Below are 72,089 nucleotides of genomic sequence, written 5' to 3'. Positions count from 1 at the left end.
ATGCACTAACTAGTTAAGGGTTTATGTATTTAGAAAATCCCATGAATCTCTGTGCCTCAGATTTGGGACCATGTAGGATTCCCAGTCTATAGAAGGATACCCCTTTGAGTAAAGTGTTAGTTTGGATGGCAGGTGTTTCCAATAGGTTTAAGTTTGCACTGTGTGTTTCATGGGACATAGGGGGTGACCTATAGCTTGCTAGGATATGGTATGGGATTTAACAATGGTGACCTGCATTTGGAGAAACTCCAGCTCATCATCCTGTTTAAGCAAACTAGAGGTTTGCTTGTTATTAATGTACATCAGGACATCTCTACCTCTATTCCCTGTCTATGCATCTACTGGTCTAAAAGAGTGGAAGGCACTGAAACCTTGCAATGCAGGGGTACTCTCTGTGGCTTTAAACCATGTCTCAGTAACTGCACAAATGTCTATATTCTCTAGGATGAACAACGTTTATAAGGAGTTTAGCTTTTTTTAGGCTATTGGCAGTGAACAATAACTTCTGGTTCAGTTGAGTTGATTTTGCTATGTCAATAGGTTTGTTAATTTGGTATTGTCTAAACAAGGCTCTATGGGTAAGGGGGACATTTTAGCCAGTATTTGAAAGCCTGAGAGTTTTAAAAAGTCTAGAGGAAATCCTCCTAAGGATTATATGGTTGCATTTTTCATGACATTTGCATTATAGTACAGCTACAGTGATCAGACTCTGATAATGCCATAACTGCTTTTGCTAATATATCTTATGTTTCTGTATTCCACCCATCATGTTTTTTTTTTAACCTTTTTCAGCTTAATTTTCTTGAGAATTATATCTGTGTGTCTCATACATTTTTCTCCATTGCCTTCCACATTCTTGATTTTCTCATCACCTCCATTTGCAGTCTTGTTTATGTTTATCTCTGTGTCCCTACCATCTCCGTTATCCTCCCACCTTCAACAAACTTCACTTACTAGCTTCCACCAGAATCTTCTCTGCATACATGTATCCTTAGGTTAAAAAAATGATAAGCACACAAACCTTATGACCAACTGTAAACATGGATTAGCACGGAGTAGCCTCATGGCACATGCTCATTAAATGACAGCACTACTGCTGCTCTTTCTTTCCTGTAACTGCAACCATGTCCAGCATGATCTTTTCCCAAGTACCCGCTGCATTCATAACAAAGAACTGGTCATCACGCACTCTTGCCTGACTGTGTACTTTAAGTGGCATGCACAGGCATAGTAAGCAGAGACAAGTGCACCGTGTCTGTGGGTGCAATGATTCTGAGTCACTGGGACAGAGTCAAGTAAAAGTGAAAAAAGAAGGGATAAAAGAAGAATGTTTTATGAAAATAATATGTATGAAAAAGTCATAGGAAAATGTGTTGTAAGAAAGGAGGAGTTTAGAACAAAAATGCTGCCTGAGCAAGGGTAATTCTGGACTAAAGTAGATTTAGCTAAAACCATGATTTTAAGAGCTGTCCTGCATTTAATCAAGTTTTCAGAACCTGCAACAGAAACGATCATTGAAAAGGGTCTATATTATAAAATTGAATGTTTAGGTTGTCGAACACCTAAACGGCGAAAGTTGAAAACTGCGAACGGCCACTTCTACAAATTTTTTCACAGGGAAAAAATTTGCTTGGCCGGCAGACAGGAAAACAAACTTACAAACCCTAATCAAGTCGGGGGCTGTGCCCCCCACACGGCCCGTAACTAAATATACCAGATCCGAGATCGCTGTACATTGGGGAAAAAGGGCAAATTTCCGATGACGGCCAACAAATGTTTTCTGTGTGAAAAAATTCACATAAAAGGCAGGCAAGTTTTCAGCTTTCACCACTTAGGTGTCAATGTTTAGGTGTTCGACAACCTAACCGTTCGATTTTATAATATAGACCCCACTGAAAAGATGCAAAAGGAAAAGCAAATGTGGTCAATGCAATTTACATGCTGGTGGGGGGAAAAACAATAAGAAAATTAACTTTTATAAGTGACATTGATATGAAAAGATGATTAAAAAAAAACGCAAAGCACTGAGGTAAAAGTGCAAATCTGGCTATTTGAAAGAAATCTTGAGAATTGTAGATGCATGCTGAAATTAAACTTCATAGGGCTGCAGAGATGAATGTTACCATAAAATATTTTAGAAACCTATGAAAGGAAAATGTTGCAGACACAATTGTCTACATACACTTAACGTACTCGGACGATAAGGTGGTTCCACTTTGAAAAAACTGTGGACCAGTCAGTATTGGAAAAAAAATCAGGACTCTTTCTTTTTCAAATAATGTAATTTGAAAACAAATTCTCCTAACATTTTGGGTCATACAACTTAAATAAAGTATAATATGAAAATGCAGTTTGGACGCTGACAGATTTGTCCAAAGACACCTCAGTGTGTGTGGGGGGAGTAGATAAGAACTGAACGATATAGTTAGGGATAAGGATTTAGGCAAATAGCTAAGAGCTTGGCGGGTAGGGAAGAACCGGTTAAAAAAGGAGGAAGTGAGGTCGGAAAGAGAAGTTAAACTGACTGATACTGCTTGGAAAGGGTAGGACCAGTCTTTTGGTGTGGCAATCAGTTCATTCCCTCCCACCTAGCTCTTGTGTACTGCGGTTTTAAGTGAGCTTGATTAGATGGAATAAGTGAAATGGAGTAAGGGGGTTTCAGAAGCTGAATCCCGGTTCTGTACTCCTTTTCCATTTAATTCTCATGAGGTGAGCGGAGGTATACTGTTTCATATTTTTGGTCAGATCAAAAGTGAATGGAAGGGTGCAACACTTTGTTTATTTGTGGGCGAGTGGTCTATGCTGCCTGCAGTGTCAAATGTCATTTGGTAAATTATCAATGTAACTCGTGTTTTGACTTACTGTTTTATGATCTGTACCTGTAGAGTTTGCTCAATAAATTGATCGCAATGGCATCATTTTTGTGTTTTTTTCTCAGATGGATTTGGGTATTTGAAATACAAACCAGACAAGGGAATACATGTAGGAGAAATGTGCTGAGTCTAGCATATTTACACCAGAGAGATGTATGGAGAGCTCTCAGAGAAAACTAGCAACCATTTTTTGGAATTCTGCAGTTTTCCTATCACAAGATAAAGTAAAAAAAATTGCACAGATAAAATTATTGTAGCTCTGAAATGAAATTGCTGAAAGGTATTACAATGAAAAGTTTCAATGAACAAAATTTTTTTTTTCAATAATTTTTATTTTTGTTTTACATTTGCAAAAACCATAACCATTCCATATTTACAAAATGACCATATTTGCATGTTATACATTGTGGATAAAGTAGAAACGTGTAGGTCATACAACATAACTAATTACAATATATATACAAAGATGCTTTCCCAATTAATGTCATTAGTCTAAAAACAGCACATACAAAAATGATACTTCATCCATAGTTAAGCTCTCTACTCGTGGGAATACTTCCAGTACATAAGATATGGTGTACCTGGTGCTTTATGCTAATAAGATGTTATAAGACTGTTCCCAGATTGCTCGGGCATTCATATTTGTGTTTCTTTTGTCCAATACTATTTTATGTGCTAGTAGATGTTTAATAGCAGATTTCTTGAATTCCTCCCAAGAGATACTTACAAGATCTAACCATTTGTGAGCTATATATAGCTTCATTAATAAGAAAATCGTTATAAGTGGGTTAGCTTGTTTTCCTGAGATGCTGGCTGGGAGGATGTGTAAAAGAGTAAATTACCATGTTAGTGTTGATGCTTGATACCCCATTTTTTGCAGTTGTAACTTAAGGGAATTCCAAAGCTTGAAAATGCATTTACAACTCCAGAATATATGTATTAGGTCTGCAATCAGGTCTTTACAGTGTGGACAGTATGGGGATTTAGTTGCATTTAATTTGTGAAGAATTGTTGGGGTGAAATCAGCATTATTATTAATCATGAGTTGCGTGTAAGAGTTTTTAAGTGGAATAGTTTTCAATGTTAAGTTGATTGCCTTTTCTATTTGCTGGTCATCCATATCAGGTTTTAATTTTCTCCAGTAATTAGAGAAGGTCTTTCTGGAATTTGATTTCCCCTATCATTTTGTATGAGTTCATTATTGCTTTCCTTGACATTAACATAGTCTTCCAAAGTAGGGTACAGTTTTCAATGTCACTTTCGAGTATGGTAAGGTTTTGGAGGTAACTGGAACACACCTCTTTGATTTGTCTTAAAATTATTATATATACTTTAGGTAAGTTTAGATTACTTCTTAATTCATGAATTGTGCTATTGACGAATGGGTAGATATCTTGGATTCTCTTATGTTTTAACTGAGGGAAGGCATCTAGGTTTAGCATATTGTTATTTATTTTTAAGTTAGGATTTTTATGGAGGGGTTATAGTATTAATATAGCTTGTCCAAAGTTTAAGGAGTCAAAACGTTTTTGTGTTATATTTATAGAATGTTTTAGTGGCTCTATTATGTTACAGGCTTGTAAATCTTTTTTATTTAAGAAGGGAAGCACTTTGGGATTGATGTCTAGTGTTTTTATGTACTTATAGTATATTGATACCCAGGCCGGTGAACCAATCTTTGCTGAGGGGTCATACTCTGCTATTCTCAGTGTTCTATTAGTATTGATAATAGAGTAGTAGGTTTTGAAATCTGGCAAGTGCAGACCCCCTTTGTTCTTGGGAAGTGTTAGTTTTTGATAGGAGATTCTGGTCTTCTTAGGTTCCCATACAAATTTTGCTAGAAAGGTATGAATTTGTTTGAAGAATTTATTATGTATAGTTATCTGAGATGTCATAAATAGATGTATTAATCTAGGTAGTATGTTCATTTTAATTATTGATATTTTAGACAAAAACAGTAGCTTAAGGTTATTCCATCTTGTACAATCTTGTGTTATGTTTTGCCATTTAAGAGGTACGTTATGTTGGTAGAATTCCTTGTTACTCTGAAAGAAAGTAATCCCCAGGTATTTGGTTTCTTCTTTTATTTTTATTTTGTCTAAGAGAGGTATTAGGGAGATGAGTCTAGGTGGACCTAAGGAGAATATATTAGTTTTATTAAGATTTAATTTGTAGTTAGACATGTATGACAATTGTTCAATTGTGTTTATTATTTTGGTCATGTCTGAACTTGTTGTAGTAAAGTATATGTTTAAATTGTCTGCAAATGCTGAGAGATAAACTTTAAAGTTATGTATTGAGGGGGGATTATGATATGTATTTTGTTTAATATATAGAAATAGGGGTTCTAGGTAAAGGTTGAAAAGAAAGGGTGATAGCGGGCAGCCTTGTCTTGTTCCATTTTTTATCGAAATTCTGTTTGACCTTGCTTTGTTTATATATAGGGATGTATATGGATTACTATAGAGAATTTGAATGATCTGTATAAAATTTTTGGGTATGTCAAAGTGAGGGAGCGTTTGCAGCAAGAATTCAAGATTGACCCTATCAAAAGCCTTGTGGGCATCTACTACCATTGTGAAGATGTTGGTATTTCTCTGATTTGCAAAGGATATTAACGCTTCTAATGTTAGCGTGTTGTCACTGGTCTGTCTACGTGGTGCAAACCCAGATTGTTCTGGAGAAATGACTTTCTCTATCAGATTTTTAACTCTGTTTGCGAGTATTGAGGTCAGGATCTTGGTGTCTATATTTAGAAGAGAGATGGGTCTGTAGCTATCTGGATTTTTAGGGTCCGCTTGGTCTTTTAATATGAAAATAGTTTTAGAGGCATTAAAGTGAATATCATGTATGTTGTTATTTATTATATAGTTCTGTACGTGGTATAATAATTTGGCAACTAGTGGACTAAAGGATTTATAAAATTCTGAGGTAAGACCATCCAGTCCTGGGGCCTTGTGCGGTTTTAGATGTTTAATTGTTGTGGTTATCTCATTAATAGAAATGACCTCCATTAGTCTTTTTTTGTTGATCTAAATCTAGTTTAGGGAATTTTAGTTTTTAAAGAAAAAGATCCCTATCTTCCTTCGTGGCTTGTAGGGTTTGTTCTCCATATGTTTGAGTATATATTTGTTCAAATACTTTGATAATTTCCTCATTTCTTGTAAAGTTATTCCCTTGGTAATTTACTTTTGCTATAACTGAGGTGGATTTTTGTTGAGCGATAATTCTGGCCAATGCTCTGGAAGGAATTTGAGCTGCTTCTCCATAATTAGCCAACTGTCTTGTCTCATAAAAAGATAAATTTCTGTTCTCGAGCATATATAGGTCTCTCTCTAGTTTTAGGAGGTCTATTATCATTTGATTATTAGGGTTATTTATCAATTCTTTCTCACGTTGTTCTATTTTCTCCTTTATTTTATGTTCCTCTTTCAGTTGGATTTTTTTATAATATTCTGCTTTTATAATGAAAGTTCCTCTGATATGTGTTTTGGTCGATGCCTATTCTATATCCATTGATGTTTGGGAATTGAAGATATTTACAAGGGATGTTTTTAATATATCCTCAATCTCTTTTACTACATCTGCTTTGAAGAACAGATTAGGATTTAATGACCAGTTATTAGCTCTATTGTTTAAAAACCTTTTTTTTTTTGTCCCAGTTGATACTCAGTGTAACTTTGGAATGATCCAACAGAAATCTAGTGTGTATCACTACTGTAGGGTCTATGTTAATGAGTATGTCTGAGATTAAAATGAGGTCTATTCTCACCCACATTTTATGGCATTGGGAGTAGAATGTGTAATTACAAGTTCTGTTATCTTTATCCTCATATTTAAGGGGTCATATAGTTTGAAGTCTTGTCTAAGTTCATTTAAAGTTATTGTAGCTTGTATTATGTAGTTTGGCCGGGTTTGATTTATCCTTTCCTGGGTTTTGATATGTGTTCCAGTCACCACCAATTATTAGATAATGATCTTCGAGTTGGTTTAGAATTGGATACAGTGACATGAAAAAGAGATGTTGGTTGCTACAAGGTGCATATACATTTAACACCATTATGGGTTTTAGAAATACCGTGTTAATAAATGTTACATAGCACCACCTTCCCTCTTTGTCAGCCTTTGTTTCAAGTATTTTATCCTGAAAATGTTTTTTAATTATTATGGCCGCCCCAGCACTGATAGTTTTGTGCCCAGAAGCTATAATTTGTCTTATCCACTTTTTTTCCCAATATCTGTCCATTGCTCTGAAGTTAAATGCATTTCTTGTATTAAGATGAGATTAGCTTTGGTTTTCAGGGCTAAATGCAAAAATAGTTTCCTTTTTTCTTTATTTTGTAGTCTTTTAATGTTCCATGTTTCAATTCCCCCCATTTATGTGATAGATATGCTTGTTTTAACTGATCTGTATGTTAATTTAGATTTATGTTTTTTGTATGTGTTGTTATAGTGTCATTGGAAAGCATCTAACTATTCCTGTTCCTTCACTGTGCTTACCCACTATACCCCTGGACCAGGAATAAACGGGGGAATACAATCTGATTTTAGTATGTACTGTAAGATTCCCACTTGTATTAAATTGTGTTTTTTTCTTTACGTATAAGTTTGTGACATGGTATCCCCCTTATGTTACTAAATACAATACGGACAAAGCTTAACAGACTAGTTCTCTACAAAACACATTGCTGCGTCATATTCCTAGTCTCAACCGTTAAACTATTATACCATTAGAGTGCAGTGGTTGAAGTACAAGACATGCAGCTTATAAGTTTATGATCTATTCCTCCTAAAAGTGCATTTTTAAACATGTTAATGATCAAATTCTCAATTACATATGGCAAAATATACAACAATGTAACCTATATTTTTAAGCCAGACATGTCATATTTAAATGATCCTTCTCCATATAGTTCTCTTACCTTCCCTCTTCTTTATATATATATATATATATATATATATATATATATATATATATATATATAAATTACCCAGCTTCTATGTTCAGGCATTCTTCTGTAGCAATCTATAACAAACTCAGATTGCATTATTGGCATCTAAACAGAAGTGGGTATATGAGGGGGAAAAAAAAGATTGCAAGCTTAGGCAGGTATATATACTGCTAAGACTTGCTTGTTTAGATATTTATAACTTCTGCAGTCAATTAGGTTATATTCATATTGTCATATAATGCCTCTCCTCTAAACTGCTTAAACTCTCATTCCTGCAGTTATTCCAATTAAACATCATTATTTCAATCAAGAACCATTTACTTGGTCTGGCTCTACCAGACTCACATCCAGAAATTAAGGCTGGATTCTTTACAATAACCTTGTATTGGAGAATCAAGGTCAGAATTTTGTTTTGGTAAAACAGTACCTTATTCTTCTGATTCTTCAAAGTCATGTTGGCAGGATTTACTAGTCGTCTTTCAGTCAGTTGTTGTCTTATTAATTGTTTTATGTAATTTTTTGTGATTTTGAGTCAAAAATCACTTCTTGGTCTTGTTGTACCTTTCTTTTAGGTCATTTTGCTTTTATATTGAAGATTTTCAGCTCAAAGGGGGACTGTTTTAACATACCAGTTTCCTGGGAAATGATCAAATTCTCAATTACATATGGCAAAATATACAACAATGTAACCTATATTTTTAAGCCAGACATGTCATATTTAAATGATCCTTCTCCATATAGTTCTCGTACCTTCCCTCTTCTTATATGTATATATATATATATATATATATATATAGGTGTAACTTTGGAATGATCCAACAGAAATCTAGTGTGTATGACTATTGTAGGGTCCGTGTTAATGAGTATGTCTGAGATTAAAAAGAAGTCTATTCTCACCCACATTTTATGGTATTGGGAGTAGAATGTGTAATTCTCAGTTTTGTTACCTTTATCCTCATATTTAAGGGGGTCATATAGTTTGAAGTCTTGTTTAAGTTCATTTAAAGTTATTGTAGCTTGTCTATTATGTAGTTTGGTCGGGTTCGAGTTATCCTTTCCTGGGTTTTGATATTTGTTCCAGTCACCACCAATTATTAGATACTGATCTTCCAGCTGGTTTAGAATTGGGTACAGTGACATGAAAAAGAGATGTATATGGCAAAATATACAACAATGTAACCTATATTTTTAAGCCAGACATGTCATATTTAAATGATCCTTCTCCATATAGTTCTCTTACCTTCTCTCTTCTTATATATATATATTATATTACGTGCATCGGAAACATCAGTTGAATTTTAGTTCCTATACGGTTTTCATTTCCTTTTCCTGTGTTCCTCGTGGCTCCCATCATTGATTTAAGTGCCTAGGCAGCAAGGGGAAGCTGTCAGGGTGTGTATCCCATCAAAAACACTCACAAATCAGTCTGATTTTTACTCAAGGGTCATTTTTAATTTCCAGGCATTTTATTTAGTTTCTGGAGGTGGAATCTGCATGAAAACTGACAGGAAAGTCTATTTTCCTTCCTTGGGGTTAGCAATCATGTATTTAACATCTTTTACATTGAAAATTAGAAGGTTTGGGTATTTCATCTGGAACTTTATTTTCTTTTCTATCAGAAACTTGCAGTATGGAGATCGAAGTTGTCTTGCTTACCTTATCTGAATAGGCAGATCTTGAGCAAAGGAAATTCCATTTTTATTCCAGGTGAGTGTCCCTTTCTTCTTTGCTGCAAAGAGTATTTTATTTACATCTTGATAGTTTAAGATTTTGGCATACACAGGTCTTGGTCTCAAGGATGATTGAGCTTCTCTCAGAGCTCTGTGGGCTCTCTCTATTATTATTTGTTGTGTTGCTTCAGAATCATCTAGTAAAGATTTTAGTATGAGTTCGATAGTTGGTATTAGATCAATGTGTGACACAGTTTCAGGGATTACCCTTATGATAATATTGTTTCTCTGAGCTCTTGCTTCTAAATCTATTATTTTTGCTTGTAGACGTTGCAGCTCTTTGTCATGGGAACATAGCTCCCAACCTTCCATCTCCAAAATGAGGAACACTAGCCTTCATAATGTGGGACAAATGGGCAAAATGCGGAACACATACTAATGTCTTACTAACAACTTCAACTAAGAAGGCTATAGGATGGTTAAAATATAATAGTTTCACTTATAAGATATTTTAATGAATTAATATGACTAATTTCTATTTACCAAGGATTTCACTGAAAAAAGTTCCAAACACTGAATGTGTGACAGTCTTTCAATGTGGAACTTTGAGGAACATGAACTTTTTAAGACCTCAAATGAGGTGCGTTCCTCGTAATGAGGTACACTTGAGGGGTATGCATGAGAATCAGTTCTCTGAGATATAGAGTCTAATTTTATTTCATTGTCTAATATTTTTGCTTCATATTTTTCAATTCTGGTTAGAATTTGATTAAATGAGTCTCCAAATATTTGAAACTGTGTGGATAAGTCCTGTATTGCTTATTGAATGGGCAATAAAGCTGTTTTTATATCTTCCAGGCTAGCTGGCTATTCTGACTTGGTTTTATTTGCAGGCTTGGAATTGTCAGATTGCTTATTTGTCCTCTGTCTTTTTGGAGTTGAGTCTTTGTCTGGTGAGGCTAGTATCGAGAATTTGGTTTTAGTTGTTAAAGTCTCCATATTATTTTCTTCTTTTGACATCTTGCTTTTAGGTAAGTTTTGCAGACTTTATGTATGACTGCAGGGCCACAGCACCACACAGCTACAGATGATTTCTAGAATCTTAGTTAATCCTTTGTTTTAAAAGGAAGCTGATGCTTTTTTTCCCTTCTTTTCAATGCTGTTTGTTGTCTGGAATAGGTATTCAGTCGTATTTATTTGTTTTTTAGTCTGCTCTGTCTTCTGGGTTTATTATAATCCAGGGTATTTCAGAGAGCTAGGTGCTTGCAGTGCTCACAGAACAGTGACCATCTTGAACTCGAAAACTTCAGTTTTGTTTCTTACTCAGAAAGAAATAAGTTGTGCCCAAGACCTAATGTTCAAAGTCACACATCAAAAATAAAATAGACAGACAGACAGACAAACAGATAGATAGATAGATATAAATATTTAGCCAGGAAAAGAAACTCACATAGAATATATTCCAACAAAAATATATTATCTGCAAAATATACAATAACCATCTAAAGATGATGGTATAACCAAGTACCAGATCATCTTTGAAGTAAAATGAATACAGATATCTTCCATTTCCATGAACCATGGTTTAAATCATTATATATTACATTTCCTGAAATAATCAGATTGACAGATGTGACAATTGCAAGGGTGATTAGTACTATAAGGTGTATATTCTCAAAAGAATATTCCTGATGTTTCCATGCCTTAGAGTGGTGGACAGTGTAAAGTCAGGAATTCAGAATATGTTTGCATTGTGAGAGTTTGGAAATTTAATATCCAGTCTACACTATCCTCAGTCAAATGGACCACAGGAGTGAACCATCTAATCAGTGAATGTCATGAGACAGAACTCTAGTAAAAGCTACAAGGGTTATGTCATGCTTTTTGAAAAATAGGAATACTGCATTATAGGGATTCAGTCTTTCACCAGCTTTATAGTAAATGGGCATATAGATGGCAAAATCAAAAACAGTGGCACAGAATAAATATATCAGTACTGAAGCTCCAGAAAGAAAATCATCCAAAAGTATGACAAGTCCTGCATCTTAAAAGAAATTATAAGATGAGTCATCTACATAGAGAGATACAGCTAAAGTCTGGATATGTTGAGAAAATGCAGTACCTCAAAAGCATGCACAGATTTCCAGTCTAAAAAGCCTTGTTAAATTCAACAACTATAAGAGACACTTGGAGAATCCACCCAGAAAAATAGAATGCCCCAGAGTTAAGAAGGATACGTATAATGGGAAGGCTGCATTACTGTAAAAAAATGTTTGATATATATATATATATATATATATAAAACTTTTCATTTTAATTCAAACAGCACATGAGATGCATATTAGTGCTACAGCTAACAAAGTGGGTACGTGGAAGGTAAGGCATACTGCTTGACAGACATAGTACAGAAACATATTTGTAACTTTTACTAAAGGGGATTTCCAGTCAAATGAACTGGACACAGTTCAGGTTCAGATACAGGCAAGAACCGTGGAACTATAAGTTGTCTGACTACTCATTTCACTAGTTAATAATCAATGAGCTACTGCCATAATTATCCAGTCATGTCTTAAAATCATCCATTGTGTTAGAGTTTTAGTAGCTTATTTCAGTGTTCACCTACCCTGCCACAATACCAAGTACTTCTATTTTTTTTCTTCTATACTTTCTCATGAATCTTTTAAATCCACATAACTGAGATTTGTTAATCTAAGCATATAAAAAGAAAGAGAGCTTTACTAGCTTTGACCTTCATAAACATATCTCCCGTCGGTGTCCTATAACACAGCTTTTGTATAGACTTATCACTTTGAGCCTGTCTGAGTAAGACATATGACCAACGGAGTCAATCCTTTATGTAAAGCAATGGTTAATCCATTCTAGAGCTAAATTATGGGGTTTAGACTTAATACGTCATTATGGATACCCAACTTTGTCCATAAATCATTCATAATTAAAGGGAGCAAAACTGCTCCCTGGCTCAGTCTAATTTATTTATTAATGCACTTCTGTATGCCACATGGTATGTAGACATCCTTGGGAAATCACCTGCACTACAGAAATAACAGATGTTAAGACTACATCTCTGCCAAATATGTCTGCATGGTTATAAATTGCACATGCTATAAGCTTCATTATTTGTAATCTGTATATTACTATAGATCTCTCCCTCTCTTTTTTTCTTTCTTTTAGACACGAGGGTTTCATGTAGCTGTTAATATATCTATCCAAACCTGTCTGAAAGGAAGAATGAATTGTGTTTCTTTAGTTGGGAACACAACAGAAAAGCTGATGAAAATAGTATGCTCCCAATGCTATTTTGTTCTGCTAGAATGTACTGTAAAAGACATGACAACTTATAATATACAATGCAAATCAGCTACATTCTAAAATCAGATTGAAAAAGCTTAAGGAAAATTTTGCTTAATTTGAATTTTAACACATTTTTGGCCTGCAGTACTAATTGCTGAATGGCATGCTCCCTAGCTTGTGGTAACAGAATTGAGGTTTGGTAACAAACCAATTTGTCCAGGGACATCTTCAAAGGGGTTAGAAAAATGTTATTCGGAACTAAGAGGGTAAGGGGAGATGAAAGTGTTAAATGGTAATGAGGGATGACTGAACAGAAATGAGGTAAGGAAAGGGAAACGGAGGGGTTTAGGCAAGTGTAACTGGGTGAGGAATCACATTTCGGTGTGAACTTGCTACAAGGCAGGTTTATGTCTGAGACGGCCTATAGGTATTGGTGTTGTCAGGGCCGTGGTTTAATAGGGTCTGGAAGAGGTGGGTAAAGCCGGGTGTAAAAACAAATTTTTTTTTTGTTTTGTACTACAGTTGTTCAGTGTGATACAGCTTGGTTGAATGCAAGTAGTACAGTTCGAGGCTGTGATGAATGTATGCAGAGGCAGGTAAGCAATGACTACTTAACTGAAGTTGTACAGATGGAGATTTTATAGAATAGTCCATATATGGAATCTCCATATTGTAAACTTAAAGAAACGCATGCTAGTAACTTTTTTACAGTGGGTCGTGTTGTCAGTAGGGTGAAGACTTTAAGTAAAGATGGCATAATAATGTAATTTTAGTAGGTGAAATGCTTAATTACACTTGAGGTTGAGATCAGTGTTTGATTTCTGTAATTGTTTAAGCGAGGTATTTATCCTGCTAGCGCTTGCCACCACAACTATTTTCTGAGGTGTTTTCCTTAGCTGAAGCTATGCATGGCTTTTGACTGGCTCGAGTGAGGTAGAGTAATGGCTCCTACTTGGCATGTGTGGTGTTAACCGTCAGTGGAGATAGGCAGTAGTAATGGTACAGCTTTTCGTCAGATGAGGGGGATTTTAGAAGGCAGACTTCACAGTCCTGATGAACCGGTGTAGGGGGGCGGGGGGCATTCTTCTTCACTTCACAGTTAAAAAAATAAAAAAAAAAAAAAGGAGTTAGGCATGGTACTGGTCCCCTCCTACTCTATAAGCTGATATGAGGTTAAACACAGTCGTCAGGTGCTACCTCTGTCAGCTTCAAATGGGGTCTCCAAATAGTTGCAGCCCTATTTTAGTTCTGGCTGAAATTTGGGATCATTGGTGTTGGGGGTCTAAGGCAGGCATTTGCCGAGTCAATTTAAATACTAGAAGCCATGAATGGCTTTTTGCGGGCCCAGGGAGATGCTAAGCATGGTTGCCTCTACATGCTTGCTGTGTTGGGTTATTGAGCACAGAAACATGGCCTTACTTGTGGCTGCGCAAATCCATGGAGGGGTTTCAGCTCAGCTGTCCCAATTCTCTACCTTTCCCACTAGTAAGTGTTAAGAAGAAGAGTATGAAATGCAGAATCATGCAAACGTCTTGGCTGACATTAGGACTACAGTCTGATTATTACTGGAAGACTTAGCAGGTTTCCACTGCTTTAAAGGATGAAAAGGCAGAAATCTAAACCAGACGATTGAATGTTCTTGCATGAACCCAGTGCACCGGAGCTCAGACAAAACTTTATGGCCAGCTGTGGTGAATACTCCCAGCTGGACTAGATTAGTTATTGTGTTTATTTTACAGTAAATTTTCCAAGAGCAGCAACAGCCATAGATTCACAAAAAAGTTTAGAAGAGAGAGAGAAAAAGGAGTTCTAGAGAGGAAAAAGGACTGAAGATGAGAGGTATGAAATGATTTATGCTCGATTCCAAAACAGTGTATTAGTGACTTGTTTCAGAGTATCTCGTGCTCAGTTGCTGGGCAGGCTGGCTAGCATGGGCTGCAATTTTGATCTAGAATGTTGAAGAACAAACTGTTTAAAAACAACAACGCTTGCAGGAGGAAGCAAAAGTATTTGAATGTACCCAATTATGTAATTTGCTTGACATAGTGGGCAGACTGACGGTGGTGGAAGGTGTATTTGGTGCTCATACCTGTCGATTAACAACTTGGGTATCTGTACCCAGCATAGGCTACTCTCATTCAGAATAAAGTAGATAAGGGCAGCCATGGTGGTGCAGTAGTTAGCGTTGCTGCCTCACAGCAAGAGGTTCTCCAGTTCGAACCTTGGCTGGGGTGTCTTCCTCCCTGTGATCGCTTGTGTTTCCTCCAGGTGCTCTGGTTTCCTCTGACATCCGAAAGACAGGCTGTTGGTGGATTGGAAACTCTAACTTGGCCCTAGGCATGAGTGCATGCATGTGTATGCCTTCTGTGGAAGGTTGTGCACCAGGCTGGCAACTCGACACAGTAAAACTCCACTGCCATTCGTGAGCAGACAAGTGATCTGCTGTGGTGACCCCTAACTGAGAAAAGCTGAAAGAAAAAGAAAGTAGATGATTATAATAGGTGCTGGATATTGATTTGTCTGACAATGCAGGGTTAAGTACAGAGGATGAGGTCAGAAGGCAGCAACTGATTTTGAGTTTTGGACGACTTCCCCTTCACAGGGAGAGTAATTTTAGCAAAGTTATGGGTTTGGTTAGAGCAGTATTTAAGGGTTTGTCCCCTATTTAATAGTTTGGTCTGGCTCCAGGAGGTTATGAGGTATGCGCCAACCCCTTGGGTTGCTCATATTATGGTAGCCCTATAATTTTATTCATTTTCATGTAATTGTGGTTATCTGGCTTATACTGGTATATTGTTTACAGGGGGAGTTACGTAAGGAAGCCATGAGTCAGTAATAGGGAGTTACACTGATGTAACATCAGTTATTTCTCGGCTCCTTAAAGTAGTAAAGAGCAATAGCTTAGAAATTGTCCCTACATTATGTTGTTGGCTAGTTGTTAATTACAGCTTTGTTTAGAAGTTTGCCTTGGTGAAATTGGGGAGGATGACAGGCACATATTTTGTTGCTATGTTGCAGTGCATGGACATTTCTGCCCTGAGCTTAGTTCATGTATGCCTTTTTTTTTTTTTTTAATTTATAACTTTGGGTTTCTCCATTGGGGGTTTTCATATCTGTAAGATAACTTATGGAGACGTGTGTGTGTGTGTGGGGGGGGGTCATAGTGATAACGTCTGCCACATAGACATATTCAATTTGTAAAGGCAACATGATTAATTTGTTTTACTTTTGCAGATCATGGAGGTATGGAATTTGAGTGGGTATCAGTTGGTGACCAGAAGGATGGGGATTCAAAAGGCAATGGAAGCTGTTTTGATGGAGTCCCACTTGCTTGTGTGGTACACAATGCCATCAGAGATGGGTGTGCGATGAGTGAGCTGTGATCAGTGCCCTCCTGATATGACTTTGAAAAGTAATGGATTCTTCTTGTATGGATTTTGTTAGTTGAAATTGTGCACAATGGGGTTGCAGAGGGTGGTATGTTTATATCAAGGTAATGCAGGTCCAGGGCTGTGTATGGGGAGTTTGGTATTGCAGGTGGGCAGAATCACAACAATCATTGGAGCTTGGGAAACTATGAGGTTAATGGTTTTAGGGTTTGTTGTAGGTTAGCCGAGTCCAATTTCTTATTTCCACATACGGTTCCTTCTGTCCATTGAGGGACATGGGTGGAATCCTAGGGTGAATTTATAGTCATTCATACTGCTTGGTAAAGGGACAGATAAATAGAAGAGGCACACTTATTTCAATTGTGGCTTTTGGGGAGTTATTCTTTATTTAAGTTGCATGATGGTCAGTTTAAGTGGGTTGCTTGGGCAGGGGTTAATAACTTGGTAGTTTACCATTGTGTGGCCTTTGGGTTAATTTACTTGGGATAGACCTTGGGGCAGATGAATAGGGTTGGTTGTGGGTAGATGACAGATAAAGTAGATGGAAAAGGGGATTGTTTCAGTTATGGAAAGACAGGGTGAATGGAGCACATTGAGGTCACAGGTAATTCTACTTCATGTATATTAAGTCATGTCTGACTTACTGCAGTTTGGGTAGTGTGGAGGTAAGTGAAGAGTTTCTTTGGGGGGAAGGGTGCAACTGTGTTGGGGAATGTTTATGAGGAGTGTGGGATTCCCACAAAGGGATTAGAGTCACAATAGTCATAAGATCATAGGAAGTTATTAGGCTAATGGTTCCAGGGCTCTTGCAAGCCAGTGAAGTTCAGCCCTTGCCTTCAGATGGGTGGAACCCTTGACGTGAATTTAGGTACCTATCCAGTTGCTTAAACAGTGTTCATGGGGGGTTGGTGAGGTGTTCTGTCAGACAGGAAACTGGTGTCTGATCTTAGGGTGGTATCATTGGGGTGACATTTGTCCCTCAAGTAGATACTGGTAATGTCACATACCAGGTTAAAGTTTTTAGAAAGTAGCATGTGGATTATTTCACTGGTGCCTTGGGTGGGCATCGGATGGATGGAAGGTAGGATGGTATATGTCAGCTGTTAACAATATGCCAGGTTTGAGGGGCATTGTAGGTATGCGATGGTTGGGAATATGTAGGAACTAGGTATTTCTGTGTCCAGGCTAGTTACATGGTTTAAGCAGGACATGGTTTTGGGATTCCTAACATTTGTTTCAGGTTGTTTCATTATTGGATGTGAAGGTGACAAATTGAAAGGGAAGCCTTAAAGGAGAAAGTCAAGGTTAAGCAGTGCATTAAGGATGAGTTTGGGTAGATTAACTGCATTGCTCGGAGTTTTATTGGCTTTTAATGTGACTGGAGGGGTAGGCTATATTTTAGGGGGGGGGGAGTGGTACAGTTGGTTTTAATTTTAGCAGGTATCAGTTTTGCAGAGGAATTTGAGGGGAATAGGGTTTTTTCATTTGGTTGATATGACAGTGGTAGGGTTTGTCAGTTCTGGCAGCTGAGTCATAGCAAGTGTGGGTTAGAAGGGTTAGATGCTTGTGGCAGGATCATGGGGCTGGTTATAAGGAAAGTTTACAGTAAGGAGGGCGTTATTTTGGTCAAATGGTTGCAGCTACCAGGGGTAGGAGATTAGTGGGTTGGACTGAGTAAGCTGGCTCGAGCTTGTGAGCAAGATGGAGTGTTTTGTGAAGGTGGATTTAAGTTCCACTTTACTGCAGTTTCATGGAAGACAGGGCTGGGGTTAATTTACTATATTCTGGCCATGATGGTTCATATAAGCATAGAGGAGGTGCTGTATGGGGAAGATTGGCTGACATTGCTCATGAAAGAAAAGTGGTTACTGGGGGTTTGGTATGCTGAGAGTCAGTTGTTATATTTAGTGCAGTTATTGTTTCGTGGATGTATTCATGTCATTAACAAGCGGTTTTGGTTGCCAATTGTGTTTGTTTTGTGCTTTCATGGATGGTGGATATGATTAGGGGGATTTATTAGACAACTGCTTCATTAAGAAGGGAAATGACAGTTGGCCATTAATATATCCAGTGGGTGATCAAGAGGCTGCACTTAAGCATGATGGCATGTCTCTGATCTTGTTTGACCTGGTTACATTGGGCATTTTCAGGTTTGGTGGTATATTGTGTGTGTGTGTAGTTTTGCATTGCTTGGGTTTACTGTTTGTGGCATATTTGGAGTTGTACAGCTAAAAGGCCATGATGGTGGTTTAAATGTTTTAATGCTTATAGGGGGTATTTGGTGATGGCATGATTGCTATTAAAAGGAATTTTGAAAAGAGATCTCAGGTTGTGATATTCCTTGGGCAGCAAAATGGGGCTGCAATCTGAAGTATAGTATGCAATTGCCTGTGCTTGGTTTCAATTTGCAGTGGGCTTAGTGTTTGGTTGTCTAGTTGGCTAGTAATGGTACAAGAATCATTATGAAGCTACTATGGGTATGGTAGTTTGGTAACTGAGTGTTTTATTATTATACAGAGGGCATGTTAGCTTATGATTTGTTACTTTATCATTGGAGAGGGTTCAGTGGTTTGCTTTCAGTGGGATAGGCAACTGGCTATTTTCTTATTTATGTGATAGGGATTTGAGAGGCGAAGGCATGGATAGAGTTTAATTTGGCAGGATGATGTACACTGAATGATGCTTGGCTTGACGTCTTTTAATGTCAGCTAGGATGTTGGAAGCTTGGTCAGGGAGAGGGGGGAGCAGCCTGATTGATCAGGCTGGTGGGCAGAGAAGAGGACAGGCTTGCCCTCTTCTGTTCCCCCTCTGGTTTTGGATGTTCATTTCAATCAGTTGGGAAAGGAAAGGGAGCAGTTGGACACTGCTTGATAAATAAGTGAGGTGAGGTAAGGACGCTCTTTATTTGGTTGGATTTTTAATTCAATAAATGGTGAGTAATGGGACGCTGCTTCGTAAGAATAATAAGTGAGCAGAGGTAAGCACTCTGCTTATTGGTTATAGGTATAATACAATAAACGGTAAATGAAGTGAGTAATGGGACACTGCTTCGTAAGTATAATAAGTGAGCGGAGGTAAGAATGCTGCTTATTTGGTTGGATGTATAATACAATAAATGGCAATGAAGTGAGTAGTGGGATGCTGCTTCATAAGTAAAGTAAGCGAGTAAAGGTATGGCTACTGCTTACTGGATTAGGATGAATAAGGTCACACTGTCCTGGTAACATTACAGGGATGTTTATGTTGTGATTAACATCAACCATAGTATATTTCAGTTGTAATTAACATTGACCAACAAAGTTATGTTTATGGAATTTTGTCATCAAACGTCACTCGGTGTGATGTGTTTATTGAAGGGGACCGGGACAAATGAGGTTTGATAACAAACCAATTTGTCCAAGGATATCTTGAAAGAGGGTTAGATAAATGTTAGTGGGAACTAAGAGGGTAAGGGGAGATGAAAGGGTTAAATGGTGATGAGAGATGACTGAAGGGGAATGAGGTAAGGAAAAGGAGGGGCTTAAGGGGTTTAGGCAAGTGTAACTGGGTAAGGATTCACATTTTGGCATGAACTTGCTACCCCCTTCCCTCCCCCTTCTTTGGAAATGGTGAGGATTGTAGTGATGTTACCAGTCTGGGTAGGGCGGAGGAGAAGAAGCCAGGCTTGCCTTCTTCTGTTCCCCCTCTGGTTGTGAAGCTTCATTCACTGAGTTTGGAAGTGAGCAGATGGACACTACTTGATAAATAAAACAAGTGAGCAGAGGTAAGGACGCTCTTTATTTGGTTGGATGGTTAATTCAATAAATGGTAAATGAAGTGAGCAGTGGGACGCTGCTTCACAAGTAAAGTAACCGAGTAAAGGTATGGACACTACTTACTGGATCAGGATAATTAAGGTCACACTGTCCTAGTAACATTACATGGATGTTTATGATGTGATTAAAATCAACTATACCATGTTTCAGTTGTAATTAATATTGGTTAACAAAGTTATGTTTATGGAACTTTAATAAAGGTAGTCATTCAGTGTGATGTGTTTATTGAAGGAGACTGGGACAATGGAATTTTGTACAATGAAAAATGATACATCACAGTGACAGACAAGAGTAGTCTATTCCAAACATGAAATGACAAGTTAAACTTTGGAGACATAGTTTAAAAAAGCAAAAATTAAATACGAAAAGAAAAACACACTGCCAAAATGATTGTTTTATTCAGTAAATGGGTCCTGCATTAATATGAACACTGCAATATTCAAAGTATTTGACAAAACTCTGCCAAGTGACTTTCAGCTAAACAAGCTCTATACAATGTGTTTCACATAGCAGCTATATGTGATGGCTTTCAGTTCAATGAAGTCCATTCAAAGTGACACAAACATTCAGGGCCATGTTTCTATACACCAGATCCCTTTGGTAATTAAACACAGCTTCTTCAGTTAAAAGAACAGCAGAAAATCATAATTATATCACTTCTGGACTGATTTGTAGAACAACTGATGAAAAATTAGCTTATAAAATGAAACAAGAATTAAGTTTGTAAGAGGTCTGCCACACCCACAATTTCTCTGTATTGGGATTGGCTTTTTTTGAAAAAATGAGTAGAGTAACAAAACAATATCTTCCCATACTTGAGGAAAAAGGTAGTCTTTAATATGGTGCACTAACATTAAAAATGGAGGATCACTATACAGGCACTTGAATAACGAGTTCTCAAGTACTTGAAATCCCATCTCAAAGCCAGTGATTCGAGCATCTTGTAGCACAGCTGGTCTGCTGCTCATGCTCAGAGTTAAATATGAGTTCAGGCAAGCAGCTGATGGGATGGTGTGGGAGGGTGGTTTAGGATTAGGGAGCATCAGGGTTATTTTAGAGTTTGAGAGCAAGAACAAAGTTTTAGCATTAGGGAGAAGGAAGAGAGTTTTCAGTTTTAGGATTGACTGGGGAATTTAGATTTAGGGAATGGATTGGAATTTTATTTTTAGGGAGCAGGAATGGAGTTTCAGGGTTAGGGAGTAATTGGAGAATTTAGGTTTAGGGAGTGGGCTAGAGGTGGATGTTTAGAGTAATGGACTAAGGAGGTGGGAGTTTTATGGCTCTACAGTTTATGAGACTGAAAGTTAGGTGGCCTATATAGAAATGGGAGATCAAGCTAGTGGGAGTTAGAGCACTTGCTTTTTTTGAGCAAGTGGTAGTGAGAGCAGGTATACTGTAATCTATGAGCACCTGTAAACCCAAAAATACATATTAAAATTGTCCAGACCACTTTACTATAAGCTCATTTTATACGGACTATATTGCCAAAAAAAAAAATAGATTTTCTTGTAAGTAGAGATACATTTTTGAATTCTTGTTTTATGGTGATGACATAATTTCAGGCAAACAGAAAGTGCTTTGTTCTCTGCATCAGCTACTATAAAAATCAATGATAAAACTCTAAAAGTTGTCATAAAACAAGTAATCAAAATACTTTATCAGCATTATAAGCATTAAGAACAAATGTAATTACAAAATTCAGCAAATTATGTTACAAAGATTTATCTTGAATTATTTCTTAGCATTGGGAAATGAAAATACTCTCGTATACAGAATTTTCAGACACCTCTGCATGCATGTATTTCTATCGTAAATATATTGCTCCATTCTACCTTTGGTAGAAAACTGTGAGGATCATTGCTCTATCTGTGGCGTACACTGCCATGGATAGGTAATGAGTATGAAAATATTCAGCATTGAATAATCCTTTTACATAAGTTTGGTATAATCCAAATCAGACTGGGACTGACATAACAGGATGAGGATTATCTAGGTCCACATGGATGGAGCAACAGGAATAAAGGAGGAGAAGACATTCTAAACTTCTGTCTGACAAGTGGTGTGATGGTGGCCAACACGTGGCTCAGCAAGACACAGTCAGAAGACCTCATCCAACACATGGCTCAGCAAGACACAGTCAGAAGACCTCATACATGCAGCTGAAATAAACTTCCTCCTAGTAAGGGAAGGGCATAGGTTAAGTGATTGCAAAATCATCTTCAGTGAAATCTTGAGCTCACAGCAAACACCACTGATTGCCACTATCAGCTGCAAGCAGATTTTTTTGAAGACTCTAAGATCAGTAGAGACCAGACTGATGACCAAGAAGTTGGCAGGAGAGAAAGTATAAGAGTTCAAGGAAATACTAATGGCACTAGCACCTCAGGAAGCGGAGGAGATAGCTGGAGTAGAAGAATAACGGCAGCTCATCTAAACAACGTGTGTGAGGGTTTTAGAAGAGATATGCAGTCAAGCTAGGTATGAAAATAAGGAAAGCTGGCAGCAGAATGCAGAAGTCGAGGAAGTCATTCAGAAGAGAAGAGGAATGCTGAAAAAATGGGAAACAGAAGAGATGGGCTAGGTTAAGAAGAATCCTGGGTGACGAACGAAAAGACTAAGGGAGCAGCTGCATTAGAAAGAACAACGCATCAAAGGCACTCTACTAGCATATAGAAAGTGACTCAGCAGATATGACAAAAAGATAAAAAAGGTAGTTATCGGACACCTTCCATAAAAGGATGCCAATATGTATCTACTCACCAGTCCACAGTTCATCAAAGGCAGATGGAATAAATACTTCTTGTAGCTTCTGATTGAGAGAAAAAACCCACAGAAGTTATACAGCCACATATACTGCCTATGAGGAAAGAAGAGGAGCCCGCCATAGAAGTAGTAAGAACAGCAATAAGGAAATGAAATAAGTGAATGCATCAGGCTCAGATGGGATTGTGGCAAATGCAATCCAGATGCTGGGTGAGTTAAGGGATAATTTGCTCCTGAAGGCAGTCATAGCAGTATGGAGAGAAAGGCATATCCCAGATGAATGGAAAATAAACATATTTCTGCCAATGTACAAAGACAAAGGGGACATGTGCAAGTGTGGGCCCAATGTACAAAGACAAAGGGGACATGTGCAAGTGTGGGCCCAATGTACAAAGACAAAGGGGACATGTGCAAGTGTGGGCCCAATGTACAAAGACAAAGGGGACATGTGCAAGTGTGGGCCCAATGTACAAAGACAAAGGGGACATGTGCAAGTGTGGGCAGTACATATCTGACTTCTGTCACACTGCATGAAAGTTCTAGAGAGTGTGATTGATAAATGTATGTGCTGAGTAGGAGAAATTAAGATAGGAGATGAGCAGCTGAGCTTCAGAATGGAATGTAGCACAACCATCCTGATGTTTGTAGTTAAACAGACAGACAGATGAAAAGAATCTAAAGATGAGGAAAGAATCCAACTGGGCATTTCTAGAGATGAAGAAAGCATATGACAAGGTGCCAAAACATTGAGCCGGACAGTCCTGTAATGGTCCAATGTCCTGGAAACACTAACAGAATAATGAAGGTTATGTACAAGTATACACTAAGTGCAAACAGTGTATGGACTTACAGTGGGGTTCCCAGTGGGAGTGGGGGTACTTCAGGTTTAAGCTCTGAGCCCACTGCTGTTCATACTTGTGATGGATTACATTATAAAACATACTGGAAGAGACAGAGCAACAAAGCTGAATCATGCAGGTGGTGTGGCACTACATACAGAATCTGAGCAAGAATTACAACAAATGCTAGGGGAATGGAATACAAAACTCAAAGCACAAAGGATCAAACTGATACAGATAAGGCAGTTCTAATGGCAGCAAATGAGGAAATTCAGAATAAGCTGACAATTGAGATAGAAGGGAAAATAGCGAAACAGGTTAACAGCTTCAGGTATCTGGAAGGAGTCATTGGGAAGGAGAAATGTCAGGAGGAGGTCAAACCTAGAATCAGTGGGGCTGCAAAAGAAGTTAAAAAGTAAGGTGCTTACAAAATAGTGGTGTGGCCAGTCTTACTCTGTGGCACAGTAATCTGGGTAGTGAAGGCAGAGCAGTTGAACAAGCTGTAAGTGATGGAAATGAAGTGCCCGATGGGTGGGGAGATGTGCACTATGGGTAGAAATGAAGACATCAGTGCTGAAGCTCAAGTAGCTCCAATTGCAGACAAGGTCAAACAGCACAGATAACTGAGGTTCAAGCACATGTGCAGTTAAGCAGAAGAAAATCTGGTAAAGAAGATTTGGATGAGAAAGATAGAAGGCAAGAATAAAGGAGGGCATTAAGCAGAGGCAGATAGATTGCATGAGAGAAGACCTGCAATAGTTGGACATGAATTTCAAAGAAGGTAGGAGAGTAGTGTTGAATACAAATAGCGATTGACAGTTGAGCATCTCATTCCCATGTAGAAAATGGGGAAAAGGGGTTGGTATTGACGATATAATCCAAATGTGTCTCATTCCATACTGTAGACACAGGGAAACCCTGAAGGCATCTGTCTCTCTACATCGCCACCTATAATTCATCTGTAGTACTGAAGACAAATCGGGGAAAACCCTGTCACGCATGTAGTAGCACAGCTGAAACACAAAGAAAGGCACAATGACAATGGACACAACAAACACACATCTTTATAAGTCACTATAAAGCAGATAAAATGATACCCTGTGTACAGGTGGTGGCAGCCTGTTCACAATCACGGTTTATGTGAGCAGTCATCATCTGGGGAGGCAAAACAATATGGTAGTGCTATGTTCTGTTCAACCCAATATGGCAACAGAATTCCTACAGGCATATAAGTTTCTGTATACAATAACTACAGTCACATTGTTGATATATAGGAGGAACTTTGTTCAATGTTGGACTGAATAGTGAAGTCTGTGATTTCTGCCTATCAAAACAATTAAGTGGCATATTACAACAAAATAGAAGCGAACATGTAATATGCTGTGTTATGAATAGTCCTCTATAATTCTTCATTAGCCAAAACAGCTTGAGGAATCACAAAGGTCTTATTTAGAACCAGGCATGTTATGAAGCAACAAGGCAGCACTTTACCTCTAATGTAACTTGTTTTGGCATCTGGCCCAATATGCATAATGGAGATCTTGTGAGTCTCCATTTTTGATGGTATAGTAAAATAGTAAATAATTGGTAATACTAAAGATACAAATAAAGTACTTATTTTAATTTTTAACTACATGTCTTACTTCTCAAAATGAAAGTTTCCAAAAAAAAAAAACTTTGCAATAAGCTTCTCAGACTAATATTTTTTACCGTCACTCAAAGCACCGTGTTTTATGGAAAGGTATAAAAAGACTTTATGTACACATTCATTGTTGTGCTATTTTAATTCAGTAAAGTTTGCACAGATTGCTGTAGCTTATCCTGTTATTTTCCAGCTATGATTTTGCTTTAAAGAAATTAATTTCTGAGTCAGTTACACTGGAATTTAATCCACATTTTTCAGCCTCAGGCTTAAGCTGTTCCAGTATAACATCTTGTTAAATTTACTAAAAATTGAAGTGGACAGTTATAATAATGGCCTGCATCTGTATGGAAATCAGTAAACTAGACTGTGCTGGAAAGCAGTTGTCAACTCACTAGTAGAAATATGTGCATCTCTTAAATGATTAAATGTTTATAGCTTCATAACAATACCTGTTGGACGTTTGTGCGTGTGCATGAAAAACAATGACTACACTAAAGTCTTAAGGCTAGTAGATTCAGAGATGCAATGCAACAGTCTAAAATGAAACAGTATAGGATTGCAAATTTATCATTAAGACTCCTATGAACAACAGATCTGAGTAAATGAAAGGAGCAAGCTGGTATTTTTGCAAAGGACTGCAGCTCCAACTTCAATTTTATGTCAGTGCTTATTTTTTGCACTTTAAAATGCTGGAAAATATGCAGATTATTGAAAGCAGTTCCATGCAGAGTATTACATAATTATTACATAATTAGTATTTCAATACAACAGGACTTTCTGCCATGGCAACAAAGCCCAATATATTGCCTGGTCCTGATTTTTTTAATGCCATATGAAGTATCGGTTTTGCATTTGGATCAGGTAAGACCTTCAGTATTCATTATCAAATCTGGAGATTTATCCCAGTTTTAAACTACTATTAGAATAAACTCTTCATTCACCTGTTGCTCTTATCAGTTTAACCCAGTGTTCTCAGAATTAAAAGACTTAAGAGCCAGAAGAGTTTGAGTATATGGAAAAAAAAAAAAGATTAGCCAATATTTACCAAATAAAAAACTCATCCAGCCATTTTGAAGGAAGCGCCCCACTCATGCATTGAACATAATAATCACATCCAAATAATCACATTCATTCTCAGACACAGCAGTCACATTCACAGTCATTCACACACACATGTGCATACAACAGTAACATTCACGTTTTCACACCTATATCCTCAAATGCACCAACATGCATACACTCATTCAGACATGTAGCAGCAGAAGGTAGCTCATACTCTCATATATACATCATATACCAAATGATTTGAAGTTGATATAGAGAGGTGTAAATCACAGTATGTGAAGTACTCTGCTTTCTGTTTCACATATACCAAGTGATTCAAACCATGTGTGGAGCTTAGAAACCATAGTGCGTACCAAGTGACTCATACCTTGTGTGGCGCTTAGAAACTATACTGCATACCAAGTGACTTATACCTTGTGTGGAGCTTAAAACCAGTTCCATACTGTGCACCAAGTGACTCATACCTTGTGTGGCGCTAAGAACCCCCTCCCATGCTGTTACTTCCTGGAATTCAAAACAGGCACATAGCGGAAGTGCTTAGATTCTAACTCATTCTTGCAATAGGTCTGTTTTGTGCACCAGGCTCACTCACTCACTCTCACACTGACACACACACACACACACACACACACACACACACACACACACACACACCCTAATTCAACAATCAAGCTAATGAGAGAGACAAGTTGATAACGACAATCTCAGACACAAAAACAAGCATTTGTCTATGTGGTTTTGATCATAAAATGGCCAGACTTTTTATTTATAGTTTTAAGATGTGTTCCTGACTGGGAGAAATCTCCATGGGCCAGATTGTGAATGCCAGTGGGCCACATCTGGGTTAAGGGCTCCAGGTTTATGACCAACTGTTTGCCCTGTCTCATTTGCCATTGTCCCTCTGATCCAGATACTGCAATATTTCACAACAAAGCAGTAAAGGCAAATAACAATAAACAGATTATGTAAAATATGGATAATATACAAATTCAAAAATTACTTCAGCATGAAATTTATAAAACAAACAAGTGTAGCAGCAGTTCGTGAGAGAGAAAAGCAGCTAAGCCTTGCAGTAGTGATTACAGTGCAGCTGCAAAAAAAGGGGATTTGTCAATGTGGATCACACATGATTACAGCTGTCCCATGCTCTTGGACAAAGCAGTCCAGTAGAGGCCCAGATCCTGGTGTCCCTTCTCCAGTCAAATAAACAGTTCATAAAATATACTAAGAGTTCTCCCAAGTGTTGCATTATGACTCAAATGAGAACCACAAAATCTGAAAAACAAAGTACAAACACAGTTAACAGTGATCATAGTAGTGGGATAGTCAAACACAGTAATTTGAGCAAGTTATGAAATAGCAAGAAGGGATCTAAAGTAAGTTGAGAATGTTGAGTCCACAGCTTCCATGCAAGCCTCAGCAAGATGAAACATCCAGTAGAAATAGGGAGATGCAGTGGCATTTTTTAGATTTCTAATAGTCAGTGTCCAAACTTGAGGTGAAATTTAAGTGCATCAGAAAATAAAGAACGGTAACAGCCTGGAACACTAAAAATGCCAGATACAAATGAACATCTCAGTATACACACTGGAGGACTACACACACTGCTGCAACATTTGGAAGGTAAAAAGTGGGATATATTTTGAGATGTTACATTGTAGCAGTCTAAAAATGCTAGGAAACAGCCTGAAGAAATCAAAGCAAACTGAAAACCAGTACAACTTTGGCAGCACTGTCTACAAAGCTACACACCAAGACAACAGACAATGCTAACATTGGTCAAGACAATATGTATGCATGTGTATATGTATTTATTTATTGACTTTGTTGAACAGGTATGTAAGACTGGTCCTCATTCCTTTTTTCAGCCAAGACCTGGGCCAGTTAGGCATTCAGAAGTTTAAATTTTCTATTATTTGCACAAATCAAAAAGTGTGCTAGGTTCATTTGCACAGCAACAAAGATGCAACACAGGAAAAATAGAATTAAAGACAGATGACAGTAATCAAAATGAGGCAAGTTTATACGTCAAAGAGAGAAACAAGCACTTTCACAGAGACAAGAACTAGTAGAGATTAAAGAAGGGAAATAATGCAACATTTAAGGATCATCAACATGTATAAAACTTGTATACAAAAAAAGAAAGACTTCTAAGTCTAAGAGCCAAAATAACACACAAGTGAATTGAATTTGCCCATGGCTGCCACAAAACACCATCTTGGAAAATTCTGCATGAAGGAACCCAGGAGATGGTGGCTCTAAAGCTTCCACTACAAGTACTCATGTGTCCTATAAGTAAACCTGTAATCTGAGCAATTATGTGTTGCCCAGCAGTAAGAGATTATTTAAAAGCTGTGGGTGGAAAGCCTGATACGTGCTATGTTATCCATGGCTATGTCAATATGTTTTAGATAATTTATGTCACTTATTTATTTATTTTATTTATTATTTATTTACATTTGTTGACAGGGAGAGTCTGACTGGACACAGGTCCGTTTTCAGCAAAGGCCCGGGGAGAAAAGCTCCACATTATTATTTGCATTATACAGTTAAAAAACATAGCATTTAAATATAGACATTAGTCCAGTTAAGGACGCAAAACAAGAAGAAAACAGATGTAAAACAGCTGTAGAGCATAGTACAATTTTAAAATATGGTGACATATACTAAACATGGTTAAAATGTAGTTGAGATTCATCAGTGAACAATTGATATAAACTGTTTTTGAGTTACATAACAACCATTAGCAGTTGTTGCTACAAGAAGTTAGTATTATGTGGTATGTAGCTGGGAACACGAGTAGCCAAGCTTGCTAAGAGTAGGTTGTTGATAGGGGGCTGAGAGAGGTAGTGGGTGGGGGGAGTGAATTGTATTGGGGGAGGGTTGCAAGGGCATATCTGGCAAGTTTTGAAGTGTGATTTTAGTAAGGATTTATAGTGGGTGCAAGAAGTTACAGAGGTAATTGAGGATGGGAGGGAGATCCAGAGTTTGGCTATGCAGGAGAATAATGCTTCTCCAGCAGAGGTAATGGCTCTTGTGACCTGTAGGAGGTTTTTGTGGCTGGATCTTAGTGGTCTCCTGGTTATGTAGGGTTGAAGTAGATTCTGGAGGGATGGGACTTTTAGTGGTTGGTTTATTAGTTTGTGGGAGAGTGTGAGTTGGTACCATTGAAGGAGGTGGGGGAGCTCTAGCCAGCCCAGTTCTGCTAGTGAGAGACAGTGGTGAGTATGGTAGGAAGCCCCTGTGGTGAATTTGGCGATTTTGTTGTAGCAGGTTTCGAGCTTATTTAGATCACATTGTCTAAAGTTAGTAAATATTGGTGAGGCATAGAGTAGGGTAGAGATAAGATGAGAATTTGCTACCAAAATTTTAGCTGCTTTGGTAAGTAGTTGCTGATTTCTATATAATGCTCCTAGTTTTTTGTGCACTTTTTTAATGGTCATGGAAATGTGAATGTCAAAGTTCAGTTTATTGTCTATTTCTACTCCTAGTAATTTGGTGTGTTCTGTAGGATGGATGGTGGTGTTGTCTTTTGCTGTGATGTTAAAGTGAGAGCTGTCTAGGGTAAGTTTGGTGGATTAGAAGATTAGTAATTTTGTTTTGTTTGGGCTGAGTATTAGTTGGGCATCGGATAACCAAGTTTCAATACAAGAAAATGCTTCCTGTGTGACTTTTTGCAGTTCTGGTAGGGAGTGGGCTGTGCAGATGATGGTTCAGTCATTTGCATATTGTATGAGTGTGCCATGTGTTGTGGCTGAGGCTAAATTATTGGTGAAAATAGAGAACAGTAGGGGTCCCAGGATGGACCCTTGTGGAACTCCTATGGAGACTGGTAGTAGGAGGGATAGGTTTGTCCTGCCAAATAACTGCTTGTTGGCAGTCAGATAGGTAACTCTGAAACCAGTTGATGACTGGTTGACAGAAGGATAGGTTATTGAGAAGAGAGATGAGTTGTGTGGGACCATATCGAAAGCTTTAGAGAGGTCTAGGAAGATAGCTGAGGAGAGATAACCTGCATTTTTATTTTGTAGGATAGTGTTAGAGAAAGAGAGTAAGGCGGTGGTGGTGCTATGGTTAGGTTGGAAACCGTGTTGTGTGTTGGAGAGGAGGTTGTTAGCAAGGAGGTGATCTGAGACTTGAGAATGAATGCATCTCTCTAGTATTTTGGAGAGTGGCGAGAGAATAGCTATGGGGCGGTAATTGGTTAGATCTGTGGAGGGGCCTCCTTTGTGTAGGAGAATTATGTGTGAGACTTTCCATAGTGTAGGAACATAACTTTCTGACAGAGATCTGTTAATCAAGAGTGATACAGGGTAGGCTAGAGCGTCAGCTGCAAGTTGAATGTATTCATCTGGGAGGTTGTCTGCTGCTAATCTGGTGGTTTTAAGTTTAGTTAGTAGTAGTTTTATTTTGGAGGTAGGAACAGGAGAGAAAGAGAAGCTAGTTGGGAGATTGTTAGTTCTAGTTGATGGTGTGGGTTTATGGGGGGGGGTTGTGTTGTCTAGCTAGTGATAGTACGGTTTATGTGATGTGATTATTGAAAGAGGTAGCAATATTTTCGGAAGAGTAAGTTAAGTTAGGAGTGGGTGTACTTACTTTACCTGGGTGGAGGATGGAGTTTACTGAGGAACAGAATTGTTTGGGGTTATGTTGGGAGGAGGTAAGGGCAGACTGGTAGTATTGGATTTTGTCCTGTTTTATAAGCTTTTTGGTTCTATTTGGTAGTTCTAGGAATTTTTGCCTAGTAGAGGGGGTTTTGGTTTTGCGCCAGTTGTCCCATGCTTTAGCCCTGTTTTTTATTTCAGACTTCGTGTTTTTTTGTAGCCATGGGGATTGTTGGGCTCTAGTTCGGGAATGTCTTATGGGGGCGTGCTAATTAAGGATGCTTAGGAATGTTTTATTAAAGTAGTCAACTGCGTCATCTAGTTTGAGGTATTTTAGAGGTTGCCAGTTACAGTCTTTTAGGGATGAGCTGAATGAGAGAAGGTTGAAGTTAGTTTTTTGCGTATTTGATGGTAGATGATGGGTTTTGCTTTATAATGGTGTTTTCTTAGTAAGAAGGTTGGGGAGTGATCACTGAGGCTGTCAGATAAGCAGCCTGTTATATATGACTGGGGGCTCTTATTGACTAATATCCAATCAAGGGTAGTGTATTTGGTGGCGTTATTTATCCTAGTAGGTGACTGGACTAGTTGGGTGAAGCCATGAAGATTTACATGATGGGTTGGGTGGTTGCTACAGCAGGATTGCCAGTCAGTGTTGAAGTCTCCTAGAATTAAAGTTTCTTGGGGTAGGTGGTGGGTAGTCCAGCTGAGGAGGTTTTCAAGTGGAGGGACGTTGTGGCCAGGTGGGAAGTAGCAACCTATTATGTTTAGGGTTTTATTTTGGTTTATTTTAAGGTTGGCATATATTATTTCTTCCTTACCTATTTGGGGAGCTGCTAACTTTAAGATCTGGATGTCTAGATGCTGCTTAAATATTATAGCTATACCACCTCCTTTTTTGTTTAGTCGGTCTACTCTTAATATATTGTAACCAGCAGGGAGGATTTGCTCATTAGTAATGTGTGGTTTTAACCATGTTTCTGTAAGGATCACTACATCAGGGGAGTAGAAGTCTATGGTGGCATGGAATTCAAGCACCTTGTTACATAGACTTCTAATATTTAGGCTTATCAGAAGGAGGTCAGTTGGCTTTCTATTGGCTGTGATTTGGGAGATGTGGTTTGTAGTCTGATTATGAGGGTAGGGGTTGGAGATAGAAGGACCAGGATTAGGATGGATGTCTCCACTGAGTGCTAGGTTGGATATGGATGAGATTATTAGTTTTATCAATTTCTGTATATGCTTGCTTATAGGGGCAGTTTTTTGATTGTGTTCAGTGGGCAATAGGTATGGTGATGTAGTAGAGACTGTTTCAAAATGCAAACATCAGCAAAATTTCTACACTCATAAAACATACACACACAAAAAAACAGAGCTAGTCAGGGGTCTAAACTTGATACTGTGATTACACTTCATGATACCTACGTGCACCACCTCACAACTCCTAAATTTTCAATAAAAACTAAGTAAATACATAGATGCATACAAATACATTTGCTTCAGTTTTCTCAATGGTGCATCAGTGACTGAGTTTATGAGTTGGAAGTGTTAGTAGTACATTAGAAAAGAAAGTGTTTAACCAGCAAAATTCATGTTGATGTGAGTACAAACCAGATATTGTAAGCATAACAGGTAATCCTTCAGAAGCCTGGGTTCATCTTCAATTGGATGCAAGGACTGGACTTGGTGCCAGTATAAGACTGACTGCCAATGCCTTATTTCATATCCACTACCTGAGCTGAGGGTCCTGATAGCTACAAACCAGCCATTGTAGAGTTGATTTGAGTGGTATGTGGTCAGAGAAGACTTCACCCATTTACACACCATTCTTGACTGCCACTATGAGGATTTTGTATCATCAAGGTTTCCATCACCATTCATTTGAATTTTCATCTTCCACTTTGGATGGTATGTGTGGGGTTTGTCTATGTCCCATAATACAAAATTTCCATTACTACTACAATTACTACCAGTGCTGGGGTGGTGTGGGATGACTTTTAATGCAGAAGTGTACAGGGTACAGATGCTGAACTCACGTGTAGCATGCCCTACTGTTCATAGTCCCTGAGCACTCCATCTTCAATGGCAACTGGGATTGTGCACCAGCTTTCCTCAGCAGGACACCCCTGTTTACAGTCACATGCTCATTCGGCAAAAATACCTGAATCTGACCCATAGACTAATGCACAGTGCTCTATCTTCAGCAGGGTCTGCATCCATATACACACACATCACCAACAATCACTTCTGCCTAGATGCACCAGACCAGACATATCACTGTTTCCATGATGAATCCTTCTAACTCAATACACTTAGCATGCTGGACACACACTAACTCACTCACATCTGCAGGCTACCTCCCACCCCCCAAGCAATGCCTTTTACAGATACACATCACTGTATACCATGACACTTATACTATGACAACTTCATCCTGCTGTAAATACTCTGTCACCAGAGTAGCCTGTATCTAATACATAGCTTACCCAATTCATGCATGGTACAGCATAGCCTGGAATTATTACTGAAAGCATCATTATTAACCTTTGCTCTATCTAATATGTCCAGGAATGTGATAGCTAGTCCGTATGAGTATGTGAGCTCGTGTGTGTGTGTGTGTGAGAGAGATGTGTTCTTGGGATAGAAATGCACAGGAATTGAGAGGAGGGACACATCAATGTGTGCGTTATTGGCTGAGCAATATGTGGATAATGGAATACAACCATGAACCCTCCTTTTTAGAATTTACTTATCTCTAAACCAAGAACAAGGACTCCTGGATAACTAAATTTTCAGTACAGACACCCCTCTCTAAAACCAGAATAAAACTTACATTATGTGTACTGAAAATGAAGAGTCATACTCCACTACATAAAAATGCAAACTTTGACCTGGGTTGACAGTTCCCTTTCCTTCAATCATTATGTAGTAACCTTAAGTCAGAAAATCCTTCTTCTTGGCACAACTGACAGCCAAAGGTATATCATCCAGATTAAAAAATTCATAATTTCATTGTATTTAGCACTGATTAGACCAATTCTAGAGCACAATTCCCTCTTTGGGGTATACCTCACTGGACATTTCAAATGACAGATGCCTCAGGGGTTATTAACTAAAAAGCTTTCTAGTTAAAAACTTTCTGACATACCAAGAGAAGCTAGAAGCTCTATATATTTACTTAGTATCTTAATATAAAATTTACTTACTTATGTGACATTTGTTTACTGGATCCAGCCCAATTGAGTCCAGGGAACCCATTTTCAGCAGAGCATGAAGAAGAAAACCGCCAAAGTAAATAATTAGTATGGAAATCATAGACAAAAGTATAATAAAGAATATGCATGTAAACTGACTGAATATATGAGAGGAAAAAGAAAAAAAAAAAAGAAATGTCACTCGACTACTAAACAGAGAAGTTGGACCATGAAGAAGGGATCTGTAGTGTGCAGAAAAATGTAGTTAACACTTGAAAGAAAAGATTCGGGAGATATGGGGTACAAAGATGGCCGTGAGCTTTATGTATAGTTGAATGTAAAATTGGCAGTAGGAGGGAAAAGATGTTATTATAAATGTAAATTTAGTAAAGAGCAAAAGGTAGTTGAAGTGGTAGCTAAAGAGAAGGGATATAGTATTAAGTGGGATATGAGCAGGAACAGATTCATGCTTTGCTTAATTCTTGCAAGGCATATTTAAATGAAATAAAGTCAGTGTTTGCTCTAATATTTGTGAAAAGATTGTTCTAGGCTTTGGCAATGGGAGTGTAGAGGCAGTTTGGAGCGTTTTTATTGGGTTTGTGTACTGATAGAGGTTGTCTTTGGATCTTAGGGATCTAGTGGGGAGGTAGCTAGAGAGAAGAAGTTAGAGCAGGGCAGGCAGTGGGCTTAAAGATAATGTTGTGGGCAGTTAGAAGTTGTAAGAAGGTAAGACGTTATGGCAGCTCGAGCCATTGTAGTGACTGAAATGAGGTGCAATGGTAAGCAGAATAAGAGTTTGTGGTGAATATCACTATTTTATAGTTTTCATAAGAGGAAATCTGCAGATTAGTAAACACATAACCACCATACAACAGTGAAGGTAATACGTTTGTATTTAAAAGGCTGATTCTGGTAGACTGGTTAAAAAACATGAATGCCTGTAGAGCATACCTAGTTACCGGTGCGTTTTTTTTTTTTATGTTATTTTGGATATGAAGGTCAAATGTTATGTTTTCATCAGTGATAACACCTAGCAGTTTGGTATCTGGGACTGCTACAATTAGTGCGTTATTTCGGGAATCCAGGCAATGAGAGCACTGATAAACCTAAGTAACAGAAATAATCCAAACTGGCTGAAGAACGTCTTTATTGAATTCCAAGTTAAAATTCAAAAATGTATAAAAACAGTTGTAGTAAGCGCTTTCGTTTGGTTATGCCAAACCTCCTCAAATGTTATTTTGGGAATGAATTTTAAAATTTAATGCATTTCCTATTTGTCCTTATTGGAAAAAAGTATTAGTCGTTGTTTTATTGTTGTTAAGTAGCAGTTGGGAGTTACTTAACTAGAGTTCAATGGATAAAAAATCTTCTTGGATAACTTGTTGCAGGCCAACTAGGGTATTTGATGAGCAGGTAATAGTTGAATCATCAGCATACTGGGTTAAAGTAGTTTGACAGGAGGATGAATGAAGGTTAATGAACAGAAGGGGCCCAGGGATGGAGCCTTGGGGTACTCCAGTGATGTTTGTCAGGAAGCGAGAAAGGTAGCCATGTCACTTTACTGTCTGTTGTATATCAGTCAGATAACTTTTAAACCATGTTAGTAAGGGGGATGTGAGACCAAGTGAGGAAAGTTGGTATAAGAGCTTACTGTGAGATACCATATGAAATGTTTTAGAGAAATCTAAAGACTATGCAGACACAAGTTGGCTGGAATCTCTGGCATAATTTATGGTGTATATGAAGGGTAAGAGAGTGGTTGAAGTGCTGCTATTTGGTCTGAAACCATACTGGGTTGGGGCAGTTTGTTGAGGAGAAGATAATTGATGAGTTGTGTATGGATACATTTTTCAATTATTTAAGACAAAGGTGATATGAAAACAATGGGATGATAGTTCTGAGGAGTTACCTTCCTTTGTTTAGTGGGATAATGAAGGACTTCTTCCAGATGCCTGAGACATATGATTCTGTGATTGGACTGTTAACAAGAATACTGACTGGGTAGGCCATGGCCTTAGTAGCAAGCCTGAGGTATTGAGCAAGAAGATTATCTGCTGAATTAAAACTTGATTTGAGTTTTAGTATACGATTTTTGATATGGTTGGTACAGACTGGGTGAAGTATAAATGTATGAGTAGTAGCAGTAGGGCTCTGAGTAACATCAGTGCTAACTGTACTCGGTAAAGAAGTGTTGTTAGCAGAGGACTGGTTTACTGAAGGTACAGAGTACATATTGTTTGCTACTAGGATAGAAATACTGTCAATGAAGTGAGAGTTGAAGAGGGTGGCAATTTCACAAGGGGATTTATCTGGGTGAGGGTTAGGATTTTGTTTTGTGCCTTGTTTAAGAAGTGAATTGATTGATTACCAGAATTTTGGGGGGTTGTAAGAGTTATTAGATTTCTTGCATGTACAGAATTGCTTTTTATTGGTGATAGTGTGCTTTTTGACTTTATTTCAGAGTTGCTTGTAACATTATATAAATTGTGATGCGTTTTATTTTTTAGCCATTCATTCCATAGTTTATTTCTTAGGGACTTTAGTTGTTTAGTGGCACATGATAACCATGGAGCATGATTGATTTTAATTCTTTTAGCCCAAGGAGGAACTAAGCTGTTAGGAATGTTTAAGAATATGGTGTTAAAACGATCTGTAGCTTCATCAATAGGAAGAGTTATTAGGATAGCCCAATTAGATTTTAATATGTATAGCAAGGACTCCTGATTAATTTTGTTAGGTTACAGATGGTCTTGTGTAGATGCTCATTTGGGAGTATGTTTAGATATTCTGATGGTGTAGAAGGGTAGGTGGTCACTTAGAGTGTTGGGAAGGGTACTTGTCTGGGTAAACTTACTTGAGTCAGATACTAGGACCCAATCCAATATTTTTATAGTACCTTGTAGGAGATAGTATAAGTTGTAAGAAACTGAAGAGGTTTATAAAAGTAGAGGGGAGAAACTGATGCAAGAGTTATCCAATTTATGTCATCACCACCAAGAATGCTTGTTTCATAAGAAATATTTGTTGTGATCCAAGATAGGATGTTTTCATGTATGGGGATGTTTTGTGCTGGGGAAATGTGAATGATAACTATACATGGGTGTTTTGAATCCTTCATTTTTTAGGATGGTAATAAATGGTTCAACATTATCAAATCTGGGATCTTCATGGACAACCTGTGCACTGCCTGTCATGCCATTAGAGACCTTGCTGTTCTTTATTTCCTGTTATCTCTTCAAGTCTAATTTCTTAGCAAACACTAGAATTAGAATCTAAATCTTCACCTACAGATAAACAGAATGCATTGGAGAGAAAGATTCATTATGCTGTAACACCCCAGCCCTGCAATACGCTGCCATGTAGGTTAAACAGTGTGATACACCATCTTCCTTTAAATAGAATGTAAATGACTGGATGGGTACTCTCCGATTTTCCCTAACATTAACTGACTGAGTCCTCTTTGAGAAAATGGATATGGCCTGAGGGTGGTTATTGTCAAGACATTGTGAATTGCCATGAAATCCATCGTTAATCATCCTGAATTTATAAGAGCTAATTTGATTTCTTTGTGGACTGTATTGCATCTTTTGCATGGGATGAGTCTCAGTATTTTTTCTGTGTAAATGTTGTTTAAAGCAGGTTGGTCATGTTCTGAACCAAGTGCAGGTACAAGCCTTTGAAGCTGGATATAACCTCCTTATCATATACAATAGTAAACTATACAGCTTTTGATACAAAATGTATGTTATTTTTGTTAATAAGGGTGCCTGACTAAAATTTTTATAGAAACTGAAAAACTCTACCGTGACATCATGAAAGATCAAACACACAATGCTTCACTACTTAAACCTATGTATAGGTTACTGAATTTTTAATAATAAATATATCAGTAGCAGTTTCTTACTTTCAACATAAACAAGTTATCAACTAACTTTTGCAGATGAAAGATTTTACATTGAAAAGTAGCTTGTGATAGCAGAGTAGTAAAACAAAAATAAGTAAGAATCTGCTCTTCTAAGTATATTGGTCATATTTTATTTACTCAGAATTATTTGCAGTTAACAGTGAATCATTGCTTGTACCTACTGTGACACCATTGAGTGACTGTGGTTCTAGAGAAAAAAATGAGAAAACAATGAAATTAAAAATGAAACAACACTTTAGAATCCTTGTTTTTTGCAAAACCACTTGCAGGCTTAATATGAGTAGTATAAAGGGGAATGAGATTAATTATAAAAACAAAGATGCTTTTGAACATGAGCAAATACACTTTAATTTTAAAGACTGGTGGCAAATACAGAACAATGGAAAATGATAACTGATTTATGTAGAGTGGTGATAAAATTGTATTTTTCCAGATACATATATTTATCAGAGTACTTATCAGTGTCCATCCTTAGCATTAATGTATTCTCTATACACATTCAGTGTCTTCATGCTACTTGGCTGATAAGCACCAACTTTAGTAGTATGTAAATCAAAAAGCCATCTGTCAGTGCAAAATCCCAGTGTACTGTGCATTTAGTCTTAAAAAAATGCATACTTATTCCTTCGTTCTTTGCTGTTTCACCGGATTCTTTGATTGTTTCTATTCTATACACATTTGCGTATTAACCAGTGATCACAGAGTTATGAAAGGAAAGTCAGGGATATCCAGTTTGTAATTGGCAAAAGAAAAATATACGTTATTGTTCTTCACATTTCTCATGCTATGTTTCTTTGCATTTGTTGCATGATCATTTCTATTCAAATCTTCCAGAAATGTCCTTAGCTGTTTTTTACTGCTTAACTTGCAAGGATTTTTTTTAATGAGCTTTGCACAGTTATCTTAACATCCTTAAGAATCACGGTTTTCAACAAACATCTGTTGTATACTGTTCTCCTTGGCATTCTCTTTTCTACTATCATTGCAAACATTCATTTAAGTGGCATACACATCATAACCTTTAAACATAGAATCAAAGCTCTCGTCCCTAAAGAAAGTATTAAAAAAGTTAAAATATTTTGCTGTGTATATCTACTGACATCCTTTCTTTTCTTCTCTTTAATGTCATCTGGCCCTTCAGCATGATTTCTCATTTCCACTATTCCTTGACTCTATTTGTGAAAAAACAGTTTCAAATTTGACTTTCCCCAAGAAGGATCATGTAAGAAAACTAAAAAGCAGCAATGACATGCATTGTATTCTTTAAACATTGCCATCTGTATTTTTATTATTATTATTACATTAGTATTACTGTAATAATAATAAAACTACAGATGGTAATGTTTAAAGAATACAATGCATTTCATTGCTGCTTTTTATTTTTCTTACATGATCTTATTACTGTGGTGGTGGTGCTGCGGTAGCGTTGTTGCCTCACAGTAAGATGTCCTGTTCGATTCTCAGCTAGAGCGTGTTCTGTGTGGAGACATGCGTGGATGGGCGTACCTTTGTTGAAGGTTGTGCATCAGGGCCAGCAACTCAGGATGTAAAAATCTACTGCCAATCATTAGGGGACAGGAGTTCCGCTGTGGCGACCCCTAACCAGTAAAAGCCGAATGACACAACAACAACAACAACAACAACAAAAATTACATTAGTATTATTATTTTGGCTGGTGATGTGCATCCATAGTACCCAGGCTGACTATTTTCCATTTTTCATTGTATCTGTTTATGGAAAAGCCAACATGAATTGTAAGAGTGAGTTTTTTTCACCTTATTTTTTTTACCTTAATAGAACTGTCCGTCTGAGATCCAAAATTTTCATGATATAAGACAACAAGATGTAATGTCTCAGGGCTGTTCATTTCCTTAACTTGCACAATATTCTACAATTCTGAGTGGGAAAATTCCATCAATAATCTGTACACAGCTAATTCTTTCTAGCAATATCGTACAAAGAGGTTTACAAACTTTATGCAAAAGTATCATGACTATGGCACAAACCCAAGTTTTTTTTGTCTTGTAATTCTTGCATGTATATTATTGCCTGCATATATGAAATGGTTAAGAAATATGACCTCCTGCCTCTTATAATTCTTGCACCAAACTTGGAGTTCATTAGATAAAGAAGGCTGAAGTATTTGTTTCCACTGAGCTCTCATAATGCACTACATCGTTTTATACAGACAAAAAAGTAATATAAGACAGAAGACCAAAGTCCTGATGCCTCTGATCACTCTTGCATAAAACATATCAGTAGCTACAATCAAAAAGTCAAAGATCTGGTATAAAGAGATGATGTTATATGACTAAAGTACGAATACTCTGATCTTCAAATTCTCTGACAGGCGGGATGTTGTAAAGTGTTGTCTTTTAGAGAGAACAATATTAATTCAGAAAACATGCTTTACTTCATTAAGAGTCTGTTTTTTTTTTGTTTTTTTGTAATAGAAAAAAAAAATAAAACAAAAATCAGACACTCTGATTTGTTCCTTTATCAACACCACATTTAAACGTGAAATGTAGCATCGTCATTGAATGTTATTGAATATAGCATTGTGCTTGGATGAGCTGAAAAGTTTGTGATGCCCTAACTAAAATCACTCTCGCGGTAATCCTTACATACGGGTTGTCACCACTGATGTTGGCCAGGGTATCAAACTTTTAAATTCATGAGGCTGTACATCTGACACATGACCTCATGTCATATGCATTGGTGTATATAGACAGTCATATAAGGGTGAATCCATCAGAAGACTATCGCGCCATCAGCCTGAATGCAGGTTGTACATCTATCAGAATGATGGCACCCTTCCTCCGATTGCTTATCCAGGTATGTATCCCTTTTGGAAGCCTTCCATTTTACTTAAGCTATTTTTTTGAAAGTTAAATGTCAGCTAACACGGGTAATTGTGAATCCAGTAAGCAGATTTTGTACAGGCTTGCAATGCCAAGTGTCTTTTTTGCCTAGGCCCAGAAGACTAGCACAAATCTTGTTCAATCTATCAGTCATTCATTACCAAAAACCTTAGGTTGAGGCTTTCCAATCTCAACACCTTTCTAGAGTGCATGTTAAGATGGCTTACTCCACATCCTTGTGCATACCTCTTCCTCTGAAGAAAAAAATTAGAGAGGCCTCAAACAGATCTGCAGGCATTGTTTCCAACTTTGATGTTCCCAATGAGGTTCCAGAATCCATGTTATATTAGGTTACCCTCATTTACTTGCTACTGAGGCACAGTCAGGGGCTGGTGTGGCTCCTGAGGGCTTGCAGACTGCTATGTCTGATGAACCATGTCTCATCATTTTTGAGGGATTGCATGGTATCCCACAGATTTTAGTTAAGGAAAAGAGCCCAGGCTTTCTAATAGATGTTATACAGGGTTCTAAACCTCCACGTCTCATCCAACTGGATGTCACATCTACAAAATAAAAGCAGAAGACTAGGCATGTGGCCTCTCCCTCAGCACCTAGGGAAGGAGTGGATAGACATTTCACAGGTGTTGTTCAAAACTATTATCTCTATTATGTCTTTGAAACCTCCCTCCTTTGAGTTTTCACAGCCACAGGCTACTCCTCAAAAACCTGCCCTTGTTTCCTCTTTTTCTAAAGAATTACAGGACTGTGACTTTGATCATTCTCTGGACAATTCATCTCAGCTGCATCTTTTGAACAAATCACTTCCAATGAAAAGGACTCCTCACCACATTCACCTATTGAGGAAGCTTCCTTTGTGAAGACTGTACAGAACAAGGACTCCTCACCACATTCACCTATTGAGGAAGCTTCCTTTGTGAAGACTGTACAGAACATGTTGAAACACTTTGGTAATCCATGCAGATCTCTGATGTTCAAAAGAGGAATTATAGCCTCTTGGAGATGGGTAAACCTACCCCTTCTCCAGTCCCTCCTGTCGTTAAGGAATTTCAGTCCAAATTTTCTGCACCTGACACTCAATCTCCAGCTCCTAAAAGGCCAAACATGTTTTACAAGGTGCACGATGAGATAAAATATTTATACAAGAACCCAGTTGCAGATCCTCCTGCAGTCTCTCTCTCTCTCTTTCTCTTCAGATAAGCCCTCTAAGCTCCTGCCCAAAGCTAATGCCCTACCCACAGATAAAGATAGTAGGGCTATATATAGATGGGGGAAGACTGTTTACACCTCTGCTAGCCTTGTTTTTAGGCCAACTAAATACCAGACTCAAATGACAAAATACTTGATCTCTGTCCGGCATTTCTTAAACAAAGCTGTACTAGAGCCTCCAACAGCAGATTCTAATCATCAGATGCAGACCTTACTATCTCAGGATCTTCAAATAGCTAGACACAACATTAAGTGTAGTCACAATGCTGTGGATGCTTCTTTTGTAGCAGCTGCCACTGAATCTATTATTCGCAGATATGCATGGCGTCACAGACAGCCTGTCCCTGAGGATTTCAAATCAAAACTTTTAGAATCTGTCTTAGAAAAAGACTTGCTGTTTGTTCCTCAGGCTGCCAACCTGTTAAAAACTCTTCATAACCATGGCAAGACCATGAAAGAATGCAGGCAGATTCTAATCTCCTCGGTTCCTAGATACCATAGCAACTACCCATATAAATCTATATCCATCATTAGAAGGGATCCTACAACATCTCAGAAACAAAGAAAAACCTTTAGGAAAAGGTACTCTGAAACCCCCCCATAGGGAACCTCCAGTGAGGAGGCCTCCTTTTGGAAGACAGTGAGTGCTATGCAGGTATAATTCAGCAGAAAACCTCCTCTCCTCGGCAAAAAGCTAAGGAATGATAAAGCAGTATATTTAAAATAAATAAATAAAATGTGTGTGTGCGTATGTGTGTGTGTGTGTGTGTGGTTGTGCATTTTATTTGACTCTGAACATTGAATGAGGGGGAAAAAGCAATGTCTTCTGTGAATCTACACAGCACAGTAGTGTGCATATACAAGTGGTGTGATATTTGTCTGCTTCAATTCAACTTTCCCATTCTTCTCTCACTTTGGTTTAAGTTGACCAGTGTTCCTCTCTCTGTAGTTTTCAGACCACTGGCTTGGAAACAGTCTGAAGATCCATGCTTGTATCTCCATCTATAAACCCCAATGCATAGAATTTGAGGCACACATTGCACATACAACCTTGGGAACATAAAGCTGTGGTAACCCGGCCAATGTCAGCTATGTCAGGAATACTGCAACAAGGTATCAGTAGGACGTCTACTGTTATGGTAAGTCCTTGCACAACTGTACTTTACAATGCCAAAAAAAGCAAAAATATCACACCACTTGTATATGCACATTACTATGTAGACTCTCAGAAGACATTGCTTTTTATCTCATTCAGTGTTCAGGGTCATATATAACCCATCATATTTCTCTATACCATATAATCTTTAGCAAAAATATGCCTGAAAACAATGCATAGTATATGTCAATGAAGATGATTTTAAGATTTAAGCAAGTATGTAATATTTTTCTTTCAGAATGAGTTCTTTTTTCATGAAAATGTTTAATATAGGCAGGCCTATGCAGCTGAGAATATGGCAAAAGATAAACTCTTTGCTGCTTAACTTGGCTGTTACAATATGCAAAAAAAAAAAAAAGATCTCACATTAATAAAATTCATCATAAAATCAGAACGAATATGCAATGTTTTATTTGAACATGCTCTTTCGTATTTTCTCACTGTACATTTCATCGTTATTAGTGTGTTAAGACTGGGATTAAATGTAATTCATCTCTCACTTTGAATATTGCTGCTGCAGCCTTCACACAGTTATCAGGTCTCCTAAAAGATTAGTCATCAGATTAAATTTAGACGGCAGTAGCATAGCTAGGGTGGGGCAATAGAGGCAATTTCCCTGGCTGCAATGTGTTGGGAGGTGTGATCACCGAATACCAATCTCTATTGCAACACCGGCTTTTAAAATCAGTATAGTATTTGTGGTCAAACCAAGGTGCTGTAGTTCCCTGTGTGTGGTCTAAACGGTAGCAACTGTTTGCTACAGTTTAAAAGAAGAAATGATTTATTTAACTTTTAATAAAATGTATTCAAGTACAGTAAGAGACAGGGCAGAGACACATGACCTGAATGGCTGGGGAGGAGGAGGTTTGGGTTAATGCATCTGGCTACTTGGTTGGTGCATTCTTTTATGTGCTCTTCAGTGAAGGAACTGGGGGGGGGGCACTGCTTTGTGGTTCTGGCACAGGGAGCTTGTTGAGTTAGATATGCTTCTTATAGATGTTTCATATATCAATATCATAACATCACATACAGTGGTTTCTTCTGGGCAGTGATTATAAAAATATGACTGGTGATTCTGAAAGCATCTCACTACTGGTGCTAAGAACTGTGGATGATGGGGGCTGTTTCTGTGACTGTGGAAAATGTGATTCAGACATTTGTTATTGACAATAAGGAAAGACCTTCTTATTGGTTAATCTTCATGCTTTTAAATCAGCTGTAAATGCCACCAGCTCCAGTTGGTACATTTTTCTGTTAAGCACCTGAGGCGATCAATGCATCATATTGACACAGGTGCCTCCATTCACCCCCCTCCCCCTTTATTGTTCAGCACTGTGATAGTGCTGTCTCTGAATTAGAAATGGTTACCACAAGGGGCAAAACAGGCTTACTACACAAGGCAGCCTTTCTGAATTACAAAGATGTGTTTTCTTAAAGAACAGTACCTTATGTCTTGCATACATTAAAAATACTTCTCAGAATCTTAATTTTATATATGTTTATATAAGCATTTAACAAAAAAGAAAATATTTAATTTATTAACTAATGTATTATAAATGCAACATTATTTTCTCAACAACAGAAAAAAAAGCTCCAATACGGATTATATAATTGCTCTACTTTTTTTAAAAATCTTTAAGGTCTATAACTATTTACTTATATATATATATATATATATATATATATATATATATATATATATATATATATATATATATATATATATCTATCTATATGTGTGTGTGTGTGTGTTGGCGGGAGGGGTGTGCACATACATATATTACATTTACTGAAAATGTAAACATGTCAGATTTTGTAGTCTTTAAAAATAATAGCAAATACTGTTAAAGCAGCATATCTGATGTATAGGATTACCTCCCTTCCTATGCAAAAATCTTTCAGAATGATCAGTCATGTCTAAAACTATGTGTTTGAAAAGTTCAGTGACTGATATAGAGGTGGCTGCATCCCAGAACAACTCTGCCAAAATTTGACCAACTGATCTAACATGTCTTATAGATAAAGGTGGACAGAGTTATATGCATAAACAATTATCTAAATTTGCACACCCTGTTAAGTCTTCCAGGTGCATGTTGCTACTTCTAATCAACCTTAAAATGTGAAAGCCAAAGTAGGTGTTTGTTTAATCTTTATCCACTGTAAATAATGTGAAGGGAAACATGGGACTCTTAATACATTCTCCATTTCTGCTGCATTTTAATACCTTCCAGAGTCTGTGAACATTACTAATTTTGAGTGTTTCATTTTATTTTACAAGCAATGCTACACTACCATACTGTCTGAAAAATGGATGACTTGGATGGTGACGTGTCTGTATCTGTATTATTAAAAGCAGTTCTCTGGTGTAGTTTCAACCAAAAAAGGAAAGCCCATGCCACCTAATTTTCCTGAAAATGTATGTATGCAAGGAAAGTAAAAAAAAAAAAAAACACTGTTCTTCACAGATTGCTTTAAGAAAATTGAAGTAAATGCTTAAATTTAGTTTAAATAAAGGAAGACAGTAATATCAAAGTTTAATCATCATCAAAATGCTGGTGGGTCACTTAAGTTTGTTAACCGCCATTATGTAATGATGTCTTAACTTGTACTCGAGTTATTCAAAATGAGACCTGAGCAATCACTTATTTTACAGACATCACATTTCTGCCTGGTGCTACTGATATTTGAATAACATAAAATTTCACCATGTCTTTATTATTTCAAACTACTCTGCAGTTTGTTTATGCTGAGTGGCATACAGTTTGTATACAGTATAGAACATGCATTTTAAAACTGCTCTTTCACCTGCTATAAAAACACTTCTTGCAATCAGTATGTACTCTCTTCTGTTACATTTTACTAGATACATTTTGATTTACACAGATGTCAGTACACAGATACAACTTTTGGCCAAGTTCATTAACATGTCAGGCTGAGGTAACTTATGCAGCCAACTGATTCTCTCTCTCTCTGAATGTCTTTTCTGTGGGAGATAATATGGCTAATTATCACAGCCAGCTCCCCCACAATGCCTTAGTAGCATCGGCAATAATTATTATTACTGCTGCATTCTCATAAGCATTAATTATTATTACTATTGCATTCTCATAAGCACTATGTAACTCTGAAATCTAGAACTGTATTTCTCTGATGAACTGGTTAATTATCTGTACTATATGTTGCTTAAGCAAGTGATTATATGCAAGAATATATTGCATTGACAACACCTGTGATAAATGTTTTTTTATTAGCTTATCTCCATTGCACTGATTTTTTTCAGCAGGATCTTTGAATGAAGGTATCACATTCGTAATACCTTTTGCTTTTCTCAAACAAAGCAGCTTTATTTAATTTTGCAGCTTTGAAATAGCTGACAAAATATCCTTTTTTCAGGGAAAATCTAGAAAATAAAGTTAATTCTATGCCTCTTCTTAAAATGCAGTCTGTTATCAGCAAGCTATACATTTAGTTTCATACAAGATTGACAAAATGGGTGGCTAAGACATTTGCCACTCAAGCAGAAAGTATTGGGTTTGACCTTGACCTCGTTGCACTGCTGGTGTATTGTTCCTCACACCTCATTAAAAACATGCTGACTATACCTCAGGGTTGAACTTGAGATATATATACCAAAAGACTGCACCCAAAATTAAACGTTGTCATGGGCCACAGTGGAGAGTCTAGGTAGTGCCTCTAAGGTGAAGCACTGGGTAGATTATCACTTTAGGCCTTGGCTGCACTTTGCAATATTATTTAGATAGGAGAACATGGATCACAGACTGTGAACCATGTCAGGTCTAGCCACTCAGTGGTGTAAAAATTTAGAACTAGTTGACTTGGTCACACTGACCACTGTTAGCTAATAGGAGTATTTGCCAGGGGTTCATGATAACACCAGGAGGGTTATAAGTGGCCCCTATTAACCAGTGTGTACCTGTTATAAAGCCCAGTAATTGGGTCAATAAGCTACTAACTGGTTGGTGTCCACTTGCCCAATCACAGATCACAGGCAATGGGAAACTGTAAAGTCTCCGCTTCTGTATTGGGGGGGGGGTATTACTTTGACATACCTTGTTATTCCCTCCTCCCTTCCAGGGCAATGTGGTATGGCCCTGGGGGGTGTGCTAGTGGGATCTGCTGAGTATTCCCCCACCTCACAGAGGCTCACCTAGGCCCTACTGCCCCGCATTCACCAAGCTTCCTCTGGCAGCATCCCAAACCTCCACCACGGGTGGTCTGAAGATGCCCACATACCACTGTCCCCCACAGGAAGGGGACTATTATCTCTATCCACTGCTCTGTCAGTCATCAAACTTGGATCAGCTTGTTTTTAGTCAGGGATTTATCCCTCTATGCCACCTGACTGGCAGAATAAGTATTGTATAAAAACAAAAGGGCCATTCACAGCTTTGGACAGTACAGCTGTATCAAATATCTGTCACACTGCTTGAAAGTGCTCAAGAGGGAGATTGATAAATTAATATACAAAATATTAGAAAGGAAGAGGGGAGATAAGCAGTTTGTATTCAGATGAGGAGGAAGTAGCAAAACTGACCTGATGCTTGCAGTGACACACAGTTTTGATAAAACAAGATATGAGAAAGAGTTCAACTGGTCATTCTTACACTCAAGAAAGCATATGAGAAGGTCCCAAGAAAACTGATTTGGGTAGTCTCATGAAAACTCAGAAACAGGGAGAATTGGTGCAGGTAATTACAAGGACCCAATAAGAAATATGAACAGTGATCTGATTCACAGAGGGGTAACAAGTGGGAGAGAGTGTGCATCGGGGTTCAGCTTTAAGCCCACTAATGATGGGCTATACTAGCAAACAGGTTAGAGGGGACAGATCAACAAATATGATGTACACAGATGATGAAGCACTTGAAGCAGACTCAGAACAGAGACATAACAAATTACAGAGGACTGGAATACACAACTGAAGGCACATATGGAATGAAACCAAGTACAGATAAGACAGTTGATATAGCAGCAAATGAGGCAAATTAAGAAGAAGCTGAAAACTGAGATAGAACTGAAAACAATGTTTATTTATTTATTTATTTTACATTTGTTGACCGGGCTAGTCCAACTGGATATATTTCCATTTTCAGCAGAGGCCCGGGGAGAAAAGCTCCACATTTAAAAAATGAAATACATTTTAAGCACAAAAAATAAATCATAATACACATTTTTACCTATGGAACAGGTTAACAGCTTCAATAATCTCATTGGCGATGTCAAGGAGAAGGGATGTCTGAATGAGGGCAAAACTAGAATCAGAAGTGCTCTGGTCACAACTAGCACAGAGTGCCAGGGTAGTATGTAAAAGAATAAGAATGTCAACAAAGCTGAAGAGTAGGCTATACAAAACAGTGGACTGATCAGTAGTTCTGTCTGGCACAGAAACCTGGGCAGTGATAACAGGGAAGTTAGAGGTGATGGAGATTGGTGGAAGTCTGCACATTTTAGAACAGATGAAAACAATGATGACATTAGATCAGAATCCAATGTAGCTCCATTTGCAGAAAAGGAAAATAAGAACAAATCATAATGTTTTTTGAACACAGAAGATAAAATGGTGAAGAAGATTTAGGAAACATGGGAAAAAGACAAGAGGAAATGAAGATGTCTAACCAAGAGATGGAGTACATAACAGAAGTTATGTGGCAGTCAGGCACCACTGCTGAATAAGGTAGGAGAGAGACACTGACTTGAGAGAGGGGAAACAGTTGATGTGATATCCCAGTTTCACTTCATATCGTCGAAAATTCATTTCATCGAATTTCAAAAAAGCGAGACCAAATCATGGAAAACCCAAATTGTTGAAAACTCATAACATCGAATCTCAAATCATTGAAAGCTACAAAGCAGCTAGAAATCATCCCAGACACTGTTTACTATGTTTATGCTGCACCCACCAAGAGCCCCCCACCCCCCTGAAAATATAATATACCAACTCCAAGGTCGCACTACAGTGGGGTTAGGAAATTACCCTTTTTCCCCACTGTAGTGCGACCATGGAGTTGGTATATTTACTGTATGGGGGGTGTGGGGGGCAGAGCCCCCAACATGGGGGTGCAAGGGGGCTTGCCCCCCTGCATACATTTAGCAAAAACTCTGTAGGATGTTATTTCTAGCTGCTTTGTAGTTTTCAATGATTTGCGATTCGATGTTATGAGTTTTCGACGATTTGAGTTTTCTATGATTTGGTCTCGTTGTTTTGAAATTCAATGAAATGAGTTTTTGACGATATGAAGTGAAACCAATATCCCAACTCCTTGGAGTAAAAAAGGGGGGAAAACGTGTTAGTTTATGGTGATGATATATATTTAGTTTCAGAAGCAAGTAAGAGCAGCTTACTGGAGAAATTGGAGGATCCATGAATTTAATGTTTATTTTCAATAATCATTCTCTTGTCTGCTGATGTCTGTTAATACATGCGAGTGTATTGCAAGTGTAAGTACCAGCAGAGTTCTGATATTCCCCCCTATTTATTTAATCAATGCAGCAGTAGGAGTACTGCTATTTTTGGACACCACTGCCAGTCTGCTTCACTGCTTACAAGTGGATTGTTCATTGTACAGTTAAATAGTTGTAATATGCCATGATGAATATCACCTTGTCATACAGGTTACCTCCATAATGCTGATCACCACAACAGTGAACCCACTAACGCAAACTCCGAAATGTGCCTTCACAAAACCTTGAACACGGATATTCTGAACCGCAAAATCTCGCCCTCTTTTTTACTCATGCTAGTACTTGTTTGTAGGTGTGGTGTGGTCAGAAATTTTGACTTTCGATGTTTTGTTGACTTTCTGAGGTTTTGGCGGTATGGATTTAGTGGAAATGGTTCAGCGTTGTGCATGTTTGCCATTGTGGCCATCAATATTATGAAGGTAAACCATCATACAAGCTTATTCCCCTGCTGGTAATAATTTAACAACTGAAAATTAAAAGTTCAACTTCACAAAACATGCATACATTAAAAAATATACATTGATGCTACTAGTAAATAAAGACAATTCAAGCAAGTTTTTGTCAGTGTAGAATACTGGTTTGCAATGCAGTAACAGCAGTTATTTTTTCGCCCTTTACAATCATATTCAACTGATATATTAATCAGGTAAACATAAGCAAGAAACTTGTGTTTCTCATTTATGGCTTTTACATTTCAATAATATACCACTGTAGCTTCCTATAAATATATCTAAAAAAATAAATAAAACTCTGATCAACATGGCTGAAAAATTAACTATAAATTTTAGTAAAACAGAAAACTTAAAATAAAAGGTAAGCACTTTCATAGATACTCAATCTGCTTCTTCAGACCATATAAAAACCACTAAAGGAAGAGCATTGAAAAATCTAACAAAGTCCAATTACTGAAATGCATGCAGTCAGCTGACTCATGAATGATTCAACCAATCAAGTGTTCACAAGTGTAATTTAATGACATAGGGGGTGGGATTTCAACACTGGCTTCAATTAAGTCATCCCATTCAATCCTGGTGGAAGGTGTGCTTATAAAGTAATATCCAATACAGCTCACGGCATTCTGTTATATTATTCTGATCTCTACCCCACACATTCAGTGAAGTCAGCTCCAGCTCAAAAAAATGGAATGAGTGATCACTACTTTGTTCCAATACATGCTTGGTCAGGGCATTAGTTACTTTCTTTTTATTTTTATCATTTATATGCTCCATGACCCTTTCTTTTAGCATGCAATTCATTTTGCCAACATAGAAGACTCTGCAGACAGTACAGTCTGCATAATAAATCAGATCTTTATTCTTACAGTCAGCATAAAAGTCTGTCTCTATTATAACATCAGTACTGGGTTGCAGAAATGAGGTGTTTGTTAAAATATATTTACATGCTATACAAATGCGGCATTTAAAAGTCCCTTTTCAATCAGAGTGAACTGCAGTCTCTGTCAAGTTATTCCAATAGCATAATTGTCATTTAAGGGAAAGGTTACTCCTAAAACAAAACCTAGGAGAATCATCAATGACTTTCTCCTGTCGGGGTCAGCTTATAAAATAGACCAATTATTTTTCAAAATATTACATACTATGCAGAAAGGCTGGCTTTGAGCGAAACAAGCAGTTAACTTCAGTGTACCTTTAGTATAACTTCAATGAAATTTCCAGCTCCCATTGAGAGATGCTACGATACTTTAATCAGCAAATAACTCTCCGGTTCAGTAATAGATGAATATTCTTTAATAATATGATCCAATACAGTCAGACAAACGCTTTCGCTATAATAAGCTTCCTCAGGTCTATACAAAATGACATAAAAACTATTACTTATATATGCAAATCCTACAATCAATTAAGTAAATCATTCTGCATTTAAAAGGGAAATGCTCAAAATCAGATAGACTTATTCTACGTATTTCTATAACGCATATATAACATTGCTTAAAAATGTATATACAAAATAATATCATTATAAAAAAGTCTATGTATATACTCTAATTAATGTATATTAATATAAAAATGTAAAAATATAAAAAACATTACTAACTACATTTCATGATGCATATATATGCATCAGTGATAGTGCATATTGACACTCTGTATATGCATAATAAAGAGTAGTAGACTTATCTTCTGAACATGGAACTCAGATCAACTTATTTAAAATCAATTTTCATAGATGTATGACAGACATTATTTCATAAATATATAACAAAAAATATATATAAAACAACACATGTATAAAAACAATATATTAAAAGAGCATTAATACTAATAATAATAATAGCACCACATCTAGAACATCCTAAAAAATACAACAAAAAATGTGAATAAATGTGTATGTATGGATTTTTTCTTTTACTAAATACCTTATTATATAAGGACCTCATCTAATTTTCCTCCTCTTTCTTAATCTTGGTTTAATGGATACTCTTTCATTCAAACCCGACCCATGATCTGCCCTTAGGCGTATGATCCAATCATTTTCTCTATCCTCAGTATGGTTGTTAATATCACCTCCTCTCACATTAATGGGTATAACTTCCAATACTCTAAACAAAAAATGATGTGATGGATCATTATCAATCACATGTTTGGCTAGGGCATTATTCGGGGATCCTTTCCTTATATTATAGATATGTTCTCTGATTCAGTCCCTAAATTTGCGGTTGGTCTTACCTACATAAAAACTAGCACATACTTGACATACCGCAAGATACACTATATTGCAGGTCATACAATCAGCTACAGTTGTTATCTTAAAATTCTTTCCTGTATCAGGGTGTATAAACATTGAATTCGTATCAATGTACATACAAAAATTACATTTACCACAAGGTCTAGTATTCCCTAACTTCCTACTATCACTGCTCACATTAGTATAGCATAGCATTCTCTTAAGGTTCTTTTTATTCCTATACTGAAATTTCGGTGTATCACCTACAATATTCTTAATGTCCTCATCTATTTGAAATACAGACCAAAATTTACTCACAATATTCCTAACTATATGCCAGTCTGATGTATATGTGGTCATAAATTTCACATTAGTCGTATTGTGTGTCCTCTTATCCTGTCCAACTCCAGATGCTTGTGGTCCAAAATATGGTATAGCAGTGGTACATCTTAACTTAGATACATCTTTCAAATTACTATCAATTTCTTGTCTATCATAGCCTCTCTCCAATAATCTATCCCTTAGACTATGTAGTTCATCATCAAAACCTTCATCGGAGGGGTTAAGTCTAGATGCCCTTATTCCCTGTCCTCTCACAATGTTTTTAAAAACAAATGAAGGGTGCATACTTGATCTCATCAGTAAAGAATTGCAATAGCAATTCTTTCTGAATATGCCAGTATTCACCAACCCATTTGGTAATTTCTCAATGAACAAATCGAGGAACTCTATCTTGTCCATGGAGTAGTTCATGGTGAACTTAAGGAAATTAGTCAAATTGTTTATATTTTCTAAGAACAGTTTTAACTGCTCAACTGTCCCTTTCCATAAGATAAAAACATCATCTACAAAACGTCTAAAAAGTAATACATACTTTCCATATAATTCTATCTTACATAGGACATTTTCCTCCCACCAGGCCAAGAACATGTTTGCGTAACTATTGGCGCATGGTGTGCCCATTGCAACACCATCCACCTGTTTATAAGTGACATCATCAAACATGAAAATGTTATTATCAAGTACTATTTCCAGAAATTTTAGAATTAAATCTATCTTCATTAAATCATAACTACTATGCTCTTTTAAATACTGACAGATATAACTCAGGCCTAATGCATTTGGTATAACTGTAAACAATGACTGAATGTCAAGAGTGACAAATATACATGGCTCTATTTCAATTTGTTCACCAATGCAGTCATACAAATCCAGTAAGAACTGTTTAGAATCTCTCAAGACATACCTATTTTCATTTAATAATGGTCTAAGATTCTTTTCTATATACACAGATAGATGTTCTGTTATCCATCCTCGTCCTGAGACTATAGGTCTCATGGGAGGATCCTTCAAGTCTTTATGGATTTTTGGTAATCCATGCATAATGGGTATGAGAGAATTCTTAATGTATAAATAGCCATATAAATCTTCATCTATAAGTTTACCCTGATATAATTCCTGTAGAATATTCCTAATTGACCTAATTATGTTCTCTATAGTAGATGAAAGAATAATCTGGTAGAAACTATCATCTAACATTTGCTTCATAGCCATATGGTAATGGTCAACATCCATGACTACCACTCGTCCTCCTTTGTCTGCAGGTCTAACTACAATAGTGTTGTCATTCTGTAGTTCCTTTAGACTTAATCTTTCACTGTGGGTAAGATTATCTGTAAAATGATGTTTACTACCTTTCTCATTATAATATTTATGTAATTCTTCTTCAGTTAGATGCTGGTATGTCTCTATGACTGGATGATTGACAGGAATAAAGTCACTCAATTTCTTAAATGTGAACTTCCTATCTATGTGTGATGTAGAAGCATCATCTTTGAAAATCAACTTCAGCATTATGTTCCTACAAAACATTTTAAGATCTGTCACTGTTTCTGTAATCGTACTCTTACTTCTAGGAATGAAATTCATTCCTTTACTTAATAGATGAGTGTCATTGTCAGTTAAAGCTCTATTGGATAGATTATACACAGATTTACTCATTTTTTCCACATTTTTTTCAGTGTTTGATTCTGCGGAAACTCCTCGGAAAATTTCCTTTTCTGACGCCCGCGACTCATAGAGCGCGTGCGCCTGGGACCTTTCTCCATCCTCACCGGGAGGGGAAAAGAAACATTCAAACCCATATCTTGGTGTGTCATTATCTGATTGCTCTGAGTTTTCCGTCTGACAACTGCATTATTACCAGTATTATCAGCAGTTGGTTTATTCTTCAACACTTTCACCACAGGATATAAATTAATTTCTTCCTGTATACTAGGATGCATAATGTGTATTACATCATTTGAATCATCCATATGGTTCTCACTATTCCTATCTTTATTACTATCTCTAAAATGAGTTTCCTGCACATCAGTAATTTCTTTATCAGTATTACCTCTATCTAAATTTATAGATTGAACAACACAGTCTTCATCCATGGTAGCTCTCAACTCAGTATTGCTACCATTTACATTATTAGCATTCTTGCTCCTATCTATAACAGGAGTGGTGCCATGTGTATCAAAAACATCTCTACTAACTAGATCATGCTCACTTATCGCGGCACTTCCATTATGTCTAATGCCACTTTTATCTATTGTTCTATTAGCATAGTTTGTAGCATATTGTACACTCACATTCCTATTAGGCCCTGCTATGCCCACATTCTCTAATATAGAATGTTTCATACTCATATTAGTGCTCCTATATACTGAAGCATCAGAAATATTCCTGTTTACATTTACATGTATATGTCCAATAATGCCATCATTTTCATGATTATGACCTATAGCATTATCATTAATAACATTCTCAAAATTACGGAATGTAGTATGAGCATCATCTACATGATTATTATTATGATTGTACCTAGGCCAAGTGAACACATGACCTAATTTAAAATCATTAAGGTCCCTGTTAATTTTATGTTTCTTTTGTTGTATCAGCTTCCTTTCCAAAGCTGATACACTATCTAGTATGTTTTCAAATAATGAAGAAACAATACCTTCAGGGAACTCCTCAAATATAATTGAATGTTTGCTGTTAATGTCCTGTATCAGCAATTCTTCCTCTGGTAAAAAGAAACTTATTAATAGTTCCAAATACTGATAACTGAATTGAATATTCAGTTTCTGCCACGCCGATAAAAGTCCGGGATACTCACGCCCTTGACTGGGCATGTTAAAAATGCGTAGCCCTCATGATATAATGTTAGCGTCTAGGCAATATCGCAAGTGTAGACGCTGTACCTGTAATCTTTTTAGTTTGTAGAAACTCCGTTCCATACTGTCCAAAAGTTGGTTTAAGCGCTCCATGTTCGTCTCCCTCAAATTGATGTCATCTCGCGGAGTCAATGTTTCTAAGCGCCATGCCGAAATAGCTGTACAGTTCAGGTATTGCTTGAAACGGTCATGCAAAGGACCGTTCAATTGTTGTTGTGATCCGTTCCTTTGGTCTTCACCATGAGGAACATAATCTAATTCTATATTAGCCATGATGACGCTATCACACAAAAAACACTAGAATAAGAAACGGCTTAAAGTAGAAGTATTAATGTCCCAAATGGCAGTCAATATAGAGGTGTAACACACTTTGTTGACTGTCCGGAAGGATATTTAGATGATGCTTCCTTCACACTTCAATAATTTAGATGATGCTTCCTTCACACTTCAATAATCTATGTTCCTCGTGGTGAAGACCAAAGGAACAGCGTCTACACTTGCGATATTGCCTAGACGCAATAGCAGGGCCTAATAGGAATGTGAGTGTACAATATGCTACAAACTATGCTAATAGAACAATAGATAAAAGTGGCATTAGACATAATGGAAGTGCCGCGATAAGTGAGCATGATCTAGTTAGTAGAGATGTTTTTGATACACATGGCACCACTCCTGTTATAGATAGGAGCAAGAATGCTAATAATGTAAATGGTAGCAATACTGAGTTGAGAGCTACCATGGATGAAGACTGTGTTGTTCAATCTATAAATTTAGATAGAGGTAATACTGATAAAGAAATTACTGATGTGCAGGAAACTCATTTTAGAGATAGTAATAAAGATAGGAATAGTGAGAACCATATGGATGATTCAAATGATGTAATACACATTATGCATCCTAGTATGCAGGAAGAAATTAATTTATATCCTGTGGTGAAAGTGTTGAAGAATAAACCAACTGCTGATAATACTGGTAATAATGCAGTTGTCAGACGGAAAACTCAGAGCAATCAGATAATGACACACCAAGATATGGGTTTGAATGTTTCTTTTCCCCTCCAGGTGAGGATGGAGAAAGGTCCCAGGCGCACGCGCTCTATGAGTCGCGGGCGTCAGAAAAGGAAATTTTCCGAGGAGTTTCCGCAGAATCAAACACTGAAAAAAATGTGGAAAAAATGAGTAAATCTGTGTATAATCTATCCAATAGAGCTTTAACTGACAATGACACTCATCTATTAAGTAAAGGAATGAATTTCATTCCTAGAAGTAAGAGTACGATTACAGAAACAGTGACAGATCTTAAAATGTTTTGTAGGAACATAATGCTGAAGTTGATTTTCAAAGATGATGCTTCTACATCACACATAGATAGGAAGTTCACATTTAAGAAATTGAGTGACTTTATTCCTGTCAATCATCCAGTCATAGAGACATACCAGCGTCTAACTGAAGAAGAATTACATAAATATTATAATGAGAAAGGTAGTAAACATCATTTTACAGATAATCTTACCCACAGTGAAAGATTAAGTCTAAAGGAACTACAGAATGACAACACTATTGTAGTTAGACCTGCAGACAAAGGAGGACGAGTGGTAGTCATGGATGCTGACCATTACCATATGGCTATGAAGCAAATGTTAGATGATAGTTTCTACCAGATTATTCCTTCATCTACTATAGAGAACATAATTAGGTCAATTAGGAATATTCTACAGGAATTATATCAGGGTAAACTTATAGATGAAGATTTATATGGCTATTTATACATTAAGAATCCTCTCATACCCATTATGCATGGATTACCAAAAATCCATAAAGACAAGGATCCTCCCATGAGACCTATAGTCTCAGGACGAGGATGGATAACAGAACATCTATCTGTGTATATAGAAAAGAATCTTAGACCATTATTAAATGAAAATAGGTATGTCTTGAGAGATTCTAAACAGTTCTTACAGGATTTGTATGACTGCATTGGTGAACAAATTGAAATAGAGCCATGTATATTTGTCACTCTTGACATTCAGTCATTGTTTACAGTTATACCAAATGCATTAGGCCTGAGTTATATCTGTCAGTATTTAAAAGAGCATAGTAGTTATGATTTAATGAAGATAGATTTAATTCTAAAATTTCTGGAAATAGTACTTGATAATAACATTTTCATGTTTGATGATGTCACTTATAAACAGGTGGATGGTGTTGCAATGGGCACACCATGCGCCAATAGTTACGCAAACACGTTCTTGGCCTGGTGGGAGGAAAATGTCCTATGTAAGATAGAATTATATGGAAAGTATGTATTACTTTTTAGACGTTTTGTAGACGATGTTTTTATCTTATGGAAAGGGACAGTTGAGCAGTTAAAACTGTTCTTAGAAAATATAAACAATTTGACTAATTTCCTTAAGTTCACCATGAACTACTCCATGGACAAGATAGAGTTCCTCGATTTGTTCATTGAGAAATTACCAAATGGGTTGGTGAATACTGGCATATTCAGAAAGAATTGCTATTGCAATTCTTTACTGATGAGATCAAGTATGCACCCTTCATTTGTTTTTAAAAACATTGTGAGAGGACAGGGAATAAGGGCATCTAGACTTAATCCCTCTGATGAAGGTTTTGATGATGAACTACATAGTCTAAGGGATAGATTATTGGAGAGAGGCTATGATAGACAAGAAATTGATAGTAATTTGAAAGATGTATCTAAGTTAAGATGTACCACTGCTATACCATATTTTGGACCACAAGCATCTGGAGTTGGACAGGATAAGAGGACACACAATACGACTAATGTGAAATTTATGACCACATATACATCAGATTGGCATATAGTTAGGAATATTGTGAGTAAATTTTGGTCTGTATTTCAAATAGATGAGGACATTAAGAATATTGTAGGTGATACACCGAAATTTCAGTATAGGAATAAAAAGAACCTTAAGAGAATGCTTTGCTATACTAATGTGAGCAGTGATAGTAGGAAGTTAGGGAATACTAGACCTTGTGGTAAATGTAATTTTTGTATGTACATTGATACGAATTCAATGTTTATACACCCTGATACAGGAAAGAATTTTAAGATAACAACTGTAGCTGATTGTATGACCTGCAATATAGTGTATCTTATGTATTTCAAGTATGTGCTAGTTTTTATGTAGGTAAGACCAACCGCAAATTTAGGGACTGAATCAGAGAACATATCTATAATATAAGGAAAGGATCCCCGAATAATGCCCTAGCCAAACATGTGATTGATAATGATCCATCACATCATTTTTTGTTTAGAGTATTGGAAGTTATACCCATTAATGTGAGAGGAGGTGATATTAACAACCATACTGAGGATAGAGAAAATGATTGGATCATACGCCTAAGGGCAGATCATGGGTCGGGTTTGAATGAAAGAGTATCCATTAAACCAAGATTAAGAAAGAGGAGGAAAATTAGATGAGGTCCTTATATAATAAGGTATTTAGTAAAAGAAAAAATCCATACATACACATTTATTCACATTTTTTATTGTATTTTTTAGGATGTTCTAGATGTGGTGCTATTATTATTATTAGTATTAATGCTCTTTTAATATATTGTTTTTATACATGTGTTGTTTTATATATATTTTTTGTTATATATTTATGAAATAATGTCTGTCATACATCTATGAAAATTGATTTTAAATAAGTTGATCTGAGTTCTATGTTCAGAAGATAAGTCTACTACTCTTTATTATGCATATACAGAGTGTCAATATGCACTATCACTGATGCATATATATGCATCATGAAATGTAGTTAGTAATGTTTTTTATATTTTTACATTTTTATATTAATATACATTAATTAGAGTATATACATAGACTTTTTTATAATGATATTATTTTGTATATACATTTTTAAGCAATGTTATATATGCGTTATAGAAATATGTAGAATAAGTCTATCTGATTTTGAGCATTTCCCTTTTAAATGCAGAATGATTTACTTAATTGATTGTAGGATTTGCATATATAAGTAATAGTTTTTATGTCATTTTGTATAGACCTGAGGAAGCTTATTATAGCGAAAGTGCTTGTCTGACTGTATTGGATCATATTATTAAAGAATATTCATCTATTACTGAACCGGAGAGTTATTTGCTGATTAAAGTATCGTAGCATCTCTCAATGGGAGCTGGAAATTTCATTGAAGTTATACTAAAGGTACACTGAAGTTAATTGCTTGTTTCGCTCAAAGCCAGACTTTCTGCTTAGTTTTTACTTCATTTTTACTTGGCGTGTGAGCGTTTATCCGAAGAGGTGACTGGTTTTCCTTTATATTACATACTATGTTTACATCACTCAAACAGGTTAGACAAACCCTATTCTGATGACATGTACCAGCCGAAGTAGCGTCTCCAATGTTCTCATTCCTGAATCTCTCAGAAAAGTAGAGTCTTCCATCACTACCCCTCATACGAAGCACCTCATTCAAGCAACCTTCAATCTCATGTAATTTATATTCTCAAGCTAAAAATTAATTTTTAAGAAGTCCAAAAGCTGGAACCAGTTCATAGTCATCATCATGTAGCCTCATTACCTGCAGGAACTGTCCCTTCATAACATTTCTAGTAATATGACCAGGTTGCTGTTACATGAATATATATATATATATATATATATATATATATATATATATATATATTGATCTGGTTATTTCTAGCTCAGGTGGTTTTGGCTGTTTTTTTGCAACACTATACAGTTTGACAGTGAACTGCAACTTGTTGGACATTCTGTCTAATGCATCAAAATATGGCACCATCTTTAACTGGCACCATGTAGGAATGTGGTTCAATGGATTTCTGCAATATTGCACCTGTTGTATCTTCAAGCAGCTTGAACTGGTTGCAGGACAGGCAGTGGCCATGTGGAATTACATTGGTCATTGCACTCAATGATATAGTATAATTCTTTGTCATTAGCCCATCAATCTTTGTTTTACAGTATTAACTGTGAAAGGTTTATACCAGAGGCATTATATTGTATGGCTCGATATGCCATAAGACCATTATGAGGACATTTTGGATATCTATACTGCTCTCTCAGCTTTAACATTTGATTGTGGATAGGCAGGACTTGATATTGTATGAATAAAACAGTAATAAAACTCAAACCCTTGGAATTCGCAAGAAAAAAAAACTGCATCATTGACTGCAAGCTGTTACATAAGAACACTGTATCCTGAGAGCATAGTCTTCACTCTGGATAATATTTGTTAGCTAGTTGTAGTTGGTACATGAATTATTTCTAGGTTATGAGTAATAGCAACAGCAAAGTAGTTTTTTTCCCTCAGACTCACATAAGTAGCAGTTATTTGCCAAGGTTCATGCGGTAATGGCATTGGCATTTGTGGCTCACATCTCTGCTATGATATGTATATAATACAGACTTGCTACTTTTAACACTAGATTGAAAATGTCTTGGTTAATGGGTGAAAACACCCATGACATTTTGGCTCTCTCTCAGTATCTGGTGGTACAGATATTCAGTCTTGGTAGAAAAACAAATCATCATGCTTTGAGAACTGCACTCTGACTATATAACACTTGTGCATAAGCTGCTTAGGTAATGTTCCATGATTTGGTCATCCATTATGCATGCACTGAACAACATGTTGCAGATGTGAATCATTTTTACTATCTTGTTTACATTTTTATTGTGTTATAGCAGTTAAGTTCTTGTCTAGTCTTCATTATGGTTTGTACATAAGTCACAATATGAACTTTGTGATAACTGATAATGTTTTTCGTACATAGGGTTTCTGGATAATACATCTGTAACCATTTATTTTCCAGACAAATGTATTGCTCTAGCACTAAATCTTAAGTTCCTTAATACTCTCTGGCACCTTGGTGGCATTTAATCTAATTATGACTTGATTAATGGAACTAGTGGCTTCTGATCAGACTGAACTGGAAACTCTTAGGCAATAATAATTACCTAGAGAATTTTTCACATGCCCACACATATACAAGTTCCATTTTTTTCAATTTTAAATAACTCTGCAAAGCATGAGTTAGCATTCTGGATCAGTAGGCAAAATATAGTAATGTAAGTAAACTTACCATAGCTGTACATATTTAGATGCTCACTGCTGCAGTAGTCTTATCTATACTGGTTATATATTGCATAGGTATGATATAACAGCTGGCCAGCTTTCAAAGTTTCAGGGCACCTACCACCAGTCCAGACCATTTAGTGTTCAAGCATACCTGAAGAAAATCAGTCAAATGGATGGCAAGCCTTTCTCCTCTTCCATGCCAAATAAAATATGGAGGCCACAGATCTGAATATGGTTATTGCTAGGTAAATAATCAAAGTCCTTACCCTTTCAAGCAAAACCCTTGCAAAAAAATATGGGGGGGGGGTGGCTTCTACAGCAATGATCAATCAATCATCAAGAGTTATGGTAACTTTACATACACAGCTGTACTATGTTCATCATTTGATCACTGCTAAAGTAGTGTTAGATATGTGGGTAGAATGCCATACCTTATAAAGTTTGAAAGGAAGAAGGGTTAGGGTTCAGGAGCCCCCAGGGAATGGTCCTAGCAACTTCTGCCCTAGTCGTATTTTTTTGTGCATTGTAAAACTATGTTTTTGAGACCCAAATGCACTGATGAAGCCAAGGCCATAGAAGAATGTGTCTTGACTCTGCCTGGAAATGACATGTTATGGTAATAAAACAAAAGGAGTTAGTATAGGGCAATCATTTGGAAAAAGTCTGCTTTGACACATGTTGTTCTTTTTTTTTCTTACTTTCTTAAGAAATGAGTAACTGATCAGAATTTCGGAAGATTTAAAGTCCTGCAATGTATTATCAGAGTTGTCTGTGAACATCCAGAGTATAAATAACCCTTTCTCCCTCATTTTAGGATCTAGAAAGAAAACAGTGAGATGGATAGCTTGGTATAAAGACATATCGAATATCACTTTATATAAATGAAGGATTAGTTCTCAGAAACCCTATCTTTGGGGGAAAACTAAGTTAAGGTTGAAGCATCATGAGAGCTTGAACTCAGACACTCTTCTTGTATAACTGAAAACAATTATCTCTTATAAAGATCCTCAAATCAGCATGCTGAGTCAGTTTATATCAGCAATAGTTAATTTTTCCAAAACAAAATTAAGGTCCCAAGGAGAAGAAACCTGTTTTCTTGGAGGACAGAATTTTACAACCATTTTTAAAAACATCTTGACATGGGAATGCATTGAAAGAGGGGGGTCCATGGGCAGTTATTCTGAGCCTTGATAGAGCAGTAAGAATTTCCAGAGAACTTATACAAATAAACCAGAGAAACACTAGCATTAAAAGGGTCTTGTTGGAACTAACTAGAAAATCATTTTCCTTTACCACTGTATGATTTCCTAGTAGCTGGTGTCTTCATATCCTTTAATACCTGCTGCATGTCGTCATAAAAAGAGGTGACTAAAAGGTATTAACATTTGTTATCATGCTGGCAATTAGTTGTTTCAAGATGATGTGTATCAAACATCCCATCTTGTGTGAGTTGGTCCGGTCTGACAGGAAGCTTGTGGTAATTGCTCTTGGCCATTTCCAAAAGAAGGGAGAACCACGGTTGCCTGAACCAAAATGTAATCACCATAATGAACTTTGGAGAGTCCTTCTGAATCCTCAGAATGACCTTGAATATCAGTGGAAAGGGTCAAAAGTCATACAAGAACATTACCTTCCAAGGAACAAAGAATTCATCTGTTTTCTAGGTCTGTTTCTAAGGAGTCCTGTTGCAGAATTTATTTTAGCTGATTACATTGTATGGAGACAAATCTACATGAAGTATTCTCACAGATGAAATAAATTCTGGAAAATCCCCCGATTCAATTTCCTTTCATTGGGGTCTACCCTGATCCTGTTACACTTGTCTGCCACAATATTTTGCTGTGACAGAATTTAATATGTCTGTAGAGAGAGATTCTGTTGAATATTGCAGGCAACCATGGCTAATCTGCACAGGTGGTAAGATCTGGAACCCCCTTGCATATCTAACATCACAGTGGTGTCTGTAATCACTTGCAATGTGCCTGTAGACCACAGATTGCTGAAGGAATTGAGTGCATTTGTTACTGCCAGCATCTAATTTATATTTGTATGTTTTCTGTTTCAGCAACCATGTACATTTATCCTCAAAGATGCAGCTCCCCAACCAAAGTCTGAGGCCTGTGTAACTACAGAATGTATAGGTGCAAGAGAAGAAAGCAGGAGACCTGGATTCAGATAAAACTAGCCTCTCCAACAAAGCAGATCCCTTTTGAAAAATCACACATTTGAATTTGAATCATGAGGGGCTGTTGAGAGTCGGGCAATATACTTTTTAGGTACCATTGAATCTTGCTCACGTGTTACTTCAACTATGTGTCCCCAACCAAATGTAGTGCAGGGGAAATGTGTCACTGCCTAGGAGCTTGAACCCTATTTTTTTCTAATATTTACATGAAAGAAACATTTGTAAATTCTTATTGCATGCTTCCAGTCCAAACCCTTTCACCACTAGGGGTAATATGGTGAAGAAACAAAATGGAAGAATTACTTTTGTTTCATAACTTTCTTCTGTTAATTATATGCACCTATTCTACCTTGATTCTCAGGTCTTGCACTATCTAAATAAGACTTATTATTTCAGGTGCCTAACTCACTATTTCCTATCTCTGTAAAGTCTGAATATTCCCTTGGGAAATCATATTCAACTTATAATACTTACTAAAGGTATACACTGAAGACCAAATAGCAGCTTCAAAGATGGAATGGTACAACAGCCCTTCTGGTATGAGCTCTAACAAAAGCAGACAGAGATTTGCCATGAAAAGAATAACAAAGAAATGGCATTAAATATCCTGGAGGTGATGTTTTGTTTAGAAACAGACTAACCCAAAGGCTTGGAATGAAAGGAACAAAAAGCTGAACAGAGTTAGGCATAGTCCTAATTTTATCAAAATAGCACCCGGGTTGTCTGTGCAAATCCAAGGCATATAGGATCCCGTCACTAGCAAACTGAGGAGAAGGGAAAAAGGAAGATAGTTGTGCTGACTGATTTAAGGACAACTCATTGACTACCTTGGGCATAACAGAAGTATTAGTACAAAGGGACACCCTGTCACTGTGAAAAAACAAAAAAAAGGAGGAATGGCCATAAGTGCCTGGAGTTCAGAAACCCTACAAACAGAAGAAAGAGCCAAATGGTCTTCAAGGTACTATATTGCAAAGAAGCAGAATGTAAAGGCAAAAAAGGAGGCTGAGTCCATCCTTTCACAACAAAATTAAGATTCAAAGGAGGAAAAATAGGCTTTCTTGGAGGCCTAATATGCAGGATGCCTTTAAGACATTGGTTGATCTCAAAATGAGAGGTCAAAAAAGGATTCAAAGGAAGGCAAAAAGAAACGGATGACAAATGGGTCTTCACAGAAGAAGAGGACAAGCATGATGAGAGAAACTCAAATAAATGAAAGGATCAGAGGGATCTTCACTGAAAGAGACCATGGCACTAGACCGAAAATATCTTCCATTTGGACATATATTTTCCTTACCTGCTGTAAAACCTTGAGCACATCCTTTGAAAAGAGGTATAAATCCCTATGTCACAAGATGGGTTGCTAACTGGCTCACTGACAGAACCCACACTGTAAAATTTGCAGACTCCAAATCTGACTTCAAACCAGTGGCAAGTGGAGTACCATAGGGTTCAGTCCTGGGACCTCTCCTGTTTGCTATCTACTTCTGTGAAGTACAGGCTAACAAAGAAGTCCTCTGGCTAACAAAGTTCACAAATGACTGCAAACTAGGAGCCATAGGTGAGTCCCCAAATGATGTGAACATCCTACAGAAGGGCCTCACTGAGACAGATTCCTGGTGTCAGAGCCATGGCCTCAAGCTCAATGCCAAAAACTGTATCGTCATCCCCTTTGGTGAAAATTCTGCACCCATGAACTACCACAAAGGCAGCAGTCTACTTAACACTGAATGTGTGATAAGAGACCTTAGGAGCCAGGTGGACAGTAGTCTCTCCTTTGATAATCACATCGCCACAGTAGTCAGGAAATCCTTCTACATGGCACACCTCATCACAAAAGGGTTCTCATCCAGGAAAAAAGAGGTCATTGTTCCCCTCTAATCGACACTCATTAGACCCATTGTAGAGTACAATGCCCCTTTTGGAATGTACCTCACAAGACATCTGCAGTAGCTGGAAAGGCCACATAAGTACCTCACAAAGAGGATTACTGGCCTCAAACAGATGACCTACACTGACCGCCTCAAAAAACTACAGCTTTACTCTGTAGCATATCGCCTACTCCGTGGTGATCTCTGCCTAACATATAAAGCTATGTCAAACCCAGAGCTACAAGTTCTAGGGACCTAAACCTTGTCACCACAATAAACAGGACATGTTGGAGGGATAGATTCCTGTCCCAGAGACTTCCCATACTCTGGAACAAGCTACCCATCTATGTCAAGCAAAGTTCTTCATTAGCACTCTTCAAGAAAAATCTTGATGAGTGGATGGTAAATAAGAAATGCATCCCAGGGATCACTTCTGCGGCTCAGCATTACAGGTGCACAGGAAAATAACTTTCTTGGGTGGTGTAAGCCAGGGAACCTTGTTGGCTAGGCTTACTTAGGCCCTTGGGCTGATAGCCTAGTACCTATTTATGAAAGGGATCAAAATCCTATCAGTCACAATGCCAGTTGTTGAGTGGACAAGTGGAGATGGATGACAGAACTCTTGCCCTGTGGAGAGATTCAACTGGTGAGGTAACCTGTGATACTTGCCCCTGGCCAGATGCATTATTTCTGACAGAATAGTGAATTTTTAAAGTCTGCCAACTCATTACAGTACCATGAAATATGTCCTCAGTTATCTCTTTCTCACGCATCACACCTTCAACATTTGCACTCTACACAATGAAGCATTCTTTGTGTCTGCTTGCATCTGCTTGGGGTATTAAAATACTTATGCAAACACTTCCAAGCAAAAATCCCAAATCTTCTAAACTTTGCTGCATATTTGGGAGTTTTATGTATAACCTCTCCATTTTTCTTTGTGAACTTTCCAACCTCCTCTGATTCCTATAGTTGCCATACAATACTTTATATGCACTAATTATCTCCCCATCCCCTTGCTAATTCTAAATACTAATTCTGAGATCAACCAATCCCCATGAAAATGAAATATTTCCCTACTCAGAGATTGTTGATCTTGCACACCTTTCAAATACCTGCCTGTGTCGACCAAATGGTGTCGCTCTACTGGTGTTCACTCAAGAGCTTGGCACATATATATATATATATATATATATATATATACATACAAACACACACACATACACACACATACATACAGAGACATCACACATACATACACAAAAACACTGATGTATAATATATATAATATATACACAGACATGCACACAAATACATGCTCACATATATATATATATATATATATATATTTACACACACACACACACACACACACACACACACGCCCCTCTCTCTCTTCATATTTAAATCCCTATGTCACAAGACATACATACACACACACACACATAGTAAATTCATACACCATGGTGACAAACAGATTAAACGTTTAAAAATACGGTTATCAAAAAAAAAAAGGGGCAAAAGACACATCTAACTAATAGAAACTATCAATGTTAATACTAAACTATTGCTGTTTTTTATATTAGTAAATATTCCTGCTAACAATTTCATAAAGAACCAAATCATTTTTCCCAAAAATAAGTGAATAAATGAATAAAAAAAAAAATAAGGCCATCTGGAAACATATTATATAAATTCATTGAGTCTTGGGCTATACATAGCTCCTTATCTAGGAATCCAATTTGCTTCTTTTTTAATCTATTTTTGCCCACAATATTTATCAAAAGTTCTAGTATTAATCAAGTCTATTCCAATAGTATGTGTGTGTAGATATTTATATATATATATATATATATATATATATATATATAGACACACACAAATGTATATATACATATATAAACCACACACCCAAACAGAAAGGGAGATATTAAAACAGGAGCAGGCCCAATAAGGAGTCTTGAGACACTGTACTGGTCACTGGTCTCTAGTCTGAGTTGGTGTCACTGATCCTGATTTCTTTGGTCCTATCTGTAAGCCAGCTCCCAATCCAGTGAGTCATGTTAGGATTTAAGCAAAATTCTGAGAGTTTGACAACAATACCCGAGTGGGGTATTGTATCGAACACCTTGGCCAGGTCAAGGTAAGTGGTATGCACTTGTTTCTCCTCATCTGTAGCAATTGTGACCCTCTTAAAGATGTCAAAAGGTTAAAGTAGGTAAGACCTTCCTTTAATGACGCCATACTGGAATGGGTCCAGTGTCTGTAGTTTGCCAATTTCCTTGATGATCATTTCCATGATAATTAATTCCATGGCTTTACATATAAGACTGGTCAGACTGATGAGTCTGTATTTCCTGTGGTCAGCTGATGGTCCACCCTTATGAAGGATGACTGTTGTGGCCCTCCATTAATCTGGCAAGTAACCTGTTTTGAGGCTGTAGTTGGAGTGCTTCAAGTGATGCTGTCATGTCATGTTTTATGTTATTCAGGAGACAATCAGGGATATTGTGTCAAACTAAAACTAAAATTGTAATCTTTCACCCCAAAAACATCACCTTTATCCCAATACAGTTTAACTAAACTACCTTAGAAATTGTTCAAGACACTAAACTCCAAGGTGTTATCATTGATAACAAACTTAACTTCGACCTACATGTCCAACAAAATATAAAGAAAACTCATATAAAACTGGGACTCCTCTATAGAAACCGACAATTTCTTTTCACTTCCACCAAGACCATCCTGGCCAAAACCTTCCTTCTCCCATCACTACTGTAGGGATCTTGTATACTAACCAACCTAGGTAAGTCTACAAAAAACAAACTGAAACAATGCTATAACAAATTAGCAAAGTTTGCAAGAAGCTCTATCTACCGTACTCATCATTGTATACCTCTGAAAGAATTAAAAAGACTCAAACTAACAAATCCCCTTATTTACATACACCTAGCCACAATACAAAAAACTGTCCATAGGCCCACAGCCTGTCCTGACCTAGTCAACCTTGTCCAACTTTATAAACCAAACAGAACACTGAGATCAGGGGACAGAAACCTCCAAACCTTCTAGAAATCAGGAGAAAACACTTTACTCAGACTGTATTGCCAAATTATGGAACACTCTCCCACATGATGTCAGACTAACTATTAGTCCAGACCAGTACAAAGCCCCCCTAAAAGAAAATTTAAATCATGGCTATGCACATGTCTCTCTCCAGGCTAACCCACTTTATTACTTCAGCTTCTTCCCCCCCAAAACAAATCCATTAAAAATCTTTATTATACTGTATAAAACTAAACTCCACTCTGTCTTCAGCAACCAGGGATGAAAACTCAGACTTTGTTCACTCTAATAAGATCATGACAATAGGAACATACCCTTAAGGAATCTATGTTACCCACTAAGATTATGTCAGCTTGTGAACTACAGTTAATTGTAAATATTCAGCTGTTTGATACACAAGTGATAGTATGTCTGCTCACTACTTCCCTTACATATGTAATGTACTGTATAACAATGTAATGTTGGAAATTGTCTGATATATGTTGTAAGAAATTGTCTTGCGTGGAGCTTTTATCCCTGGTCCTCCACTGAAAATGGGTCAAGTGACACAGTCGGACTATCCCGATAACCAAAAGTCAAATAAAATAATTGTCAGGGCCCACCGAAGCACTGCTTTTAGCCTTAGTAAGAACCTCCAGGACCTACTACCTGTTGATAGCTGGGGATATGCTAGAAGGGATTTCACAGGGGATAGTGGAGGAGAAGTCAGAGCTAGATTTACTAGCCAGTAGATTTGCTATGCTACCTGGGTCAGTAAAGGTTGTGGAATTTACCACCAGTTCAGCAAACTGCCGAGTACTACCTTTAAGGTTCCTGACATAGCTGAAGAAGGCTATGTGACTGTCCTTAGCCAGCAGGATATCTTGACCTTATAACTGGTATTCTTGACTTCATCAGACTGCTTAGTTTCTTTTTTTCAGATGAATCACAGAGGTCTTGTATCGAGTTGCGCTCTCTGATTTTGGCCATGATGTTTTCTTTTGTTGCATTCTGGTAAGGTAAGTATTCCACCGGTGTTGATTTTTTTTTTTTGGTGTTAGATTTGTGCAGGGTTTTTGTAAATAATTATTCATAAGTAGCTGTGTGCTCCAGGCTTGGGGAGCACTGAATTTGGACGGTCACTTAACAGGACGTACTTTGTTTTAGAATAGTTCCCAACATTTCATACATTCATAGGTGTAGACTAGGCTAATGACCACTAAGAACTTTATAAGCCTAGCCGTGCAACCCAAATGCGGCCCACAAAATTGAATTATATAGGTCTGATATACTGACTGCCAATGTCCATGACAGACATAGGAGTCAGACCATGGGGAATTTCCAATTACCCATTCATTGGTCCGTGTTGCATTTAAAAAGCGATAAGGAGGAACTTTGCTTCACAGGGATGGGGAATCGAACGAGAATCCTCTAAGAAACATCTCTCTCTCTCTCTCTCTCCAACATGTCCTGTTTATGTCACATACAACATTTAGGTCTTTTAATCTAGTAATTTTGATGCTGTTTGTTTTGCAAATGTGAAAAAAGTTCATCAAAACAGGGTCAAGTGATGTCTTGTATGTCAGGCAAAGATCATCTCTCAAAAGTCTATATGATACTGAGTAAAGAGACAGGACTTTGAAGTGATCAGTGTAGGACATTATATTTACTCCTTGTACACTTTTTGTAAGGAATTTTTGTGGATGTTCAAATTATTTTGCATGTGGCTGGTCAGGTACACACCAAAGAGAGTATTATAGTCTATAATAGGTCTGATAAGGGGCGAGTACATTTGTATGACAACCTCTTTGGACCTAGATATAATGGCCTTGCTTATAAGTTGAGCAACATAGGAGAATGTTCTTACTACCTTGGGCACATGCTATGTTAATATCCACATGAGTTCTTAGATCCCTGACTACTGAATCAACTTTTAAGGATGTTTTATTGATGATGCTACCCAGGGTGGTAGAATTCCCAAAAGGTAATACAATGCATTTCTTAATTTTTAGTGTTAAGCCACGGCTTTGGCACCAAGCTTTTGTCTGTATTAGACATTTATGAATGGTATTCTCATCTTTGGGGATTCAATGACTGCTCCTAGTTTGCAATCATCTGTGAACATGGTCAGCCAAAGGCTTTTCACATTGGCTTTGACATCCTAGAAATAGATGCCAAAGAGGAGTGGCCACAGCAGAGATCCCTGGGGGACTCCATTGGTGATAGGCCTTTTTGTGGAGGTGGGCTCACCAATTCTAAGCTTCTGAGTCCTATCACAGAGATAAGACATATGCACCTATACACACAGACACATATGAGCACACATATACACACAGACACACACACACACACACACACACACACACACACACACACACACACACACAGATACCCACAAATACACAAACACATGATATACATATATACAGTGGGTATAAAAAGTGTAAACACCCCTGTTAAAATGCCAGGTTTTTGTGATGTAAAAAAAAGAGGCCACAATAAGTCATTTCAAAACCTTTCCCAACATAAATGTGACCTATAACCTGTACAATTCAATTGAAAAACAAATCTGTTAGGGAAAAAAATATAAAAAATGAAAAATAAACTTACAATAAGCTGGTTGCATAAGTGTGCACACGCTTAAACTAATCCTTTGTTGAAGCACCTTTTGATTTAATTACAGTTTTCAGTCTTTTTGGGTACACACATGCCATCAATTAAAGAGACTCTGATTAACCCCAAATAAAGTTCAGCTGTCCTAGTAGGATTTTCCTGACATTTACTCAGTTGCCTGTTACAGCAAAAGCCATGGTTCCCAAAGAGCTTACAAAGCATCGAAGGGATCTCATTGTTGAAAGGTATCAGTCAGGAGCAGGGTACAAAAAAAATTCCCCAGCATTGGATATACCATGGAACACACTGAAGATAGTCATCAAAAGGTGGAGAAAGTATGGGACAACAGTGACGTTGCAAAGAACTAGATGTCCCTCCAAAATTGATGAAAAAAACAAGATGAAAACTGGACAGGGAGGCTGCCAAGAGACCTACAGCAACACTGAAGGAGCTGCAAGAATTTCTGGCAACTACTGGTTGTGTACTACATGTGACAACAATCGCCCGTATTCTCCATGTCTGGAATATGGGGTATGGTTGCAAGACGGAAGCCTTTTCTTACACACAAAAACATCCAAGTCAAGATAAAA

This window comes from Protopterus annectens, chromosome 15.part0 (assembly GCF_019279795.1).
Source record: "Protopterus annectens isolate FY-2018-M chromosome 15.part0, PAN1.0, whole genome shotgun sequence".
Taxonomy (NCBI): Eukaryota; Metazoa; Chordata; order Ceratodontiformes; family Protopteridae; genus Protopterus; species Protopterus annectens.
This window is presented reverse-complemented; position numbering follows the sequence as displayed.